Below are 72,089 nucleotides of genomic sequence, written 5' to 3'. Positions count from 1 at the left end.
AATTAACTAACAAGATTGTTACCTCAAATTTCACATCCACTTCTCCAATATGATAACATCTTCGTCCAGGGAGAATTGATATCGAAATATCCCACGTTGTCATCCTTATGCGTAAACAAAAGAATAACAACATACCTCAACCTTTACCAGAGAAAGGTTGAAAATCGGTTTTAACTATTGAAAGCAAAAGTTGAAAACCGTTGAAACACATATGCTTTTATGCTAAACCAAAACCGATTCAACATATTGTGACTTTTTCACATACTGTTTCCATTAGAAACCCTCATAATCATTTGATAAATCCTACCTACTAGGTCTAGAACTTAATCCCGCTAAATCAAAAAATCACCCGAACCATGAGGGTTCACAATATGAGATCGAATATTAAGGTAGTAAAACCGAAAACAAACATCCCATAAATCACTTTGCAATACGCCATAAATATTCAACATAAAATCAAGTATTGCAATTAACTCAATTTTGTAGGAAATTGAATTATCAAAACAACGCAAAAAGAATGAGTTCATTCGGAGTTCGGACGAAGAAGTTATGGGAAAAACAGTTTTACACTTCTTCGTAAGGGGACCTCTCACTAGGATCGGTTCCCTTCCATGACATGGTACTAGGATCGGTTCCCATGAGGGTACTAGGATCGGTTCCCATGAGGGTACTTGTAACAGATCACAACACTCGACTGTTTTTGACATAACTTTTGCATACGATGTCCGAATTCAGTGATTTTTGGCTTGTTTTGACCACAAAAGCAAGATCTACACATATATGATCAGTAGATATCAACATAATCAACTCAAAATTACCGTTTATATCAAAATCTCAAATATAGATAGATAAGGTATGAGTATAGAAGATTAATCTCCCCAAAGATCTTAATTAGTCATATAATAATCGAGAGATCATGTGCTAAGTTTTTCATGTGCTTCCTCACCTTTAAAAAGATTGATCACTAAGGTGAGCATGCACATTCTAACACAACTAGGTTGTGTTAAGTTGATCCTTGTCTTGTTCATCACAAATGAGTAAGATATAATCATCATTCCTGACCTATTGCTTGGTTTGTTTTATCTTGTTCAATCTCTTGTTTTTCTTTCTTGACTTGTGATTAAGAGAGTCATTATCACAACCATTACTAGTACAAGATATTTCAGACATAATGTCTTTTTTTAGCCTTTCAAGAAGACTCTTGTAATTATTGTCACCAACAATTAACAGCTGAGAGTCATTCTTGTGACTGACTTTTGGTCCCTTCTTGGCTATGGAGGAATTTGGGACCCATATAGAGTTGGGTTTCGCAAGAGCAACTTTCTCATTCATACCATTAGGATCATTTCCCTTTTGAATACTTTGTGAAACATCCTTTCTCCAATTTGGAACATCAGATCTTGTCTTTGCATTTAAATAGTCATCTCTCTTTCTGTAATTAAGTTCTTGTGAGATGACCTTGTCGAGTGATATGCAAAATTTGAACTATCATCACAATAATTATTTTGCCTAAACTTAGGAAAATAACGATCTGAGTTCTTATGAGGAGCAAACTTAGCCAATTCATTTGATACAAAAGAAAGTGCATCTTGCATCTTACGAACTTTGCATCCCCATTGCAAGTGTCCTATATTACCACAATAATAACAATTCTTAGTATAAATATACGAAGTATGAGTTTTAATGTTACCTTTTTGTGGATCCTCTTGCATTGGAGCTTGACGAGTTTTATTCTTCTTCTTCTTCTTCTTCTTATCCTTGTTCAACGTTGTTGCCTTCTTGACAGACTTCTCTTGTTTACAAGAAATATGAGCATCTCTGTCATCAGTGGAAGCCTCTGATTGAGAAAAATTTGTAGCTTTAACAAATTTTACCACTTTGCTAATATTTGAAGCATATATTCCCTTATAGCCCAATCCTCGTGTATCACGATGATTTCTACTTGCTTCTAACATTGAGGTTAACTTGTTTGAGATTTCATTGGATTTTTTCAGTTCCAAATTTTCTTCTTCCAACATCTTGATTTTATCAAGAGCACCGGCTAGATCAGCCTCAAGGTGTTTTTCTCGTGATAGATATACACGATCTTTCTCTTCAAAACTCTTTTGTTGAGAGTTAATCCTTGCATCAGATTTAACAAGTTTCTCTTCCAACAAGTGAATTTTTTCAAGAGCAACATCATGCTCTTTCTCTAGCAAATTTGTTTGAAAGAGACTAGCACTGGCTTTTTCTTCAAGACCCTGTACTTGTCGGGAACTAAACATTGCTTCCGATTCAGCACGTTTCTTTTCCGACAAAAACAGTTCTCTTCGAAGATTTTCACATTCTAATTTCTTAGAATTTAGATCGTTTGTACGATCTTTAAGAAGATAATCACAGTTTTGGTAACCAATATAATATCCTTGAAAAACCTTCTTCAATTTCTTGTTCTCACGACAAAGAGGAGTTATAAAACCAAGAAAATCTGAAGTTCTCAGCTTTTCATTTTTCAAAGGTTCCAGCAGTTTAGAGTATTATGAGATATCCTCTTCTACTTCTTGTTCAAAATCTGAGTCATCATCATCGGAAATTTCATCTAACCCTTCTTGTAGACGTATTTTCCATTCGTCATCGGTTTCTACATTATTAACAATATTAACTTGTCTAGTAGAATCTCTAGAGATGATTTCTTCAGATATTACATCGTATATGCCATCATCAAGTGTTAATTCACAACTCTTGATTTCTTGATTTACGTTAACTGAATCATTCATTAGATTCAATTCTTATAGGTTGGATCGCACCAAACACAGATTGTTAGATCTTTTCGTGTTTGCCTGCTCTGATACCAATTGAAAAGGCGAGGGTACCCAAATATACCTCAAGCTAAAACTTTTCCTACCTATAAGTCCTTTCTCCGAAAGAGATTTTCTATGGACTGAGTCGATACAATACAACTAATCGGTTCACACTTCGTGTGATCGTCTATGGATACGAGATCGAGACAATACAACAACGAAGTATGTTTACTTGATATAAAGGTTCGGACTTAAACAAACACAATAGGATTGCTTATCAAGTAAATATGAATTAACTTTTGTGTAATTTACTTTAATTATAATAAAACAATTATAATGCGTAAAATAAAAGTAAATGACACAGCAAGATTTTTTTAGCGAGGAAACTGCAAATGCAGAAAAACCCCGGGACCTAGTCCAGAAGTCACGTACTTGGAACAATCCCTTTGGTTCGTATTCTAAACAGTAAAAGAACAAGAAATATGTTTGGTATCAACAATATTCAACCAAGTGATATGAGTCAGGAAAAGGCTCTTCCGTTTATCTCAACATAAACTCCTTCGTCGGGTCTAGATCTATCTTATGTTCAATTACCCAAAGGTAATCGGTAAATATTAAGCCAACAACACCTTTAATCCGAACAATCATGTTGATGTCGATCTACTCAATTAATCAATCCAATCTACCATAAGGATAAACCGATTAGTAATTGGATCCTCTTTTCCCAAACAAGTATTGTGCACACCAAAGATTATAAAACCCAAGTCAGATCTTCAATATCTTCTTTGTCTTCAAATCTTCTTAAATCTTCAATAAACACCTGCACACAATCACTTGAATCTCTTGTGATCAATCACGCACATGACGGAGTCTATTAACAAAGGATTATCACAAGATCGTCTTCAGAACTAACAACAGCCTCAAGATCCCTGTCGAAACTCTTAACTAGTTTGAGTGAATCTTATATCAGAAGAGAAGATTCTCAAGAATAAACAAACTAGGTGCAATCAGATTTCAACCACCGTTAGTCAATCAAATCAATATAAAACAAAGATAAACCGCAATTATCTAGTTTCCCACCAACGGGTCGTGCTAGAGCTTCTCAATCCCAAAGAAGACTTTAAAACGAGCGGTCGTAAGAGATTTCACCTAATTAGATTACTCTCCTCTCCGATAGGCGGCTACACCAGTAAAAAAGACAAAAGAGGAAGTATGTTGTTACGAAGGATTAGTTTGCTAGAAAGGAAAACTTCGTGTATTTATAGACAAGGAAGTTTGGACACCAAGGAATTTCCAAAATCGAAAATATTCTCAAGATATTCATAAATGCACTGATTCGGTTTTCATAATTCCTAGAATTTCTCTGTCCAAAAGTACATTCGAAATCTATCGGAAAATCTAATTAGTAAATTCACATTACTAATTCCATAATTTCCCTACAAAGTTAAATTAATAACCTTAATTAAAAGATTCTTAACTTTCTTATGTTTCGATCCTGGGATTCTCTTCCCTTAGCCTTTAAGGAATATCTTTGAACAATTATAGAAAGTTTGTCGACATCTTTACTTTGTAAGTTCTCTTTCACACTTACAACCTTGAAACCGATTTTCCACACTTCCAAACAAGTTTAGAATTGGTTCATCTGACTTCCAAGAACTATGTGATTGATCAAACCAACATTCAATCATAATCATGTGTTTACGGTTCTACCTAAACAAGTTTCGGTTCTACCTCCATGTGATTACTACGCATACTCACACTAGCTTCCCAAAGATTCGGTTGACTAGGTACTAGGATCGGTTCCCCACATATATATGCTATTAAACTCATATGTGTTGCACATGTCCACAGGATTGGTTCCCCTTTCTGTTATAAACCTTGTTGCACCCCATACAAGGATCGGTTCCCTATTGCACTGCACCCCTTAGGTTCGGTTCCCTTACCCTCACTAGGATCGGTTCCCTACCCCCAACAAGGACCGGTTCCCTTTCCCCAAGGCACATACAATCCGATCATACCAGGTGATTACTTAAGATTGGTTTTACTAATAAAAGTTATACCAATACAAAAGTCAGGACTTTGTGAATAGTTCTACCAAGAGCACAACAAGTTGTGAGCGGTTATACTCTATCACACATATTGGTTGTTCATAAGATATGCAATGAATAACAAAACCAATAACTCCCGACAATTTCCTTTTCGATCCATAAACATGTTTATGAACTTACTTCCTTAGAACACATGAAACATTGTTCCCTAGGATGAAATCCTCACCTTATACCCATACATAATCACAATATCATTCAAATGATTATGGCGATGTCTTATCTACAAAGTTTAATGGTTAAGCAATAAACCTCATATTGTATTCCTTAATACTATGTCTACCTAGAGTTCAAATATGCTTCGCAGTTATGTTTTCGATATGCACGACTTGAAAGATACGTTAGGGAATGAAACAGTTCAAGTCAAATATCACTAACCTCAAGTGGAAGGATGATTATTGTCGTTGTAGCTCCTTGCTTCTTCACATCTTCAAGACTTCGCAATACTTTTAATGTCTCATATCCTTATACTTTCAAGCTAACCTATACGAAGTTTAACTCTAGTACATAATCAAGCGACTCTTAACATGAGTTTTGATTCACTAAAAAATGACAACCAAACTTGACATACCAACGCTTGGTGGGTTCAACCGAGAAATGCTCTAACATAGTGCTAATTCTGTTATTCTTGGTCTCCTAGGAATTGGTAATGCTAAATCCCAATGAAAATAGTTCTGCATGAGGTTCCAGTTCTTCATGTAAGAAGTGATGTTTGTTGATGATTTCTGAGAGGAAGAGGCATCATCCCACAAACCAGTTGTGAAGTTAAACAATTGTCCTGGTCTAGCCCTTTTAGCACCTACCTTCCACGTGTAACTATTTTAATCTTAATAACATTATTGTAATAGGAAGGAGAAGATGCATTAAGGCTATTTGAAATAAAATTCTGACCTGGAGAAGGCATATCTTCCTTGTCACTCTCATTATCAAGTTCTTTCAAATGTTTAGTGTATGTTACCTCTGATGCAGCTCTTTCTGATGAAGCACTTGAGTAACTGTCCTTTGAGAAAACTATGTCTTGTTGCATCATTTCTGGAACTTGTTGTGGGACATGTTCATGTGGATCAAGAGCTTAATTCATGGAAACTAAGACAACATCTACATGATCTTGTTGAACCTCTGCTTGTTGTTGATGAATGCCAAAGTGAGCACAATTTTGAAGCTTATGGCAAATGAGGTCATAAAAACCACAAAAATTATTTGGGAAATGGTGGAATTCAAATTTGACCTCATTAGTAAACCTAATTCATTTTAAGACATAACTATGAATCTCAATCTTTCTTTATATCTTATGCTTTCTCTAACAGCAATGGAGTAACTGCCATTAGACATAAGTACGAGATACGAGAAAGAAACAATATTACCCATGCAAGTCAAATATCTTGAGTTTTACACTGGTTACTTGTGTTGGAGACGGATTGTGCACAATGATAAAAAACAGTTTTTCATCTGGATTCAAAGTAACCAAATTGTTAGACCTCTCCCGTTTCTTAATATAGAAAAGATCACCAAATACTTTCCTAGTAGCAACGGATAACACTCCGTGCATCTCATAATATCTTATAAATCTAATCATAAAGACCCGATCACTTCCTTTTTTAACTGATATACCCCCTTGTGTTTCCCATTGAAATAACAAGGTATTTATAACATCCGATCTATTTTGATCTACAAGTTCAACGAATCTTCCTATCATAAGGTAGTCCACAACTAATCATTGTTATGATATCTTTGAGGTATAATCTCTTCAAGGTTAAACTGTCTACATTACTCAAATTCAAGGACTGTTGAAATTTATTTGTAAATCGTGAAAAATTTCCATGCCAAATAGCATACATGGTGATTCAGAGACCTCAGCTTGTAAGCTACTAACTTGGGTTCTGAAAATTATAATAAAAAATGGGAAAGGGGTTTTGATAGTTTGCATGTTGTAGAGAGCACAACTGGTATGCATAGAGCTTCATCGTCCAAAATATAAATAAATGAAAAAATTCAGGGTTTTGATTAAAAAAAATCTAATTTTAAATTCCAGAGAGGAGAAACGATAAAAAAAAAATCATGATATCCAGCTTGAGTGGGTTTACGATTATAGGGAAAGATATTGAATCAGGGTAAATCAATCCAGATGTAAAGATTTGTGAGAAGTTCTTACAAATGAAAAGTTCTTCATAATGACAATAGTCAGCCATTAGAAAATCAGGAGAAATATATACAAAACCTGAATCTAAAATCCATGTAACACAAGGATATGTTTTATTGAAAGCATAAAAAACCTAATTTAAATGTTACCCAAATTTACCCTAATGAGTAAATCTAGGCAACACACAATAATCTAATAAAGAACTGAAGTTTTAAAAGAAACTGAACAAGAACATAGGTGGTTTGAGTTTCCTGAAATATTCAGTTATGCGGAGCACCAAGAGAGAGAAAGTTTGAGTTTTTTTTTATATTGACTTAGGCCCACCAGTGGATCACTGAAAAGAGTTTTATGTCCAGATATCGGATTTAGCTATGCGTATATAAGTGTCCTAAAATATTTTTGTTCTCTGACCGACATCCTTATTTTCAATTTCGCGAGAGAGAAACCAGATCTCACCTAAAACCAAAAATTCAAAACTGATTCAAAACCAAAACAAATTCAGTTGCAAAAACCAATCAAAAAACTGACAACCAAATTCAAAATCAATAATCGATTGATCAACTGATTACTAGTGTTAGCGCATAGCTCGGTTGAACTCAACAAGCGTTGGTATGTCAAGTTTGGTTGTCATCAAAACTCATCTAGAGTCGCTTGATTAAATACTAGAGTCAACTTCATTTAGGTTAGACTAGAAAGTCTAGGAATGTTGAGAAGTACAAGTGTTACTTCGAAGATCTAAAGAATGAGAAGAAGTAACGACTGCAACGAGGACATCATCCTTTCACTTGAGGTCAGTAATACTAACTTGACTTGTTTCCATTCCTAAAGTATATTTCAAGTCGTATTATATTGAAAACATAACATGAAAATCCGTATATATATAATACTCCAGTGATTATACTTGGTCATATCATTATGATCAAAATTTCAAGGAATCTATTATTACGAAGTATAAATGCTTATCTTTTGGAACTTCGTAAATATGATATCAACATAATCCTTGTATTTAGTTATTTGATTATGTGTAAGCTATAGGTGTTGAATTCATCCTAGGAAACAATGTTTTATAATATTTGTTTAAAGGAAGTACATATACAAACTTATTTCGTAATCGAAAGGAAATCACGATTAGTCAGGTTCTTTATTGAAATATCTTTTGAATGACCAATACAAGATTACTAGGTAGAACCTATCTTAACTTATGTTGAGAATTGTGGTTTAACCGGTCATAGCCTATAGTGTGTAGCAAGTTCTAATTGGTCACAATATACTTTGTGAAGCAAGGTGTAACCAGTCACAAGCTACATTGGGAGGTTAGTTGTAATCGGTCATAAGCTACCTTTTGAAGCAAGGTGTAACCGATCACAAGCTAACTCGGAAAGGTGTAACTGATCACAAATTATCTTGGGAAGTAAGGTGTAACCAATCACAATCTACCTTTGAGAAGCATGGTGTAACCGATTACAACCTACTTTGGGAAGCATGGTGTAAACGGTTACAACCTAGTTAGGAAAGCATGGTATAACCGGTCACAACTTACATTGTGAGTTATGGTACAACCGATCCCAAAGAGAAAAATAGAGTTTCCAATATTAACATATCTCTTTATGTTTTGTCTGAACTTTGAATTAGGGTTTGCCGAGAGAAACTTTTAGATGTCGACATCATTTGAACATGTACATAATTCTTATCATTAGTTGTTCAAAGATATTATTTGATGCTCAAGGAAATCCCATACCGAAATATTAAAAAACATTGAATTATGATCTTTATCATATATGTTTTAATTACCAACAATTAAATCATATCCCATGTAAAATATTATTAGTTAACGTGCTACACTAATAATAGAAGTTTTCTATGAGAATTTTCGAAAAATATGGTTTGGCATTTAAGTGGAAATAGGAAAACCTAAATTAGGTACTTTAATGTTAATATCTTGAGAATGTTTTCGGTTTTGGAATTTCCTTGTTGTCCAAACTGTTAGAGCATAGCTCGGTTGAACCCACCAAACGTTGGTATGTCAAGTTTGGTTGTCATATTTTAGTATCAAAAATCATATAGATTCGATTGATTATATACTACAGTCAACTTCGTTTAGGTTAGACTAGAAAGTCTAGGAATGTTGAGACATACAAGTATTACTCCGAAGACCTGAAGAATGAGAAGAAGTAACGACTACAACGACGACATCATCCTTCAAGTTGAGGTTAGTAATATTGACTTGATATTATTTCCATTCCTAACGTATCTTTCAAGTCATGCTATATTGAAAACATAAAATGCGAAGCTATATATATTATATATATCATACTCTAGTGGCGAGACTTGGTCATAATAGTATGATAAAAGTGTCAAGGAAAACATATTACGAAGTATGAATGCTTTTCTTTTGGAACTTCGTAAATACGACATCGACATAATATATTGTATATAGTTATTTGATTACGTGTGCATTATATAGGTGTGATTTCATCCTAGAAAATTATGGATCTTTACATGAGTTTAAGGAAGTAGATGTATGAACTTGTTTTCATAGTCGAAAGGAAAATCATGATTGGTCTTGCTATTCTTTGAATATCTTTTAGAGACCAATGGAAGATGACTCAGCTAGAACTTATCTTAACTTTGCTGAGACTTGAGGTATAACCGGTCATAGACTATATGATATAGCTAGTTGTAATCGGTCATGAGCTACATTGAAAATCAAGATATAACCGATCACAAGCTATACTGGAATGCAAGTTGTAACTACTGGATTTGAATCTTCGGGCATTGAATACCTCTTGGAATATCACATTAGTAGATCATTAAATATCATGCTTCAAAAATAGGGAAATGAATTTGCAGAAACCTAATCCCGGATAAGAAGTTAAAATGTGAACATAACAAAATGAAAGCACAAATCTAATAGGAAATTGAGGTCCATCCACACAGATCGTCATGTTAGCTGGTATGCTATATTGGAGGTATCAAGATAGATTTTGCTTCTGTTGGCATGGATGCAACGTCTATTAGAGTTGCATGGGTCGATAGTTTTGGTGGAATTCGTCTTAGCATGTCCACCGCTGCATGATGGTGTATAAAATATGGTTGTTGAGATGCGTGGTGTACATGATGCTTATAATATGTGGTAACTGCTGGTACAACTATTACTACAGCATCTGGCTTAATCATGCAAGATTCCATTTGGTGGCGCATGAGAAATATGATGTTGTTCCTTTTGTTTTAGGCGCTGTAGTTCTCATTGATAGTTCTCATTTTCGTACTTATTATGGTGTTTTATGTGTGTAGGTATTTTTGGCCAATAAATATTTTTGGAAAAATCGGCTCGAAAAGTTGTCTAAAAGCGCCTGGATGACACTTGTTATTCGAACTCTCAGCATGGATAAGGGGAACCCTCGGGACACCCCAAGGCAGCTGCTAAAGGCACCCCCACTCTGGATAGGGGGCGCATCTTCTTCTTCACAATTTGAATAGGAATTCGGCAGAAAAAACGGCAGCAGTGGTGAAGGTTTGGAATTGGATTTCGCAAGGGATTCGACTAGATTCGATTGCAGATATTTGTTGGGCTGAACTTTCTGGATCACAACAGGGCTGGTAGATTGATTGGACTCAACCAATTGAGGCCGGATAAGTCGCGAGAAGAAAACAGAGGAGGAAGAAGTTTTCGGGCTCTGTTGAGATTATATTTGGCAGTTACGGGTGATTTGAGGGAAGATAACCCTTCCTGAGATTCATATCAATCTAATAGAGGAGCTGGAATGACCTGTACAGCTCAGAAACGCGTAGAGAAGAGTTTGGAAAGTGGAGAAGTCCGAGACTTTCTGCCGAAGAAAAGAGAGAATTGAATCGAGTATTAGGGTTCCTGTTGGCTATAAAAAGGTTGCTTCAAGTCACAGAGGAAGTCGAGACTTTGGGGTGAAGTTAGAGAGGCACGGGAGAGCTAACAAAGATCTTTGCTCGGAGAAAGAAAGTTGCAGAGTCGTTTCTGCACTTTCAGGGAAGAGGAGGAAGAAGAAGAAGAACTGACGCCCTAAGTCAGTCGCAGAGAGGTGTAGTTTAGTTACTGCAACAAATAAGTATCGTTTATAAGGCAGTCTTGTATTCTCTGTAGTCCTTTATAACAGTCATTCTGTAACGCTTATAAACGTTGCAGTTGATCTGTTTTATCTTTTTCTTGTATTTTGACTATCAAACACATTGGAGCCATGAATAAATATTTTGAGCATGTTTTCACCATGAAGAGGTAAAACCCAATATTGGGATGACGGAGGAAGCCTAATATCATACATGGGTAATTATATTTAATTCTTATATGACTTTTGTATTATTTTAAATTGATTCATGATTTTGATTAATTAGTTGTCATCTCGTTTGATGGGTCATGCTTGCCTAGATGTTTTGATGTCCCATGCTTAGGATTTACAACTAATCTTTTGAGAATCTTCCTTAGCAAAAATAAGAGTCCATGTCTTTATTTATTGAGTTATAATTGTTTAAAGAATTAACATATGAACCTTATGTTATGAGTTTGGTGGAATCCTGAGTCCCAGTTTCTCTCGATATTGTGACAACTTTTGTATATATTTTTTAGTATTAAGTCTGAAATCAAATCTTTACAAGTCTTTGAACGAACTTTATTTACCACTTGAAAAACTACATCAATTTTTGGCGCCGCCGACGGGGACTTGTAATTAGATTTGTTTTAGGTTTATTTTTATTTTTATTATTTTTTGTTCTTTTTTACGCGTTTTGGTATTTTTCGATTATTTTCATATTTGGAGCGAAGATACAAGGGAAGAAAAAGTGTTATAAAAGGAAAGCATCGCCAAAGAAGGAAAGCAAAGAGGAATCCGAAAGGAGTGAAAAAGAAGATTTTGTATATAGTTATTTTGTTTTATTTTTAGAAACTGTAAATAGGGTGTTGTTTTTGTAATTTTTCTTTTCCTTTTTGGACATTCTTGGACATTATTTTTTAAACCCTAAGGAAGGGTCAAAATTAAATATCAACTGTTTGCAGGGAAGGACGATAGTTACGATACTGTCTCGGCCCCTCGGGTTCGTACACTGACATCGGAGTCGGTGGCCTGAGTCGACTTCAACGGTTCATCGCCCGTCTAGTACGGGAGGTAAGATTCTATCCACCCACGAATCCCCTGTCAGTGGGTTTTATTTTGTGTGACAACTCACACCCCTGCAATAGAATGTCGAACTGGTATTACAATAGCCAATACAACGAATATCAGACTGAGTTTCAAAATGGACGTTACTACTTTGACCATAGCGTGAATAATGGTTTGGAACATCAGCCTTTTGAAGGTTATGGTCCATACCATGGTGAGCCCAATTACTATCCACACGCCAACCAGTCATACGAGCAAAATTCCTCTCTACTAGAGTCAACACATAAATTAGCTGAGTCGACACGTAAGTTAGCAGAAATGAATAACTTAGTTATGGACGAAAGCAATGCAACGAGTGAACTTTCTTTCCTAGATTCAATCAGGAAGTCATGTAAGTCGACTCAAAATATTTTGTTAGAGGCCCAGAACATAAGTGCTCTTAATTTCCAATATGTGTTTCCAATAGTACCTTTGAAAATGAAGATAGTTATTCACATAATCAAGATGACGAGGATAAAATTGGTAACACTACTTGTTTAGATGAGGTTCAACCATTTTCATGTTATTATAATGATGATTATGATAAGGATAGTATTGATGAAGAATTTGAAATAAGTAGGCATAGTGATCAGGAATTTTTTACTCCAATTGAGCTTAATAATGATAATGTTTCTAGTTCAAATCCAAATAATTTTAACAATTATTCACCTATTCAAAAGGACGAGGATTTAACTAGAGATACCCCCATTTTAGATGATGTAGTATTTCCTTTTGATTACGAAGCTAATAATGGTTTAGAGGAACGAGTTTTTTCTGAGAATATTGTTTTAGAGTCTAGCGATTTAGAAACATTAGTATTAGACAAAGAAAGTGAACTCGTAGAGATGAGTGAGGATGAACCATACTTAGAAGAATCAATTGACCATTTTCAGGAATCTAATGACCTTGAAATTAGGGAAGTTGTGACTAGTCTTTCTAGAGACACTGAAAACTCTAAGTTTGGGGGTGATTATCATTCTCCATGTGCTTTAACTATTAGAAAGGTCCCTCACTTGGGACATGACATATGTGCCTCAACCATTTTACAAGATTATCTTCATACACGTTTTCCTGAACCTAGTGATGTCCATAAGGAAGTTCAGTTGTTAGAAACCCATCCTCTGGTTGATGTGGTTTACCCAGGCTATGATATCCAGATTGACTTTGTTTTCCCACCAAATATTTTTCGACCAATTGTGGGAACGTATAAGTTTCATATGTGTCAATTATTAAGTTTTGAGACTAAACCTAATTACTTTAGGAGATTAGGGTCGACACATTTGTTTAAGGAAGACCACCACTCTCATTGTGGTCAGCTGTGTGAGTCAAAACTGATTGACTTTAAGGATCCACAATTATTCAGGTTATTATTATGTGCTTCTAAGTTTTTACTTGAGTTTTTCCAGACTATAATACCTGAACCGGACCTTAGCTTTGAGGAATTCCAGCGCATGAAAATATTTTATCTAGACCCTTTCATAGAGCCTGAACCTGAACCACAGCTAGATGTAGTTGTCTTAAACATGAAACTAAACAAGGGTGCGCTTTATTTGTTAATTTTCTTGGCATGTTGCAGATTCCTTTTACTTGTGATAGCTCTATTTGGTTTTGATGACCCACAGATATTTCGGCTATTAATTTATGATACGAGGTGATTAATCCTTTCTTATGTCTGGATGAAGACGTTAAACTTAGCACTTCTTGGGAGGTAACCCAACCTCATGCAACACGGTAATATCTTTCCTTATCTCTTTTGCTTCAAATGGTAACAATTTCTCCTTGTTCATGCTTTTAATTTCATCTTTAGAACATTGAGGACAATGTTAGATTTAAGTTTGGGGGTATGGGAGAAACTTTTTAGTTGCAGTATGAATAAATAAACTCCAGAGCTTAGAAATTTATGCCTATTGAGGATTGCACTAACTAATCTAAGTGGATGGAAGCATTTTGATCGTAGGAGTTGAGGAACCAATCTGATTATATGGAAACATCTAAAGAGTCTATTCATAAAAGCACAGAGCTCAGGTGTTAGAAATAACATGGTAGTTTCGTCATATCTCGTTGAGTCCTTTTCACTTCTGTTTTTATTTTTCTTTTTAAATATGTTTCTAAGTGATTTGGTGGGGCTCACGATTCAAGTTGTTACTAATGCTAGGGTGAATTAGAGTGATTGAGTTACCATGAAAAAAAAAAGTTGAAAAAAACAAAAAAAAGTTGAAAAAAAACAAAAAAATAATAATTGAGACCAGACCATTTGACCAAAAGGAATAAATTCAATAAAGTCGACCACTGGTACCCTTGTATATGCCAGTTGTGTTGACCTAGAGTTAGGTTATCGACCACTGGTTCCCTTGTATATGCCATTTGTGTTGATATTAGTCAGACTAGTATCTCAATCCATTAGGATAGGTTCATTTTGGCGGAGGCCTTCAGACAGATATGAGAAACACCGTTCACTTAGTAAACATCAAAACCATCTATGTTTTTCTCTATATCCATCTTCTTGATCTATCCATGTGATTAGTTTTGACTCCGGATATTGATGTCCATAGTGCGACTATCTGAGTAGAGCTCTGTCACTTATATATGAATTTTAGTATGCTTGAGTGCAAACTCGTGTACAACAATTGGAATTTCGCATCAGGGTACTTCCTCCTGTAGTCAATAAATATGCCAACCAAGGAGATTCTTTAGTGCTTTCCAAGGTTCTGTGTAGATAGCTAGGGTCTGGAGTATAAAGGTTTTGTGGGTTTATCTCTTGTAAGCCCTCCCGAGACTATAACTCGGCCACTAGGGCCACCTAGGGGTTTAAAGGCTTATTGCATACGCTAAATGCAATCGACGATGCCTGCGACAGTGAGTTAGGATTTTATTTTCTATTTCAGTTTTGCTCGAGGACTAGCAAATAATAAGTTTGGGGGTATTTGACAGACACATTTTTGTGTCTAATTTGTCTCGATTCTATATTGATAGTTCTCATTTTTGTACTTATTATGGTGTTTTATGTGTGTGTAGGTATTTTTGGCCAATAAATATTTTTGGAAAAATCGGCTCGAAAAGTTGTCTAAAAGCGCCCGGAGGACACTTGTTATTCGGACTCTCAGCATGGATAAGGGGAACCCTCGGGACACCCCAAGGCAGCTGCTAAAGGCACCCCCACTCTGGATAGGGGGCGCATCTACTTCTTCACAATTAGAATAGGAATTCGGCGGAAAAAACGGCAGCAGTCGTGAAGGTTTGGAATTGGATTTCGCAAGGGATTCGACCAGATTCGATTGCAGATATTTGTTGGGCTGGACTTTCTGGATCACAACAGGGCTGGTAGATTGATTGGACTCAACCAATTGAGGCTGGATAAGCCGCGAGAAGAAAACAGAGGAGGAAGAAGTTTTCGGGCTTTGTTGAGATTATATTTGGCAGTTACGGGTGATTTGAGGGAAGATAACCCTTCTTGAGATTCGTATCAATCTAATAGAGGAGCTGGAATGACATGTACAGCTCAGAAACGCGTAGAGAAGAGTTTGGAAAGTGGAGAAGTCCGAGACTTTCTGCCGAAGAAAAGAGAGAATTGAATCGAGTATTAGGGTTCCTGTTGGCTATAAAATGGTTGCTTCAAGTCACAGAGGGGGTCGAGACTTTGGGGTGAAGTTCGAGAGGCACGAGAGAGCCAACGAAGGTCTTTGCTCGGAGAAAGAAAGTTGCAGAGTCGTTTCTGCACTTTCAGGGAAGAGGAGGAAGAAGAAGAAGAACTGACGCCCTAAGTCAGTCGCAGAGAGGTGTAGTTTAGTTACTGTAACAAATAAGTATCGTTTAGAAGGCAGTCTTATATTCTATGTAGTCCTTTATAACAGTCAGTCTGTAACGCTTATAAACGTTGCAGTTGATCTGTTTTATCTTTTTCTTATATTTTCACTCTATTCAAACACGTTGGAGCCATGAATAAATATTTTGAGCATGTTTTCACCATGAAGAGGTAAAACCCAATATTGGGATGACGGAGGAAGCCTAATATTATACATGGGTAATTATATTTAATTCTTATATGACTTTTGCACTATTTTAAATTGATTCATGATTTTGATTAATTAGTTGTCATCTCGTTTGATGGGTCATGCTTGCCTAGATGTTTTGATGTCCCATGCTTAGGATTTACAACTAATGTTTTGAGAATCTTCCTTGGCAAAAATAAGAGTCCATGTATTTATTTATTGAGCTATAATTGTTTAAAGAATTAACATATGAGCCTTATGTTATGAGTTTGGTGGAATCCTGAGTCCCAGTTTCTCTCGATATTGTGACAACTTTTGTATATATATTTTCTTTGTTTTTATTTTTAAGTCTTAAATCCAGTCTTATCAAGTCCGAGTTGAATGAACTTTACTACCACTTAAAAACTACATCAATGATGCTTATAATATGTGGTAAATGCTGGTACAACTATTACTACAGCATCTGGCTTAATCATGTAAGGTTCCATTTGGTGGCGCATGAGAAATATGATGTTGTTCCTTTTGTTTTAGGAGCTGTAGTTGGATTCCCACTTAGTTGGGCTCATCAATAGTTTATGGAAAATGGATAGGAACAAATGTTGGCTTATAAATCTACGTTGCTAGATAGGAGAGAGGAAAATAGTGGGTTAGGGTGCCATTGATAGGTCTGAGGCATCGGAAGATCGAAATAACATATGCAAAAAGAAGGTTATATCCATAAGAAGGAATGAAACAGAGACGTGAAGCAACTTGGTGTCATTTTGAAAAAGTAATATGGCTCACATATAAATATTTCTCCTAGTGCAATGTAATCTCTAGATTACGTAATCTAGGAGTCGATTTTTTATTATAGCATTATTATTATTATTATTTATTTATTTTTGTGAATAAGATATTTCATTAACAAACTTAAGACTCTAAGGGAGTCTGCGTTGCAAAAGTAGTAGATCCATATAATATGGAGATTTGACCAACCTCCTAATATTAGATTTATCTACCGATATATGATGTCGAATACAAGTTGGAGGGGTAATCTCCCGGTCTAAAGCTGAATTTAAAGTCCTAACAAATTTAGCTAGAATCAGCAACCATATTTCCTAATCTAGGAATACAATGAAAACCTCAAAAGTTGGTGCATTGACTTGCTATACTATTTTCTTCATCCACTACAGCTTTGTTGCGCCAAGAAATGTTCGAGTTCTTTCCATGACGATAATTCAAAAGGCTTTCACGATCTCCTTCTATGCTAAAATCCCTGAGCTTCTTCTTCTTATCCCCAACTGCTTCTTGCAGGATTCCTATAACTTCTGCTTTTTGAATGTCTATACTTGTTGAAGGTCATGTTCTTCCTCCTGCAAATGTCCCTGCATCATTTCTTGTAATTAAAGAAAAACTGTATGGGAGAATTTCTGAGACCCATGTTGCATCCACATTTATTTTTAAGGTACTTTTTTGGAGAGCCACCTTAGTAGGATTAGATGTCTTCTGAGTAGCCTTCTATTTCTTATTAGTTTTACATTTCCTCTTAGACCAAAAAGAAAAGTGTCTCTGAATTTCTAGGGCCACATCAGAAGGAGTTTTAGCTTTATCTTCAAAAACTCTTTTGCACCTTTGCTTACAGATGAACCATGCACATCTTGGTAAGTATTAATTCTATGAAAATTTCTTGTCTAGGGTTGTTGAACCAATTTTTACATAAGTCAAAAATCTTAATGGTATTATCTAGATTCAAAGAGATTAGGTTAGGTGTTGAGTTTCATACTTCCTTAGCATAAGGGCAATGGGAAAAAAGATGTTCAGTAGTTTCAATTTCTACTCCACACATAGTACAAGATGGATCTACGTCTTTTACCTTTTCAAAAAGCTTAGCATTCTGTAAACATTTCCATAGAAACAATTTAATTCTTTGATGAACATCTAGTATCCAAAAAGACAATATTAGTTCCTGGTTCATTCAATTTATCATACAAATATTTTACTGTGTATTCTCTAGATTTGGTTAGGGTTCATCTCAGTTGGTTCTTTTTTGGGACATTATCCGAAGAAAGAAAGATATTTTTAATTTTAGATGTGATATCTTCATATAAGGTAGAATTTATAAGAGAGATATTCCATGTATGAGAAATAAGGTCAATTAAATCTGAAACCAATGTAAGGTGAGTGTTAGTTGAATTACATAGGGTAGCTAAGGTATCAGTTAGAACATAAATTCGTTTATCATGCCAGATATATTAATGCTTTGTACATTACCTATTTCCCATATACTAAATTTATGAATTATTTATAAACCTTCACTAATACATTTCCAAATCCAAGAGCAATTGGCTATATGTATTGTTCTAAGAGGAGATTTTGATCTAAAGTATTTAGAACCTATAGTTTTTGCCCATAAGGCATCTGGTTCCTTATTTAATCTCCAAGCTACTTTTGCTAGCATTCCTTAGTTAAATTTATATGCATCCCTAAAACCTAAACCCCCATTCTGAATTTATTTACATAGATTTGACCAAGCTTTTGGGTAAAAACCTTTTACTCCAGAGTCTTTCCCTACCACCAGAAGTCTATTTGTATTGCCTTAGTTTTTTTTTTGTTATTTGCTTTGGAAGAACAAAGCACCCCATTTGAAAGGTTTGTATACCGGACAAAACTGCTCTGTTCAGTACTGATTTACTAGGTGAGAGAGAACAATACCTTTCCAGCCTTTAGATTGGGGATGTGCAACGAATGCGGATTAGGGATCACCCGCGTCCAATCCATCAAACTTACGGATTTGGAAAATCCAACCATGTTCGGCCCAATCACCCGTGAATTTGACATCCCGAATAGCGGGTGGTACGGGCTGGATGCGGATTAACCGCGAATTTAATAAAAAAACAAACAAACAACATAGACAAAAGTCGACGTCATAAACAAAGCAGAATACAGCGATAGAAAAACAAATGGTAAAATAGAAAAGATATAGCGCAAGAGAGTTAGCCACATGTTCCCTTCTCTGTAAATATGGCGGATGAATTTGGAAAGTTGGTGAGAAGCTCCTTTGATTCAGAGATCATGCCTAATAAGTATCAACTCAAATCCCGAATTTGTACAACAACTCTAGTAGAGAATAATAATTCCCAAGTTTCAGCTTGTAGCGATGTTGGTGTTCTCAATGGATTTGCGACAGCTTGAAATACCCTTTCAATACCTAAATTCCTTGGTACTTGATAAACATAAGAAATTTATATATAAAACTGATACTTCCAATATAATTTTAAATACTTCTGTTACTTTTCCTTATTGTTCTATGGTGCGGGTGAATCCGCGGATTTTAAAGTCCAACCGCAAGTGCGGATTTGGAAAATTCAACCATGTCCGGTCCATAGATCTTGCAGATTGGGTTTTACCCGTAATTTTGCGGACGGATACAGGAGGAATCCGCGATTCCCAACTTTTTGCTCACCCCTACTTTAAATTCAGCTTTCATTCTTGAATCTATCCATGAAAAAAGGAAGCTCCTAAATATGGGTATCTAAGATCAATGTGTTCCATTTTTAGGAATTTGGACATCATTCTCTGATTGTTGGGTTCCACTTTCTTATTAAAGAAAACTCTAGACTTATCGAAGTTGATAAATTGATTTGAAGCCTTACCGAAGATATCTATTGTTTTTAGTAAATTCCTACATTCCATTAAATCAGCTTTCACAAAAAACATGCAATCATCTAAAAAGAAAATATGAGAAATATGATCACTTATAGGAGTTATTTTAACATCATGTAACAGTTTTTTCTTTTCTCAAGAAAGAAGAAGTCTAGAAAAAATTTACATGCATATTATAAACAAATAAGGGGAAACAGGGTCACCTTGGCGCAATTCTCTGGAAGGTTTAAAAGCATCCCCTGGAGATCCATTTGAAAGGACTGAAATAGAGGTTTTATAAATGCATTACTCAATAAGTGAGTAGATATCCAAACCCAAAACTTTTCAAAGCAGAAAGAAGGAAATTCCAATTGACTATATCAAAAAAATTTGACACATCGATTTTTATCCCTAGACTTCGTATTCTTACCTTTTTTTTTTGAAAAGAGTGAATGATCTCGTGAGCCACTATAATATTATCAGAAATCCGTCTAGAGGAGAAAAAAGCAGACCTATAAGGAGAGATTATTTTTTTCCTGAAATGGTTTGATTATGTTTGCTAAAATTTTCTCTATCACCTTATAAATGTGTTACAAAGCCCTATTAGTCTAAATTGACTAGGATTTTTTGGTTGTTTTATTATAATATTTCCTATTCATTAGGTTTGATCTTTAACTGAATGCGAGTATCTACATGATTGGATTTCTATGAAAAATGGGTGTTATGATATTACCCAACATGGTAACAACATGGTAGTTCCAAATGTTTGGTTGGTCAGCGCACATGTTGTCGACTTGAAGGAGTAAAAAGTCTGGTCCAGTGAGATCGAAAATCAGACCCATTATAGGCTATAGCAGCCATCATTTAACGTAGAAAGACTTATAACTCTTTCACAGACCCCATGAAGTCCGGTTCCTATAGGTGGGGTGGCTAACCCAGTCATATGCATGTTAGGTGTCCAGGAAAAATGGATTAGCTACTATGGAAAAATAGTTAAGCGTTCGAGTATCTACCGAGTTTCGACCGCTACCGGTTTAGTCTCGAGCGCTAGAGGCTCATTCTCTATCGCTATAAAAATGTGAATTTCAAACACAAAATTTACACCAAAATAAAAATGGTTATTTTTTTTTATCTTTTCTTCCAAAATAATTCAAATAGAAGAATTTGAATCCCAACTAGACTTGGCTTGATTTGTCGTGAGTGGTGATTGAAGCCGGTGTTAGTAAGATATGTGATAGTTATAAAGAAATAAGTATAAACGAAAGAAGTATAAAAGTTTTGGATATTAACCAAATCAAACCTGCAACTAAGAAAAGACAAAGAGAAGTTCAAGAAAAGGAAAATTTGAAGGCAAAGAAGAATATAAATAAAGGAAACTGTTAATGATCCCATTAATTGAAAGTTTGGTGAAATGAAGAAGTTATTGTCCCTGATTTTTATTTATAAAGTATTTATTGTAAGTTATGAATCCCTAGTTTATATCTAATTATCTAGATTTATGAAAGAGACACTAATGTAAATTAAAATTCGAAAATTAGATTATGAACTTAATGAAAGATGCATTAGATTGTATCTTAATATCTTAAGATTTGACAATACAGTAAAAACTCCATATATTGATACTCCATATATTAATAAACTCTATATATTAATAAAAAATTGTAGTCCCAACTTGGGCTAGTTATAAATAGTAATAACCTCCACATTTTAATATTAATAGATTTTTTCGGTCCCTTCATAAGGAATTTACCTCTATGTATTAATATAACCGTCATTATTGTAAATTTAGAGATCTTGTTGCATCAAAATTTAAGATGAAATAAAATACTTATGTATAGTTGTTTGAAAGAAGGATGTGACTGTTTGGATTGTTATCGCATTTTTTGATTTGCGGATCTGCAAGACCTCATTATTATGGGTACCTTCTTGTTGAAGACAAAACATTCCCAACTTGTCGAGCATATTTAGAGCGTCTTGGCATGAAATTTTTGGTATCTCCATAACATCGTCATCAGGATTATCTCCCGATGCTTCTTGTGTAATTCCATCTATGATTTCTTCTTCGGTCAAAGCATATACGGCTTGTTTATTTAGATGATTAATGAAGACATCCATATCATTTTACATACTTTGAATTAGCAAAAAAAAAACATTTTTTTGGTATACCTTCCTATATTAATAAACTCCATATATCAATAGTCTTGGGAAGTCCCAAGACTATTCATATATGGAGTTTTTACTGTAACTTTAAAATAAAATGCATCATACAACTGTTAATCTAAATGAATTATATTTGGGCAACACTCTCAAGATTTGATAACAACTATCGGATTAAAAATATTTTCCCCCTCTGTTGCGTCATTCAGCCCGACAAATTCGCTCCACATCAAATTCGTTTTGACCGTTTACTCGGTTTCGATTGCTTTCAATAAGCGCAGTAACAAACAAGATTGCATACTTGTTGATTACTTGGAAGCTATGACACAAAGAATTTGCATCTCGATTATTGAGGTTCAATGTTTCTTATTGAAATCTCTAAAATATTTTTTTCTATATGATAAGTGCATAATTCATATGATTTTAGTGTCCATTCCATATTTGTTTTAGCTATTATTCTTGCATATTTTCGTATTATTACTCTTGTTTTCTCTTATTTGCCTCTATTAGGTGAATCATCCAAAAAGGAGATACAAAGTGCTGAAAAGAGCTAAGAAGAGAAGTATTCCAAGTATCCAAGTACCCAAGTCCAAGAGAAGTGGAAGAAGTGCGACGAAAAGGAGGAAAACGCTCAAAAATCAAGACACGGGCCAAATACCGAGATTAACTCACTCAAACTAAGGATTTATCATCGCCATCTTGAAGATAATTGAAAGATAAAAAGAACGCAAAAATAATGAGGTCATTCCGAGTTCGGGCGAAGAAGTTGTGGCCAAAACGAGCTTTTATCCAATACCGAATACAGTAAAGTATGCAAACAGGTGCGCAAACTGTAATTCCGAAAATTTCTGCTGGATTTTTTAGTATGCAAACTGAAAAAGCGGGGGTCTAACAAACCTCACCCAATATTTCGATTAGCAATTTGTATGGACAAACTCCAATATGCTTTTATGAGAATCAACTAGACAATTAGACTCAATCAATAGAAAAGTATATCAAAGAGTTTTATATCTCTATCTCTTGATTTAATTATTATTCAAGCAAATCTGCGAGTCTTGATTAAATACAAGAGATATAAACTTGGATGGTACCAAAAATCAATATCCAAGGATCAATCAACTTCTAATCAACAACCAAAGGTTGGATTTCACAGTTGATCGATACAACACACAACCTGTGATATTTCAATTATATAGTAAAATATAATGCGGAATAGAAATAACACAGACACCAGAAATTTTGTTAACGAGGAAACCGCAAATGCAGTAAAACCCCGGGACCTATTCCAGATTGAACACCACACTGTATTAAGCCGCTACAGACACTAGCCTACTACAAGATAACTTCGGTCTGGACTGTAGTTGAACCCTAATCAAGGTACAGTTGCGCTCCTTACATCTCTGATCCCAGCAGGATACTACGCACTTGATTCCCTTAGCTGATCTCACCCACAACTAAGAGTTGATACGACCCAAAGTCGAAGACTTGATAAACAAATCTGTCTCACACAGAAAAGTCTATAGAATTGAATAAATCTGTCTCATACAGAAATACCCAAGAGTTTTTGTTCCGTATTTTGATAAATCAAGGTGAACAGGAACTAATTGATAAACCAGTCTTATATTCCCGAAGAACAACCTAGTATTATCAATCACCTCACAATAATCTAAATTGTACGGTAGTGAAACTAGATATTGTGGAATCACAAACGACGAGACGAAGATGTTTGTGATTTTTTTTTATCTTGCCCTATCGGAGATATAATCTCAAGCCAATTACTCAATTGAACTCGTACGATAAAAAATGGCAAGATCAGATCGCTCAACTACAAGAAAATTATTTTCTTCTAGCTTCACAATCCCAATGAAGTCTTTCAGTCGTTAACCTACAAGGTCTTGAGAAGAAACCTAAGGTTAAAGGAGAATCGACTCTAGCAAACCAACTAGTATCACACAGGAGGTGTGAGGATTAGTTTCTCCAGATGCATATGTCTCCTTTATATAGTTTTCAAATCAGGGTTTGCAATCTAAGTTACCTTGGTAACAAAGCATTCAGTATTCACCGTTAGATGAAAAACCTGATTCAACCAAGCTAATATCTTTCAACCGTTAGATCGAAAATTAGCTTGTCACACACACAAATGAAATGTATTCATTTAGGTTTCAGTAACCGTACCTAAACGTGTACACTTAGTTGGTTCACAAATAGTTAACCAATGGTTAGCCATATAAGCACTTTCATATTAACTGTATTCATCTTTCTCATAACTAGTTCAAATGACTCATAAGAACTAGTTGAAGAGTTGTTCAATTTCTTAGGTCTTTATTCAAAGACACAATTGAAACAAAATCGGTTTGATCCACTTGAATCAATTCATGAACAATATAGCCACGGTTTGCAAAGATTGCATTCCTTATAATTTATTGTTTTAAGTTCATGAACTACCGATTTGAGATATCACCAGCTTGGGTACGCGACGGGTATGCGTACCTTAGCTACCGGATTTGAGTTTATAAACTCAATAGAAATTTTCGGTTCGAAAACTTCTGTGGGTACGCGTACGGGTATGCGTACCTAAGGTGACTGATTTACTAGCTTGCAAACTTACAAACTCCAGCAGAAATTTTCGGTATGAAAACTTCCGTGGGTACGCGTACTCAACCTATCTCCTTCACCAATAACGCATGCACACATATGCATGCACTTGGCTTCCGAAACATGTATTTATACACTAATGTACGAAAACACTATATATTCTTATATCCATAGATGGTAATCTCAACTCTATATTTCAATCATTGAAACATTCTTCTATAATGTTATAACAATCGCTATTCACGACTATCGTCATCAAAGCTATTTTCAAGATTGAAACGTTACCATGACTTTCGTCATGGACTCACGGGTAAAGATGGAAATGGTTAAAGCGAAAGCTTACCAACACATATTTCGAGAAAAAGATAGGCGAGTAAACTCGGCTCGAAATAGCAAATGCGCATGTATGAAAACTATCATACTTATACGACTTTTTCTCATGAGTAGAAGATAGAATAGAATTTTGAGTGATTGATAAGTTCAAGTCTCCACATACCTTTTAGTCGGATGAAGTTCCACCGGTTTCTCGAGTAGTTCTTCGTCTTCGTAAGATGATCGCCATGGAGTCTGGAGCTTCAACTACACTTGACTATCCTAGACCGAGACTTAGTCATAATTAAACTAGAAATCAAGACATATAGTTTTGATCACTAATACTGACAAACATGCTTGAGATAGCAAGGCATGCGAGTTCGACCGACCAATGCTCTAACAATCTCCCCCTTTGTCAATTTAGTGGCAAAACTATCAATACATATGGATTACAAAATAGATAAAAACTTTATAGCTTCTCTTCCACATGCTTGATCTCCTTGGTGCTTCAACATTACTCGAAATCTTCGTCACTTCCAAGTACTCCAATGATTCCAAAGATTGTAAGTTTAGCATCATCTTTGTTGAAGTTCCGTAGCCATAACAATGAGAAAACAAATGCTCTCGATCATTGTTATACAGTGTCATAGTATTATTACACATCATCAAAGTTCTCGTATCACAACTTTGACAACAATACTATGGTGATATGTATCACTCCCCCTTAGTCAATACTTCGTCTCAACACGAAAACCACTCCTCCTTACATAATGACCCGAAAACCATATGTATTTGTAGTGTGAACTACATATTAATTCTCCCCTTTTTGTCAATAAAATTGGCAAAGGTACGAAAACGGGATCCTAATGAAATTCTCATGGAGACACTTCAAGACCAAAGAAAAGTACATATCAACTTTGTTTTGATGCAATCATAAAGCCGAAGCTAAATGCATTCATCACGGAGTTTATAAAGATACAAGATAACTCCTCAAATATTCCACAACCGCACTCCCCAAAAAGATATGGAAATTAAGCGCAAGTTCAAAAGAACTCTCCCCCATTTGATGATATTCCTGAAAGAACAATAAGAGCGACCTTACTTTTACGAGAAAAGAAGGATTTCTTTGGATACCAAAAACCACAAAATAATTTTTTTATCCAAAATTCTCAATTAAAATAACCACAAGAGAACCCATGATTAATTTAATCGGAATACACAACCAAAATAATCACAAACGAATCTGTGATTTGTTTAGTTGGAAATGCTCACACAAGAAGACTTATGGAGCCGCACAGTATATACATAAAATATGGATCAGGAAGGATCAATACTGCGGAATATACAAGGATTCATTCTATTTTCCATCACTATTTGCACAATGACATACAATAGACATAATCCTCGTAAACAAAAGATTTTAACCTATCTTCCATCAATAAATTGACATAATAGGCTTAACTTTTGTTTGTAAAAAGTTCATTCATTCTTTTATCAATACATGCATATCAACATATAAACGAGATAACTTTTGACATTGTATGGGACAATAATAGTTCACGGACGCAAACACACATATCCCATAGCATATTGCAATATATAAAACCATAAAGATTAATACTGCAAACATCAATCTTTGTCCTTAGAAGGTAGAATCAATCTTTTTCGCACGAATTTACACCAAGAGTGGTTACCAAAAGCGTATAAAAATATCTTCTTAACAAAGAAGAACATACAAAGTCATTAAATACCATGCATCATAGTTCACATAAGATGATTGTGAACATTCAAGAATCCCATAGCAATGCGTACTACTGTCCATTCTTGAATTTCCTTCTTTGTGATTCACCAACATCATTCTTGTAAAATCTACAAATGAGCTTAGAAGATAATTACTCCAAGAATCCAAGTGCCCAAGTCCAGTAGAACAAGTGCGACAAAATGGAGCAAACCACTCAAAAACAATATACGGGACAAAGACCAACCTCAACTCATTCACATTTAGGATTTCTCATCACCATTTTAAAGATAATTCAAAGAGTAAGAGAATGCAAAAATAATGAGGTCATTCCGAGTTCGGACGAAGAATTTACGACCAAAACAAATTTAGCGAATATCGACGTCAAGTATGCATACGGGTTTGCAAACGAATTTTCGTATCGTGGAGCAGTATGCCAACGGGTATGCGTACATAAACCCCTGGATTTTGATTTTTAATGATGTTATGCATACCTGGTATGTGTACCATGTAGTCCAAACATCCCGAACTATTATTTTCAAACCTAACATTTAAGAACCTTAAACACAGATCAAGTTAGGTAGAAAAGAACGATAAGAAAGGTACGTGAATCATTATAAGCTCTCTAAGAAAATAAAAGCATAAATCTTTCTCAAGTTTATATACATACCTTTTTAGATGAATCCAATTGAATTCTATAACCTTTCCAAACATAATCTGTGCTCCCCAATTTTCGTGCTTCCCTCACCGTATACATAACAGGGCATTCCTTGGTGAGGATGCACTTAAAACACACTCAAGTTGTGTTGAGATAAACAATGTCTTTCTCACCACAAGTGACTTTTGGATTATCATGAAAGATATCACTTTTAGAACCTTTCACATCCAAATCCATCTTTCCAAAGAACTCTTTAAGTTCCAACATCATAGATACTGCCTTCTCCATAGTCATGGAATTTTCTGGAAGATCCTTACTTTTCACACTTAAACTGTCATTGACTTTCTTTGGAACCCACTTATGAGTGCGTTTAGAAATAACCGGAACCTTCTTCCCGTTACTCTCTTCAAGATTTCTCGAAAGAGGATTGGATTTACTATTCTTTTGCAAGTTAGTCTTTCTTCAACTGGAAACATCAGATCTTGTCTTCGTCTTTACGAAGTTATCCTTTTCATAAACATTACGATTGTGAAAAGGATTCGTATGACGTTTATAGGCAAAAATAGGTTTATTATAACACTGATTCCTTTGCCTAAAGGTTGGACAGTTAGAACCTGTAGCATTAAGGGGATTAGCCTTAACATATGATCTTGGTTTTACAACTTCTTGGGATGCCCAAACAAGAACATCATGAAGTTTCTCATTCCTTATATGGAAACGACATCTCCTTTCTAGGTGACCTTTATTTCCGCAATAGTGCCAAACATAAGGAATGTTCTTACCTCGATCCTTATGTGCTGACTTTGGAGGTTGATATACTTTGCTCTTTCAATCCTTAATTGTCGGTGAAGGTATTTCACTTTTGCCATCAGTGGAGACCTTTTGTTGAGAAGAATCACTAGCCTTGACAAATTTCACCTCTTTGCTAATACATGGAGCATCTATTCCCTTATAGCCAAATCCTCGTGTATCACGATGATTTTTACTTGCTCCTAGCATAGTGGTTAATTTGCTTGAACTAGTATTGAACTTTTTCTATTCATCTTCCAACATCTTGATTTTGTCAAGAGTAGCAGCTAAATCAGCCTCAAGGCGTTTTTCTCGAGCGAGACAAGCACTCTCCCTGTCATCAAAACTAATTTGTTGAGAGTTAAACCTTGCTTCAGATTCTGCAAGTTTCTCTTCCAACAAAAAGTACTTTTGATAAAGATTATCACATTCAAGTGACTTCATACGTAGGTTTTCCACAGAATCCTTGAGGATCGATTCATTAAAACGATTTGAAAAATAAACACCTGCGTAACATCTTCTCAATTTCGTGTTTTCTCGACAGAGAGGAGTCAGAAGAGGTGAGACATGAGAAGTTGTAATCTTCTTCATATTCCATGAATCCAAAAACTTAACATACTCTGAGACTTCCTCATCAACATCTCTATCAATATCTGAATCACCTTCATCATAAAGTTCATCCAACTGTTCTTCTAGGAGAGTTTCCCAATCAACAGTTTTTACATCAAGAGAATGTTTAGATATTGACTTAGATGTGACAGTTCTCTCAGGTGAATCCAATCTTTTAGAATCCTCTGGTAATTTCTGAACTGGTACGTTATTAGAGATAGACTCGTCCATAATCGTATCGCTACAAACACAGACTTATAAGGTCTTTAACGTGTTTTCCTGCTCTGATACCAATTGAAAAAGTGGGGGTCTAACAACCTCACCCAATATTTCGATTAGCAATCTGAATGGACAAACTCCAATATACTTTTATGAGAATCAACTAGACAGTTAGACTCAATCAATAGAAAATTATATCAAAGAGTTTTATATCTCTATCTCTTGATTTAATTCTTACTCAAGCAAATTTGCGAGTCTTGATTAAATACAAGAGATATAAACTTGGATGGTACCAAAAAAAAATATCCAAGGATCAATCAACTTCTAATCAACAACAGGTTGGATTTCACAATTGATCGATACAACGCACAACCTGTGACATTTCAATTATATAGAAAAATATAATGCGGAATAGAAATAACACAGACACCAGAAATTTTGTTAACGAGGAAACCGCAAATGCAGAAAAACCCCGGGACCTAGTCCAGGTTGAGCACCACACTGTATTAAGCCGCTACAGACACTAACCTACTACAAACTAACTTCGGTCTAGCCTGTAGTTGAACCCTAATCAATATCACACCGATTCAAGGTACAGCTGCGCTCCTTACTTCTCTGATCCCAGCAGGATACTACGCACTTGATTCCCTTAGCTGATCTCACCCACAACTAAGAGTTGCTATGACCCAAAGTCGAAGACTTAATAAACAAATTTGTCTCACACAGAAAAGTCTATAGAATTGAATAAATCTGTCTTCCACAGAAATACCCAAGAGTTTTTGTTCCGTCTTTTGATAAATCAAGGTGAACAGAAACTAATAGATAAACTGGTCTTATATTCCCGAAGAACAACCTAGTATTATCAATCACCTCACAATAATCTAAATCGTATGGTAGCGAAACTAGATATTGTGGAATCACAAACGACGAGACGAAGATGTTTGTGATTTTTTTTTATCTTGCCCTATCGGAGATATAATCTCAACCCAAATATTCAATTGAACTCGTACGATAAAAAATGGAAAGATCAGATCGCTCAACTACACGAAAAATAGTTTCGTCTAGCTTCACAATCCCAATGAAGTCTTTCAGTCGTTAACCTACAGGGTCTTGAGAAGAAACTTAAGGTTAAAGGAGAATCGACTCTAGCAAACCAACTAGTATCACACAGGAGGTGTGGGGATTAGTTTTTCCAGATGCTATATGTTTCCTTTATATAGTTTTCAAATCAGGGTTTGCAATCTAAGTTACCTTGGTAACAAAGCATTCAATATTCACCGTTAGATGAAAAACCTGATTCAACCAAGCTAATATCTTTCAACTGTTAGATCGAAACTTAGCTTGTCACACACACAAATGAAATGTATTTATTTAGGTTTGAGTAACCGTACCTAAACGTGTACACTTAGTGGGTTCACAAATAGTTAACCAATGGTTAGCCATATGAGCACTTTCATATTAACCATAATCATCTTTCTCATAACTAGTTCAAATGACTCATAAGAACTAGTTGAAGAGTTGTTCAATTTCTTAGGTCTTTATTCATAGACACAATTGAAACAAAATCGATTTGATCCACTTGAATCAATTCATGAACAATATAGCCACGGTTTGCAAATATTGCATTCCTTATAATTTATTGTTTTAAGTTCATGAACTACCGATTTGAGATATCACCAGCTTGAGTACGCGTACGGGTATGCGTACCTTAGCTACTGGATTTGAGTTTATAAACTCAGCAGAAATTTTCGGTTCGAAAACTTCCGTGGGTACGCGTACCTAAGGTGACTGGTTTACTAGTTTGCAAACTTACAAACTCCAGCAGAAATTTTCGGTATGAAAACTTCCGTGGTACGCATACTCAACCTGTCTCCTTCACCAATACCGCATGCACACATATGCACGCACTTGGCTTCCAGCACATGGATTTATACACTAATGTACGAACACACTATATATGCTTATATCCATAGAGGGTAATCTCAACTCTACATTTCAATCATTTAAACATTCTTTTATAGTGTTACAACAATTGTTATTCACGACTATCGTCATCAAAGCTATTTTCAAGATTGAAACGTCATCATGACTTTCGTCACGGGTAAAGATGAAAATGGTTAAAGCGAAAGATTACCAACACATATTTCGAGAAAAAGAGAGGCCAGTAAACTCGGCGCGAAATAGAAAATGTGCATGTATGAAAACTATCATACATATACGACTTTGTCTCAAGAGTAGGAGATAGAATAGACTTTTGAGTGATAGATAAGTTCAAGTCTCCACATACCTTTTAGTTGGATAAAGTTCCACCGGTTCCTCGAGTAGTTCTTCGTCTTCGTAAGATGATCGCCATGGAGTTTGGAGCTTCAACTACACTTGACTATCCTAGACCGAGACTTAGTCATAAGTAAACTACAAAGAAAGACATATAGTTTTGATCACTAATATTGAAAAACATGCTTGAGATAGCAACGCCTGCCAGTTCGACCGAGCAGTGCTCTAATACAAACGAGTATGCATACTTAGTGTTAGAGCATTGCTCGGTCAAACTCGCATGTGTTTCTATCTCAAGCATGTTTGTCAATATTAGTGATCAAAACCATAAGTCTTGATTTCTAGTCTACTATAGCTAAGGTCTCGGACTAGGATAGAAAGTGTAGTTGAGCTCAAGAACTTCATGACAATCATCATACAAGACGAAGGACTACTCAAGGAACTGTTGGATCTTCATCGACTAAAAGGTATGTGGAGACTTGAACTTATCTATCACCCAAAAGTTTATTTATCTCCTATATTGAGACAAAAGTTGTTTTGCTATATAGACTTAGATTATACCGCATTTGGTATTTCGAGCCGAGTTTACCTCGCCTATCTATATCTCTAAATATGTGTTGGTAAAGCTTTCGCTTTAGCCAAGTTCATATTTACCTAGTGACAGAAGTCATATTATGTTTCAATCACTTTGAAAATTGCTCTGACGAAAAATGGTTTGTGAATAACAACTATATAACATCATCTGACAATGTTTCAATGATTGAAATGAGAGTTTAGATTATATAACCATTTGGAGGATATAAGCATTGTTGTGGAAACACATATATGTATAATTCCTTATTGCTTGAACTGAAGTTTGCGAACTTTGTATATCAAGTGAACCGGAGAAGTGCGTGAGCTAAGTCCGCGAAACCAGTCCGCGATCTGGCGAAGTTTTGAAACCCGAAAATTTCTGCTGGAGTTTGTGAACTCCATCCGGGAACTTAAGTCCGGGAACCCAGTCCGCGAACTTGAGTAGGTTATGTCTAAAAACGATGTTTAGTGAACTTATCTTTATAAGCTAAGGAATGCAATTGAAAACCGTGGCTATAGAGTTCATGAACCGATTCATGTGAATCAAATCATTTTTGCTTCAATTGTGTCTTGTGTAGTACATGAGATTTCCTTGCAATTGAACAACTCTCTAACTAGTTCATTTGAGTCATTTGAACTAGTTATGGTGAAGAAGAATATGGTTGGTATGAAAGTAATCATACGGCTAACCATTTGGTTAACTATTGTTGAACCAACTAATGTACAAGTTTGGGTATGGTTACACAAGCCCAGGAACGTGCATTTCATTTGTGTATAACAAGATATGTTTTCGATCTAACGGTTGATAAATATTAGCTTGAATCTAAATCAGGTTTTCATCTAACGGTGAATATTTAATGCTTTGTTACTAATCTAACATTGATTCTAAACCCTGATTTGAAAGACTATATAAGGGAGAACTCTAGCAACTGGGAAAACTAATCCCCAGACATTTTATGTGATACTAGTTGTGAGAAGCTAGAGTCAATTCTCCTTTAACCTTTGGTTTCTTCTTCTAAACCAGGTTAACGACTTAAAGACTTCATTGGGATTGTGAAGCCAGATCGATACTACTTTTCTTGTAGTTGTGTGATCTGATCTTGCTGTTTCTATCGTACGAGTACAATTGTAATAATTGGATTGAGATTTCTATCTCCGATAGCCAAGATAAAAATTAATCACAAACATCTTCGTCTCATCGTTTGTGATTCCACAATATCTTTTTTTGCTGCGTCGATTAAGACTATTGTGAGGTGATTGATAATACTACGCTGTTCTTCGGGAATATAAGACCGGTTTATCAATTAGTTCCTATTCACCTTGATTTATCAAAAGACGAAACAAAACTCGTAGGTATATTCGTGGGAGACGGATTTATCTATTACCATAGACTTTTCTGTGTGATACAGATTTGTTTATTAAAATCTTCGACTTTGGGTCGTAGCAACTTTTAGTTGTGGGTGAGATCAGCTAAGGGAATCAAGTACGTAGTATCCTACTGGGATCAGAAACGTAGGAGCATAACTGTACCTTGGATCAGTGTGAGATTGGTTGGGGTTCAACTACAGTCCAGACAGAAGTTAGTTTGGAGTAGGCTAGTGTTTGTAGCGGCTCAATACAGTGTGTGTTCCATCTGGACTAGGTCCCGGGGTTTTTCTGCATTTGCGGTTTCCTCGTTAACAGAATTCTGGTGTCTGTGTTATTTATATTTCCGCATTATATTTTTTATCTTTATAATTGAAATATCACAGGTTGTGTGTTTGGTTCAATCAATTAGAATATCCAACCTTTGGTTGTTGATTTAAATTGATTGACACTTGGATATCGGTCTTTGGTACCATCCAAGTTATCTCTCTAGTATTTGATAAAGACTCGCAGATTTCTATTTGCTTGAGTATAGAACAAATTGAGATATTTATATCTAGATTGAGTCTGACTGTCTAGTCTGACTGTCTAATTGAGATATTAACTCTTTGATATACTTTTATCTAGATTGAGTCTGACTGTCTAGTTGATTCTCTAGAAAGTATATTGGGATTTTCTCCATACAGATTGCTAAGCGAAATATTGGGTGTGGTTGTTGTACCCCCGCCTTTTCACTTAGCCCCTTGGTTTCGTGGTTCACATACTTGTGAAGGCCAAAATTCACGGTTTGGTGTAAAAGGATATCACATCAAGGGATCACAAAATTGTAAGGCTTGGAGAGAAGAAACATCACACGGAGAGATTCTCAATCGTAACATTATCTCTTTACTTTTCTCATATGTATATCATGGATGTTTCTACATCCAGCTAAACACCTATTGATTGAGGATGAATTCTAAGATGTAAACTTGATTTGATTTAATATATGAATATATTTTGATTTCTTCATATGATTATCGTTTGTTTCTACTATGAATAGATATTATGATTGATTGATTGTTCTAGGTGGCCAACTAAATCAGTTTATTTATTAATCTAAAGCTAGTAAAGGGTTAGGATATCCGTGTAATTGTTGAATAACCCCTACACAAGTAGAAAACGTGAAACCTTGCAGAGGGATTCTGTGGAGCAATCACGTGTAGAAACAACACTAGAAAGTGGACCTTGCGCTAAGAGTCTAACTACTAGGATCAACCTAAGTCACAAAACATAAAGCATTCGACTAAGCTACACCTTGAGTGCGCTACTACTTGGTGGTTTGGATGAATAGAATCTGGTATTCGAGCGCTTCGGTACCAGTGACCAAAGGACTTTAGAGAATAACACTGCTCTAGCTGCTTTTCTATGGTTGGTGATAATCTATGATTAATGACGAATAGATGAATATATTAACTCATTGACGGTTTACATACAAAGAAGGATTCCTCGATCATATCTTTCTCTATTGCTTACAACTTAATATTTGCAATTACTTTAATTACTTTGTTCAAAATCTAAAACAGAACCCCTCTTTATTACACTTTGACAACTAAAACTCACCGTTCTTTGTGGGAACGATCCTTACTTCCATTATATTACCAAATAATTGTGTGGAAATAAGATTATTAATTTGTTGAGCCTACGACATCCATCATCATACAGTAAGTTGTTGTGCACCATTGACCTGATTTTGTGTAACAAGAACATAATTTCTGCAAATGCATTCATCTTCAGCTAAGGTAAATCTGCGACCGCGAACTGACATATTGGATTTTTAGAGGTACTAGGCCTTAACCCATGCCGTAACGGCACGGGCATATTTTTATTTTTGAAATTAATTGACATTAATGGCAATCCTCCGAGCAATATTTCCCTGTGCCAAAACTAAACTGTTAGACCGTAGATGGAAACAGCAACACCTAATGGTGTAAATTGAGGTAAGCAGCTGTTAAGAATCAAGACTTCTGTGATGCATTGCAATGCATTTCGCAAGTAATAAATCAAACAACAAACTGTAAGATGCCTTCTGTGATCAACAAATTTGTAAAGGTGGTTCATTTAACAAAATTAAATAGGGGGATTGAGAAGTCATGAAAGATTTTTATGATAATATGTGAAAATGTCATGATTTCTTGTTCCAGAAAGAAAATACAAAACTTGGGAATAGTCATATTTAATAATTTAGCATTTGGGTAGCTTTTGTCTTGCTTGCCTTTCTTCACCCTCTTTTCTTCCCTGTATACATGAGTAGTATAAGTAAGCAGCAGTTAAGAATCAAGACTTCATACATGTATCACTAATTAACTTGATGATTACACGTACATGAGGAGAATTATAGGGGAATAGTAAAGATAGAAAAATAAAAGTACCTGCACCACGTCCATTCCTTTCATAACTCTATCGAATATAGAGTGTTTATTATTCAAGCCATGGTGTTGCTACAATGTTATAAAGAACTGAGCGGCATTAATACTTTGTCTCGCATTAATTAGCCATGGACAGTGTGAAAGGGATATCATGCCTTTAACCGCAAATTAGAAAAAAGTAACCATTCCTCGTATGTAAGCTTTTTGTATCAAATGAGATCCTGAGGCTGGAATGCACAGATAATGATAACAATCAAATGAGATCCTGAGGCTGGAATGCACAGATAATGATAACAATCTTAGACGGGGAGGAATGACAGAGAACTTAGCCATAATAAGCTTATAATTATATGACCCTAGAAGTAAACCAAATTAAATTTGTAACTGACTATTGTAAATCAGCAATAAGAGAACTTTTTTAGAACTCATCCTCAAACTCCCCACCCCAAATAGACCTCCCACCATCGCTGTCTCCCAGAGGACCTCCAGTCTATATCATGAAGCCTTTCATAATTAACCAAATGGAAGATTAGAATAATTTAATAACAACCATTACGGCCTTCAGTCAGTGTGAGGTTCTCCAGAATATCCCCAAGTGATTTGTGCATAATCTGATTCAAAAAGCCAAAACATGGATAAACCATAAGTACTTAACCAAAAAACAATACAGAGAATATGACCACAGTAGTGTTTAAGACAAAGGGAACCATAAATATTTATACACGGAAATTCGGAGATATACCTTAATGCCAAGATGAATTGACCATGCCATATACAATCCTATAAGAGATATGGTAATGCTACAATTGGATTAGCATTGAGACCTAAAAGCAACCCCTAATTTTGAACTAACGGACATATCTCTGAAAAGGAATGTAGCTAGGATCAGTTAATCATAAAAAAAAAAAAAAAAAGAATAGCCTAGCTTCGAGTGCTAACGTACAGAAGTATGACATTGACATAAGCACAAATTCTACACTTTTGATAATTGGCACGTACCTGCAAAAGGTTTGTATCAATGATGAAAAATTGTAGTTAGATACACACATCTACAGTTCAACAATGGGAGATATGAAATGGCCAAAATGGAGAGATACCTTAGAAGCCATTCTGAGAATATTATAGGGCAGCAAATAGAAATTTGGAGCTCCAAAGATGCTGAATCATTTGACATGAGCTTTACAATCTTAAAGAGAGCGTTGATTGAAAATGAAAAACAATAAAATACCTGAAATCCAATAACAAATGAGATGGGAAATAAGAAGAAACCCTTACACTGAAAACATAAACAGTAAGATAAAACCAAAAGTCGAAGATGTCGTAAGCTAATAAATCTGTGTTCAAAGAAAATAATCACTATATGTTTTGCATTCATAAGCCTTTCGAAACCATTTGTGTCAAAGAGTTCTTTACAACACTGCTTAGAAATAAAGCATAAGCCAATGAACCAGAATAGCTTAGGTGAATTGCAGGTTTAGGGTAACCAAACTATGATCTTTAACAAAATACTGAATAAGCTATGTAAAAAACGTCTTTTATGTCCAGTTTACTCAAATATTTGGCACTGTTGTGAACTCAGTGGCAATACAAACCTTGAATCACCTTGAGCTTCTCTTGGTTTCCTCTTAAAAATTTTATCTTCCTAACATTGCACGTTGTAGCCACGATAACATTCTAGTAATTTAATTGCATGCTCTGACTCAGTAATTAAGTTATCCCTTACGTTTCAACGGGTAATACGTATCTTTGCAGACAACTAAGATTAGTCATTAGTGAATCTAAGATGGAAAAGAAATAAAATAAAAAGGTCATATACTCACTTTGAATCCAAATTGCCATCAGTACTCGATATATCAGCCGTTTCCTAGAAGACTCGCTAGGATAAGAAGACGAATCATAACTATCTTCATTATCCAAGCTATAACATCATCACCACCAATACCATCAATCTCACACGGTCCAGGACCATCAACTGTATTAAGATCATGTAATATGCTACCTCTTCTCCGCTGTTTGCTATGTGCTCTATCGTGCTAGGAATCCGATTGGAAATGGAATACAACGAATGGGAATTCCAGTTAACAGTAAACCAAATTCCTCTCATTGAATGAGAGTTTAATCCTGAACTACAACATGAAACATGGAAAAAGTAAACATCAAGACAATAATTATTACGCATGAAAGTCGAACGAAAGAGCAATAGAACATCCATGGGAACTTCAAGAAAATGAGTTTGAAGCAAATGAAACCTGATGTAAACAAAAAAGAATTCGAATCCATAAACAAATATAGCCCACACTGCAGCACAACAAATTCCACAGACCTGAAAATCAGAATTGCAAAATCTTTAGCATAATATACAATGAATCCCGCACTCCATAAACCAATAAAAAATCTGTAATTACCATAGAAATCTTCAAGGCCTGACAATTTAGGTTCTCCAGGAAACACGTCTCTACAACACATATCTTTCTAAATAGCCAAACGACATTTCAACAATCCATTGACATAATCAATTCCTTCCTGAGATGATTCCTGAGTCGATCTGAAGCCAAATCTATGATAAATATGGTTTTACCGAACTTAATCGGAAGAGGATGACGACAACTAAAAACGTTAGCATTCAAAAAAATAAATAAATAAATAAATAATAAAGGAATTACCATTCACATGTAAAATCAAAAAATTCAAAAATAACCATCGGTTCCAGAAACCCTAAGTAAAATCAAAAATTGAAGATAACTTTAAATAAAGGAGTTTGTATAACAAAATCAAACTTACCCATCAGAACATTCTTCTTCATCTTCACCTTCTAACCTCAAAACTATGGGTTTGGTATCTAAAACCAGCCTTCAAATCAGTTTACTGACTGGGTTCTAAAAATGAGGAAGCGAGAGAGAATCAGGAAGATCAGTATGAGTTAAACGAAATCTGGACAGATGAATTAATGACAGTTCAATGAGTTTAGTGCTATAGGATTTACCACAGCCGTATATTTGTCTATTGGGAAATTAAATATTATATTTATAGGGTGATGAATTGATGACCGTTAGATTAGATGCAGCTATCAGCCAAGTTTACACCGCTGGTAGTCGACTATTGACCGGCCAAGTTTACGCTGCTGGTAGTCGAGTATTGACCATCCGGTGTAAGACTCGACCTGACCTGTTAAAGTGGCGAATTTTGGCACTTTACCATGCCCATAATGGGTGCAAAAGTGGCATACTTGTGGCTTTGCCTCCTCCATATGAACCGTCCTAACAACACCACCCCAATCCCACAAAGATAAAGGTCTCCAACATAAATGATCTATGGAGAAGGATACTTATACTTTCTGTTTGATGGTACACATACATTTGCATTTATTCAAAAATACCAAACCGACATGATCAAACAAAAGTAGTCTGAAGCCAATGACAAAAGTTTGGCAAAGGGAAAACTGTCAAAACATCTCATGGGCTGAGAAAATATAAGAACTCTTGCCAGTCTCAATAAAGAATTGATGAAGAGATGACTGAGTGTGATCTTATCCTCAAAATTGCCCTAAATCTATGTTTAACATACAATTTGGTTCACTCATCATGTGAATTACATTGAGTTTTTCCAATAAACTCAACAAGAGTCAAAATTGTTATTCACTTCTCTTTGGCTTATTAATCTGCTTCACTCTTGAATAAAGGAAGACTCCCGCAAGAGCAATCCCAGTTCCTGAAATAAAACCAAAAAACCCCATATTTAAATCTCAGTTGGAAACATGGGCAAACATGGGCTTAGTGAGTTGCGGGTGGGGAAAGTGAAATAAAATTTACAGGACGGCTGAACATTATGTAGCACGATTGAACCTTTGTAAATAAACTTTTTACCTATAGAATTGATGGGTGAGACGGGTGTTTTAAAAAAGAGAACTGATGACACAATGACTACTACTCGTTTCACACAGTTTCCAACTGAATGGGTGACAGGGGATACCCTCTGCAATATCATATAAGCAATCTGCAATAATGGAAGATTTAATAGGATCAGCTTTTTCTCTTTTGAGAAAAGAAGGTTATATTAAAATAAAAAGATAGAAAAATGTACAAAAACAGAATACAACTTCACATCATACTACAAATGCAAAGTTGTTTCCCAATGAAAAAGAATTTGATTTACGCTTAACCCTCTAAACACGTCCTTTTCAAAAAACCATAAGATCAGAGTTCGCTTAATGCGCAAAATCAACTCAATGGGATCAGCTCTATTTGCTCTTCCTTTTTTTCTTTTTTCAAGAAAATGAATAGAGAGTGTAAAATAAGAAATTAAGAACAGAGTCACAGACAACATCATAGATTGGAAAAGACAACGTTGCATTGCATGCATGCAACAACTGAACAACAAAATCCAAATGAAATAACTGAGTTTGAAGTGTGCAAATTCTAATAATTCCAATCCGATAGTCCGGCACTATAACCTTATGGTATTAATCACTGAAAGACTTGATGCCTGGATACGCCTATTTTCAAGAGAGACAGTGCCATTCCTAGTCGCTATTTGTTCTAACAAGCAAGTTCACACATTTTAATTTATTTTATTTTTCAAATGAAGAGAATGTAATAGAGAAATAATGAGATTAGCACTATTGGGGAAACTAAAATTTTCTAAACTTTCCATGTTTTGCCAATATCAATTTCAAAGGATTCTGCAATGATAACAACCTCGAAGTACTAGTGTGAAACGTTGTGAGTTGGAAAGTTAAAATGATGCTCAAAATATAACAAGTACAAGCGTGGACCTGCAAGGGACTATCATTCTCCATAATATTAATACAGACTACGTCCATTTGATCCTAATCTAACAATAGCGTAAAAAACAAAACTTGAGTTAAATTCACCTGTTGATGAGCGTGGAAACAAAGTCCAGATAGAAGAGTCCTCACGCATAGTTCTCGAACATCTAAGCCCTAGCAGGGTAGAAGAAAAATGTAAACGAACAGATTCCTAAATGATGCTTTAGGGAAATATAGATTAGTGATGTGTTACATTTTAACTAGCGTGTAATACTTACAGCAGACTGCAGGAATGAAGGAGAAAACTTAACACCTTCCATGCAAAGCGTCAGGGGGACATTCAGTGCAAAGGATAAGATTGTTATCATAGAGAAAAGAGTTATGTTGTCCAGAGATTCCTGTTAAAGATAAAGTCAAGACAAGAAGTAATTAAGTAAAACTATAGTTGTTGAGCCAAGACAAAACCTAAAGTGCATGAAGTACAAGGACAACTCCGACACCTATTAGTTAGGAACATTCAACTGATAGAACCACAGATTTTGCACGGAAACAAAAGAATACTTGCATCACTTGAGTATGTAAACTACCTCTTTCTTAACCATGAATTGCTTGCTGAATACATTACGTGATTGATTAGCCAAGTTGGATCCCATTGCACTCCAAAACCCAACCCTGTCATCACAAATCAGAATATAGGCCATTCCTCTAAGCTTGAGTATTAATAACTCATACTGTACTTTACGAAGAAATATCTATGAATAGAACAAATGGGATCTATGACTTTTTATCATAAGACTCAGATATGTTTCTTACCAATCGAATGAGTCTTCAGTAAGTGAAGCCATTGCTACTCCACCAACAACTGGAACAAGGGAGGAAAGTACCCAAACTGTTGGAACCTATGCAAAGAGTACGATCAAACTAGTCTTCAATCTCAAATGAAAAATCCATAAGAAATTAAAACATACTGTAAAAAATAAAAATAAGAACAAGTGCTTGATACAATACCTAGATAGTCAGCAACAAAATTGGTTGAAAATCCAAAGCAGCAGTTTACAATCCGTAATCATTCAAAAGTAATATAGAAATAAGAATAGATATAATGGTATACCTCTCCCAGGAATAACGCTGAGATGATAACTGAGAAGAAAGGCTCCAAAGCTTTAACTGTATGCGTGAAAGAAACGGACACCTTCCCAAGACTCATATTTGTACAAAGGTTTCCCATTGTGTGCACTATCGCCAATGGCACAATTGCCACAAGCTGCACAGCATCCACAAGCAAAAAAACAAAAGTAATGGCAACTTAGATCACAACTTAAGAACATGAAATGACACCAAGTATTTGAATTGATTACTAGGTATAACGAATAGAAAAACGGAAACAAAATTGAAAATGGAATTACCTGTGATTTAGTGATGTTAGGTCTTTTGTACAGATTAAACGACCACATGATTAGAATAAGAAGCGTGCCTATGGCGAACTGAATTAATGAAATGGTTACTGGGTAGGGATAAACCTTCAACACCTGTTTATTAAAAATGTTGAAGTAGATATTTGAAACATACCATAAACAAAATAATACTCCAAGCTCCAATCTCTGACTCAAACTATTACTAGACGATGATGATGATGGTGATAGTGGTGGTGGCGTTTCATGTATACTTTTAATTGCGTCATTACATCTAAAATGTCTACCAGATTTAGATGTATTAGTATTCCATTTACAAGAATTAGAATACGCAGATAATGATGAATATGTAAGGGAAGTAGTAGATGATGAAGGAATAGAAACTCCATGAACGGATTTTCTTTTGGGCGGAAATGAATTCAATCTAAAATTAGGGTATCGATGTATGGAATCTGTGTGTCTAAGATACCATGTTGATGAGGAGGAGGAGGAGGAGGAGCAATGGGGAGGAGAGAGAAGAAATGCGTTGCTCTGCATTTTATTTTTATTTTGTTTTTGATTTTTTTGAGAGACAAAGAGAAACACAGGGGCGGCTTCTTGTATGCTATCTAATTAGTCATCTAATCACTAACTAGACCCGCAAAGATTTTGTTGTTGATTACTTTTCCGCAAGTGTAGAAAGAATATTTGACGAATCTAGCCGTCGGATGTATAACTATCCTTCGTGGGAAAGTGAAGTTTACGGTTTAGATGTGGGGACGACTGTACCAAATGGAATATAAGATTGAATACTCCATCTCGGATATCCCAACTGAATCTGTTTTTAGACGAGATTCCGTCCCCATGAGCTAAAAGCCCAGGAGGGACCATCATTTTGTTTTCATGGAGTAGGTTGTACTTTAGTTTGTCACTGCTAATATGCCGTCGAATTCTCAAAATGGATGGTCATGTCAACACGATACTCCCTGAAATTACATAATGGCAACGTTGCCTGATACTTTGTAGAATAAATGCAAGCGGTTTCTTTATCTTTAAGAGCTTTTGTTTTCTTTCGAGTTCATACTGATTTCGGAATTTTGTTTTCATTTCTAAACATGGATTGTGGTATTTGCTGATACATATCCGTATCTGGGGTATCGTATTTGTATCTGTTGACCATGATGTAAGATTTCCAATTTAACTACATATCTTGTCTGGTTAGGGGCGATCCCAAAAGAATTAGAGGCGACACATAAGATAAAAAAGGGTCATCCAAATCTAAAATGTAGCTATTCCTTACCTCTCGTTTTTTTAATGGTCAAACTACCCTTTACAATGGGCAGATAACTTTACAATCGGAAAGTTAATCCATAATCGAGAGTCAATTTAGTTTATATAACTTCCGAATATAAAGTATCCCCAAAATAAAATACTCTATCTTTTGAATTTTGATTATCATATAATCGGTAGTAAATAAAGTTATTTTGACCCCCGATTAAAGTAGACCTTTGGCAAAAATGCTACTATAATCGGTAGTGTATTTAGGTTATTTAACTCCCGAATATAAAGTAGCCCCAAAATGAGATTTTGCAAAAATTCTCTATTTTTTCAATTTTGGTTGAGCCTATAACCGGTAGTAAATGAAGTTATCTTGACTTCCGATTATACAGAAATCCTACCATAATCGGTAGTCAAGATAGTTCTTATAACTACCGAATATAGAGTAGTCTCAAAATGAGATTTTGCAAAAATTCTCTATTTTTTGAAATTTGGTTGAGCCTACTATATTCGGCAGTAAATGAAGTTATCTTGACTTCTGATTATACAGTAGACCTCTTTACCGAAATCCTACCATAATCGGTAGTCAAGATAGTTCATATAACTATCGAATATAGAGTAGTCCCAAAATGAGATTTTGCAAAAATTCTCTATTTTTTTAATTTTGGTTGAGTCTATAATCAGTAGTAAATGAAGTTATCTTGACTTCCGATTATACAGTAAACCTCTTTGCTGAAATCCTACCATAATCGGTAGTCAAGATATTTCATATAACTACCGAATATAGAGTAGCCCCAAAATGATATTTTGCCAAAATCCTTTATTTTTTGAATTTTGGTTGAGCCTATAATCTGTAGTAAATGAAGTTATCCTGACTTTCGATTATACAGTGGCTCTCTTTGCAAATATCCAACCATATTCGGTAGTCAAAATTGTTCATATAACTACCGAATATAGAGTTGCCCTAAAATGAGATTTTGCAAAAATCCTCTATTTTTTGAATTTAGTTGAGCCTATAATCGGTAGTAAATGAAGTTATCCTGACTTCCTATTATATAGTGGCTCTCTTTGCCAATATCCAACCATATTCGATATCCAAAATAGTTCATATAACTATCGAATATAGAGTTGCCCCAAAATGAGATTTTGCAAAAAACCTTTTTTTTTTTTTGAGTTTTGGAGTATCCTATAATCGGTAGTAAATGAATTTATCATTAACTTCCGATTAATAGTAGCCCCAAATACACATTTAGCACAAATTCATATCAATCGGTAGTCTCTGTGTGTTTTTTAACTACCGATTATATTACCAATAATCGGATTTTAAAAACAATTATCTTACTTCCGATTACTAAAGGGCATTAAGGTATTCTACTAACATTTAGGACATCCCATAACCTTGTCTATAGGTTGGGAATAAAAAAGTCGTCCATAATTCTTTCGGGGTCGCCCCTAAAAATGCCAGGATATCTTAGGGTATCCAATACGGATAAAATCTATGTCATATCGACCCTATTTGTCGATAATGTTTTCTCTCTCATTGTACGACTCCTTCTCTCTCCTATTCACCCGAAGTCTCCCTTTTCACCTGATTTCTTTTTACATCTGGCTCTCCTTTTTACCATTATTTTTATCTGATGTGGCTTAACGACTCTTTTCTCCCGGACTATGACCGGAAATTTCTCCGATTTTACCAATCTCTGATCTCCCTCCTTGTTTTCTCTACTTCTTCATGGATACCAGCAATCACATAAATCATTGTCTCTGTGTCTGTAACTTCCTACCTAAAACCATTGGAGAATCAATTAGAAACAACATCACCTGCTACAACCCTATCAACTCTATTAATTCTGATATCACAAACATCACATATAACAAAATCATAAGTACTATCACAAGCTATGTCAAAATTGAAAACTTCATTCACACCAATTTCAATCAGTAACAAATTTGAGCAATCAATTACCAATTCTCAAGGAAATAAATCCTACAACTGTAATCAAAATTACACCCCTAAATGCAACGTTAGCCATAACTTGAACCTTTTACACCTCCAAGCTCCCAATTTCTATCATGCTCACAAATTTACCACTATACAACCAAACCCATTTGTAAAATTTTCATGTTTGTTCATAACCTTAGACCACCAAATATTTAACTACTCTCAGTTGTTTCTCTACCAAACTAGTACTTCCTGTGACTGGAGTTTGAGTATCAAAAAAAAAACAAAAAACACTTTAACCTTCAATATCTTGTTCAATTTTGCACACTTCATCATATTACCTGGACTATCTATACCATCACATTAAAGGTAGAAAACAGGCTTTGAAATTGTTGTGGACTAAACTCTTATGGCTTCAACAGGTAAATCTTTCTTTCACTACTAAGTTGGTTACCTTTCATTCTAATTCGCATAACAATCCTAATATCTCTATTACTAGTAATCCCATCTATATTATTTATCTTAAAATTATAATTTGTAATCATCTACCTAAATATTTACAACACAATCATTATGACTTACTCATAATCAACCATTCATATATGTTTTTCACATCTATCCAATTGTACTTGTATTTCATCAACATAATCCCCATGAGTTTTAAAATTCAAAAAACACAAAAGGAAGGAAAGGAATTGTCTTCTTTGTTTAATACCAAAAAAATCTTAGTTCTTATCTTTCAACACCTAAAACATAAGATTACCTGCTTGAGCATTTCTTGGGGTGGCCTTGAACAACGTTTCGCATGCCTTGGCTCTCCCGAATATATTGTCTTCTATTGGATCATCCTGGACGAGCATGAGGATAGTCTCGCATGGATTTGGCTCTTGTAGGATTTGGAACTGGCTCTGGTACTGGTGCGACTGGCTGCTGCTGGTTCTGTTATTTCTGGTTGATGCATCTCAGGTCCCTGTTCTGGTGGATTCACCTCCCCATAACCAGCATTAGCTACAGCTGCCACCTCTGCTGGAATCTATCCAACCACTGGACACAATATATCAAGCTGGGGGGAAATAACTGCTTGAGGAGGAAGAGGGAATGTTGCCTGCCTTCGAATCTCAGAACGTGTCGGTGCTGGAATCACATCTGAATATAACCCTTGGCGTACCCCACCAGTAACAACATAGAGATCTCCAACAAGCATTGTACCTTCATTCACTATATATTAACCTATCTGAGGATGTATTGCATATATCACCCATCCCTCTGTTGCACCCCAAACATGCCCTCTTCCGCTACCGGCTGCCATTTGTACGGACCCATCCTCTACACATTCATCTGGAATACCATCCATATTCCCAGCACAACCACTACCAACACCATCACTACCTCCACCACCAACTGCACTAGTACCACCATCACCACTACCACTGCGCAGCTCATAAGTATTATTTTGAAACACCCCTCGAAATGTACCATTACCTCTTCCATCACTCCCACCTCCACCACCACCACCACCACTACCACTTCATATCTCATAATTACTATTCTGAAACATTCTTATACCCGCACCATTATTACATGCTTGAACCTGTTTCTTTACATGCAACAATGAATAAGTAAATTTCAATTCATCACAAAACACTCTTTAATTTAAGACATAAAATCAATTACTTTCGCTTGAATTGGGATGCTAGAACTCTATTGCACCGTTACTCCACCACACCCTGGTAGGATCTGATCATACATCTTCTTTATCTTGACCTTGTGATTGTATCACAAATTCTCCCAATGCCAATTAAAATTTCGGGTATAGTTGATAGCCTCTCACCCATTTGGAAATGCAATACCATAAGGAAAACTGGATATTGGGTAGTTAGGATTGTACCAACTCAGTGTATGCTCTTGCAAGATTTCTGGAGTTTCCTTAACAATCCCACCCTCACTATAAAATATTCGAGGCATGATCTCTGTATTTTTCTGAAGAGTAAGATTTCTAATCTCTATATTTTTTCAGAGAAGAAGAAAGAAAAGAAAATGAAGAGTTGGCTCTTCGTATCCAATTTTATATTGGAAGACAGAGTGAAAGGCTTACTTTCTCTACCGTCAAGAGTTAATGACTCTCTTAACTCTGGCAAACCTATCTCTATACGGTACTTCCAACTGACTTTTCCCCTTTCAGTCATGTCTCTTGACTGCAAAGGGCATCATTATGCTGCTAAACCATCTTTAATAGGATATACTACTCCACTTGAAAAGCCTATGCACTATGCTCCCAATAAACTAGCAGTTAGTGTTGTTTGCAACCGTACCTCTTTTGTGTGCCATTCTCTTTGCTATTTGGAAAAACGGTCCTTGGGCACGCTATTATTGGGCACTCACAGACCCAACATAATGTCAACACCAAGGTGGGTCACAAAACCTCAACGGACTATCTCTCTCCAATCACAAAAATCTCAAGTCTAAGGTACATACTTTAATTATTTTATTATAACTTAATAGTATCACCAAGACATCGTTTGTTGCATTATCTATTCTGACTGATACTCACGGGTCTATTATCCTAGGCTTGGTAGACAAGATTGGACTATAAATACTTGGCTTTAACCATCCAGTTCTATAATCCGAACCCCTGGTCTACCTACATGTACTTTCCCCTGCTACTTGAATATTATAACTCTAAATTATATCTTCAGAAACCCTCCTATAGCCAACTCTAGAAAGATATAAAATTCCATCTGGCGAACCCTGTTTAGGATAGATATTTATTTTACCTATGACCAACTGAACCATAGCTCTCAACATGTTCATAAAGTACACAAAGCACCTGGCAATAAGCTGAATAAAGATAAAAGATTAAATCACGGGAGAACTAACCTTATAATCTTATTAGTTCAAAAGTTGTGTTTCATCATAGACATGCCTCTCTCACAAGGCTCGATAGTAGTCATCATCATCAAGTGTCAATAATAAAATCTATGGTGGACTCACTCAGTCGGCACATGGTACTTGTACCTTGATAAAGACTGACATTGGTTTATTGGCTCCTACTCTATCTATTAGGCTAGCCATGGGCACTTGTCCTTCCTGATCCTTGAGAAAGACACTATCAAAATTCAAATTAAAGTTCCCAACTTTTTGATCTCCTTCACTGGGACTTCCTTCATCACTACCGTCGACACCCATTCCTTTTACCGCACTTATACACATGACCTCCACTTCTGGCACCAAACCTAATGATTCAGTGGAAAATCTTGTTGATCAAATGAACTCCTCTATAAACATTCCGGGAGACCTCTTCCTCAAAGTGTTTATCAACTCTGAAAAGATTCTACCCCAAAAGGAAGTCAGCTGGAAATAGGTTTTCATTGGAAGGTTTTATAAAAAAATCTCTCATGAAACCAGAGTTATCTCAAGGTTCATGAACAACAATTGGTAACTTAGAAGAGATATTGAAGTTTCTCTGTGGAATAAAATAAAAAACTATTACTCTATTAGACTTGGAAGTATGGAGGATTACAGAATCCCCCTTGGACCATATTATATAGATGAAGCTAATTTCTATGTTGTTAATATTTGGGTCCTGGTTAAAAGAATTCCTAAACATATAATCCTTGACATCCGGAGCATTGTCAAGCCTGCATGAACTTTTCAAGAAACCAAAAAGCCTTATGGAAGATACGAAGATGAAAAAAACATGGAAATCCTTCTAAACATTGATATTACTGGAGCTCTCAAGTATGGAATCAATGCATATAAAACACCCACCATCTCTCACTGGCTAGAATTTTCTTATGCTCTTCCTGGGTTAGAATTCTGCAAAGTTTGTAGGATCTTGGATCATCCTGGTCCTCTCTGTGAAGAAAAAGAGGAAACCAACTTTCATCCTAACCACAACAACCAACCTCTCACTACCAATTCCTTCAATACTTCACCCAAGTATCCCATTACTATCAAGAGAAGTTTTTATCCAGACAAGGATGTTGCTCAAGAGTTTGCAATCAAACTAAGACAATCCCAAAGACATATTTCTCTACAAAATAGCACAAAAGAATTGGATGGTCCAACTGATTTTATCATCTTTAAAGATGGATTGCAAGGACCTATAGTGGGTGATATCTCAACTAGAAATCTTGAAGCTTTAGATTGCCAGAAAAAACATAGGAAAATTATTGAAAATTACAAAGCTAAAGACCAAACACAAAAGAAGAGAGGCTTCGACTTCAAAAGTGTTTCTAGAAGGAAAAACAACATCAATAACAACAATCCTGAAGTTGTCATGAATCCCGATTCTACATTCCCAAAAACTCCCCTTCACAACCCCAATCCTTATACTTCCATTCCCTCCCTTTCTGATATCCAACACCAAATCAATGAGGAGTTCAATATGCAAAAGAAATTATTATGAGAAAGAAGAAAATCTAAGCTAAAAACTAAAGGTGCAACTTTCATCAACAACTATGGCCTTCTAGACCCAAAAATAAAAAAAACCAGACTGTCTTTTGTGACTGACCATATTCTTAATACCTTGGATCCAATTCCACCAACCAAAAAGAGTAGTGCCGGAGCTAAATATCTTGAAAATGAGCATTTAACTGATATGACTACTAGTGACCTTGTGGGAGCCAATCCATTCTTGAACACTGAGGTAAATTCTCTTGCCAATCTCATTGTAAATTATTTTACTCATTTTCTTATACATGCTAGTATTTTCATAACTATAATGAAGCATTCATGTCTGACTCACCCCAAGTTAAATTACCATTATGTCATATACACATAAACCACACACATCACTATAGACTCTTACACTAAGGATAACATCATCTATTTTATCCTATCCTAGTGTTGATGGTGGTTTTTAGTTCGGGGCTAAAATTGTAAAAACCTGTATTTAATGTGCCGTCGTTCTGCAAAGAAATAGATCCATTTAAAACTGATGAGTGCCTATGCCTCTTTACTTACATATGTATTATACAATTCAGTATACTTATATATGAAATTTATCCAGAATAGTGCATGTAGCAATAATCCCAAATATTCTATAAATTTTATCTTCCACCTGCATTATTCACTAATGCATGGCCTGTCGAGTATTCATTCTATACTATGTTCCCCAGCTGAACTCTTGATATTGACATGACATGACATGACAATTAATGTTCGCTCGCAGCTGAGTAGCATGAATTTCCCGAAGTTTCAGGATTAAGACGTGCGTAGAAGTACTCAATCAGAGGCACGCAAAGTTATGCTACCCTCTGAGATAAAAATTAGTGATTTTTGTATCAATGAGCAAAATTCACCAAAATTAATTGATTTTTTGGCAGCTCACAAAATTCAATTTTCCTAACCTAATTTTATCAATTTGCAAAAGTTAGGTTTTCGCGGCCTGCGTAATATCTCGAACCCTATTGCTCGAGACCAAACCTAGGCGAACTAGGAAATTGATCCACCATGGAACTAGTAGGAGCAAACCCTATCAAAAATGAGAAACAAGAAGAAAGAGGAAACTGCGACCAACTGGAGCGATGGAGGAAAGGGCTTGGCCGCGACCCTTGGCCGGCCAATTTGCCCTAACTCAAGCTTCCTTTGGCCGGCGCTCCTTCTTTTATTGTGTTGGCTGCCGACCCCTGTTTCTCACCAACCAATCAAATCACTCTAAATATGCAGCCTACACCTTTAATTAGAGGTAGAAGCTGGCTGGTCGACGCGCTTAAATTCCTTAATAAACTGAATCTAGACTGTCCATGTCAGTCTTAAAACAATCACGGACACATGATTTGGCCGGCCGATTTAACGAGCTTGGCCTCCTCCCAGCATGACCAAACAAGCTCCATGGTGTTCATCGTCGGGCGCACTACTATTCCAACCAATCAGAATTCTCCTAATTCGCCAGCAAAAACCATAATCGCTAGCCAAAAGTAAACTAGTCGCGCTGTTGAAAAAGGTTTAACGAGTTAAGACTGGTCATGGCATTCTCAAATTCATCGCGGCTGTCCAAATTAGCCAGCCTAGTTGGATGACTTAGATCCAATTTTAGCCGGCCAATGAAGTGCCAGTACGCTCACCGACGACTCTCCTTCAGCCCTGACCAATCGAATTGCCCCCAGCCTGCAGCTAACGCCTCAAATCGTTAGCTCAAAATAATTTGGTTACACGGCTTCAAAATCTAAAGGTCGACCAACGGCAGTACATAACCGCCGCAAAGCAATCTCGACCGTCTAATTTCGCTAGCCGAATCGACCGGCCAAGATGTGATTTCATGCAACTAGCAAGGCGCGTCCATGTTCATTGGCAGCTCAACAATAGCTCCGACCAATCGCATTGCTTCAAATACGTCAGTAATGCCACAAATCGATCAGTCAAAATTAGACAGTCACGCGGCTTTAAAATCCTTGAATCGAATCAACGATAGTATGCAACTGCCGAAAATCATCTCAGCCATCCATCTTGGATATCCAAATTGACTGGCTTAGATTTAATTCTGGGTGACCAATAAGGTGTTGTCGTGCTCACCGGCCGCCACTCTTCCATAAGAGCCGATTGACCTGCCCTCGACCTGCCCAAGCGGTTCCTGGAAGCTTCTCGAAGATGGCTGACCGCGCTCCTTTTAAGACATTAGGTTCCCGACCGACCAAGACGGGCTCTATACAACGATGCTTCATGAGAATCTATTGTTTTGAGCTTCTTGCTTAAAGCGATGCTTTTTATGCATCGATTACAAACGATATTTAATAAATATCCATTTCATGAATAACTTATTTATTAAACTTAAGAGCATTGCATGCTATTTTTTATGGCAAGTCTCATGATTTGACCTGTTACAAATGACTGCCCGCCGCATAACTTGCTCGTGATTGGTCAAAATAATTAGGTCTTGCAGACAAGACCCATTCAACAATTTGCTACAATATTTTCTACAAAATACTCGAGACATCAAGCATGTCACAAATTGGGGGATGTTCATCAGGGTATTGGTCTGGCGGTTTACAGCGTGCGGCGTGTAACACGCCCATTTTGAGAAAGTGTCAAGCAAGGCGGGCGGTTAATGATGATAGGGAATTAGTGGGAATGAAACCAACCAGACTCCCCCTCATAATAGGGACGTGGAATTCAACATATTACACGATCCCCACTTCTCCATCACTCAACTACTTCCACTTACTATGAGATCGGGGTGCGTTCAACTATGACTTGTATAAATAGGTTTTTAACCTATTTTAACCAACAGTGGATTATCAACACAAGTATCTAGAAAACATAAGAAATAACTTATAGATTATATTCCGCAAGCAAGTTCCACATTCTGATACAAGTAATAAAAAGACCACACCTTCAGAGCTAACCATTCTGATCTCAACACCTTCTTCGCTTCCCTCCCTAAGATCAACCCTTCTCCTTCATTTTGTGATCGAAGCAAGACTGGAATGGTCATTTCTTGGTTTAGGCCAGGATTGTACAGATTGATCTCTCGAATCTAAAGTACTCCTGTGCAGTACATTTATTTAGGGTTTAGACTTTGTTTCTCGGCGGCATACCCAAATTTACCTTTTCCAGCAGAATCAGTTCTTACCCCAAAACACCTAGAATATCCTATTTTTGGAAATTCTTTACAATTATGACTTGGAAATGTCAAGGGATCGGAAAACACAACACTAGTAGAAATCTCAATCCATTTTAAACAAGCAGAACCCTGACATTTTTTTTTTATTTCTGAAACTAAGCAACGCTCCAAAAACCTTAAACCTATTGTGAACAATATATGTGTCACCAATTATTGGTTTGTGGAAAGGTTGGCACAGCTGGAGGGCTAGCTCTGGCCTGGAAAAATAATGTCAACTTCTCTATTATGGATTTGTCTAACAATCACATCAGTTCCATTGTTACTCCTAGCAATGACAGCTCTTGGCTATTCACAGGATACTATGGTAGTCCTTACATCACTAAAGATAAGTTGGATTCTCGGAAAATGATTGAAAACACTGATAAAGCTATCTCTCTGCCTTGGCTTATTATGGGAAACTTTAATCTTGTTCTTCGTGAACATGAAAAATTTAGTCGACACCCCATAGATTCCTCTGAAGCTTATATCTTCTTACAAAAAATTGAGGAAGCTAACCTAACTGATTTGGGATACACTGAGTGTCATTTCACCTGGACCAACAGAAGAATGGGGGTTTATCTTACTGAACAAAGACTTGATAAAGGTCTAGATTCAGAATCCTCGCATGATATTTTTCCCAACACTGCCATTTCAAATCTACCAGCCATAAGGTCTGATCACAATCCCATCTTCCTCAACACCAATTCCAACTGGAAATCTGGTCACATTCCATTCAAATTCTTTGGCCCCTGGTTAGACTATCAAGATTATACATATATTGTGGTTGAACGTTGGAATAAGAGACACTCTGGATCTTCTGCTTTTTCTATTGTAAGAAAACTGAAAGATGTGAAAGTTAAAATCAAACAATGGAATAAGGAGGTTTATGGAAACATAAAAACCAACCTGGAGGAAATACTTAAACATTTGGACTGGATCATTAAGAATAAATTTGACATCAATAAAGGTGAAACCATCAAAGAAGCTAAGAAAATTGTGGAGCAGTGGCATGACATCCAATAAACTTTATGGGAAACTAAAAGGAGAGACCAATGCATCAAGTTGGGAGATAAGAATACTAGATACTTTCATGATTCTACTTAGAAAAGAGTTAGAAGAAACAAAATTGATTCCATACAAAGGTGTTGATGGTGGTTGTTAGAGCATTGCTCGGTCGAACTCGCATGCGTTGCTATCTCAAGCATGTTTGTCAATATTAGTGATCAAAACTATATTTCTTTATTTCTAGTTTACTTATGACTAAGTCTCGGTCTAGGATAGTTAAGTGTAGTTGAAGCTCCAGACTCCGTGGCGATCATCTTACGAAGACGAAGAATTACTCGAGGAACCAGTGGAACTTCATCCGACTAAAAGGTATGTGGAGACTTGAACTTATCTATCACTCAAAAGTCTACTCTATCTTCTACTCTTGAGACAAATTCGTATAAGTATGATAGTTTTCATACATACACATTTGCTATCTCGAGCCGAGTTTACTCGCCTATATTTTTCTCAAAATATGTGTTGGTAAGCTTTCGCTTTAACCATTTTCATTTTTACCCGTGACGAAAGTCATGATGACGTTTCAATCATTGAAATATTCTTCTATAATGTTATAACAATCATTATTCACGACTATCGTCATCAAAGTGCGTTCATATATACCGGAAGCCAAGTGTATCATCTATGGATATACGCATGTGGCGCAAGCCAAATGCGTGCATATGTGTGAATGCGGTATTAGTAAAGGATACAGGTTGAGTACGCGTACCCATGGAAGTTTTCATACCGAAAATTTCTGCTGGAGTTTGTAAGTTTGCATACTAGTAAACCAGTCACCTTAGGTACGCGTACTCACGGATGTTTTCGAACCGAAAATTTCTGCTGAGTTTGTAAACTCAAATCCGGTAGCTAAGGTACGCATAACTGTACGCGTACTCAAGCTGGTGATATCTAAAATCGGTAGTTCATGAACTTAAAAAAATAAATTATAAGGAATGCAATCTTTGCAAACCGTGGCTATATTGTTCATGAATTGATTCAAGTGGATCAAACTGATTTTGTTTCAATTGAGTCTATGAATAAAGACCTAAGCAATTGAACAACTCTTCAACTAGTTCTTATGAGTCACTTGAACTAGTTATGAGAAAGATGAATAGGGTTAATATGAAAGTGCTCATATGGCTAACCATTGGTTAACTATTTGTGAACCAACTAAGTATACACGTTTAGGTACGGTTACGCAAACCTAAATGAATACATTTCATTTGTGTGTGTGACAAGCTAAGTTTCGATCTAACGGTTGAAAGATATTAGATTGGTTAAATCAGGTTTTTCATCTAGCAGTGAACATTGAATGCTTTGTTACCAAGGTAACTTAGATTGAAAACCCTGATTTTAAAACTATATAAAGGAGACATCTAGCATATGGAAAAAATAATCCCCACACCTCCTGTGTGATACTAGTTGGTTTGCTAGAGTCGATTCTCCTTTAACCTAAGGTTATTTCTCGAGACCCTGTAGGTTAATGACTGAAAGGCTTCATTGGGACTGTGAAGCCAGGCGAAACTACTTTTCTTGTAGTTGAGCGATCTGATCTTGCCATTTTCTATCGTACGAGTTCAATTGAATAATTGGCTTGAGATTATATCTCCTATAGGGCAAGATAAAAAGAAATCACAAACATCTTCATCTCATCGTTTGTGATTCCACAATATCTAGTTTCGCTACCATACGGTTTAGATTATTGTGAGGTGATTGATAATACTAGGTTGTTCTTCAGGAATATAAGTCCGGTTTATCAATTAGTTCCTGTTCACCTTAATTTATCAAAAGACGGAACAAAAACTCTTTGGTATTTCTGTGGGAGACAAATTTATTCAATTCTATAGACTTTTCTGTGTGAGACAGATTTTTTTATCAAGTCTTCGACTTTGGGTCGTAGCAACTCTTAGTTGTAGGTGAGATCAGCTAAGGGAATCAAGTGCGCAGTATCTTGCTGGGATCAGAGATGTAAGGAGCGAAACTATACCTTGAATCAGTGTGAGATTGATTAGGGTTTAACTACATTCCAGACCGAAGTTAGTTTTTAGTAGGCTAGTATCTGTAGCGGCTTGATATAGTATGGTGTTCAATCTGGACTAGGTCCCGGGGTTTTTCTGCATTTGCGGTTTCCTCGTTAACAAAATTTCTGGTGTCTGTGTTATTTCTATTCCGCATTATATTTTGTTATATAATTGAAATATCACAGGTTGTGTGTTAAGATCAATCAATTAGAATATCCAACCAAATTGATTGACACTTGGATATTGGTCTTTGATACCAGTTCAGAAATTACCAGATGACTCTAACATCTTGGATTTCCTAAGAGAACTGTCACATCTAAGTCAATATCTAAATATTCTCTTGATGTAAAAATTGTTGATTGGGAAACTCTCCTAGAAGAACAGTTGGATGAACTTTCTGATGAAGGTGATTCAGATATTGATAGAGATGTTGATGAGGAAGTCTCAGAGTATGTTAAGTTTTTGGATTCGTGGAATATAAAGAAGATTACAACTTCTCATGTCTCACCTCTTCTGACTCCTCTCTGTCGAGAAAACAAAAAATTGAGAAGATGTTACGCAGGTGTTTATTTTTCGAATCGTTCTAAAGAATCGATCCTCAAGGATTCTGAGGAAAACCTACTGATAGACACATTTTGTGTCCAATTTGTTCTCAATACTATATATTGTTGGCACTCGATTTTGTACTAATTTTGTTATTTTATGTATTTGTAGGTATTTTTTTGGAAATAAATATTTTAAGAAAATTCGGCTCGAAAAGTTGATTTTGGCACCCGGAGGACACGTGTTATTCGGACTCCCAAGTTTGGATAAGGGGTAACCTAATTACTAAGGGGCACCCCCAGGTCACCCCAAAGCATCTGCTATTCGCACCCCAGTCTAGGATAAGGGGCACCTTCTTCAACAATTTGAAAACTGAAAATTGGCGGGAAAATGTTCACAGTTCAGGAGAATTTTCGATCGAAGAAATGAAGTAGTGGTAGGTCGATTCAATGGCTGAATTTTGGCAGAAAGATGTGATTTAGCCTAAGGAAGATATTTTGGGTGTCGAATTTGATCGGAATTGGCTGGAAATATCGATTTAATTCTCGAGCTCAAAACAGAGCTACACGGAGTGAACACGACCTGTACACGGTGTTGTGTGGTTTTGGTTGTGCATGGAAGTGTTTTGGAGGAGTTGGATGACTTATGAGGCATGTATAAGGCTTACTAGAGCGTTCAGGATCAAAGTTTACGTGTGAAATTCTAAATCTGGTAAGAAAATATTCAAAAATAATGTTATTCACTGCCGAGTAAAGACGAATTATTTGGAGTTATGGCGAGGGATTTCAGCGTGTCTTTGAGTATAAATATGATCTTTGGGCCTACTAGAATGGTTGTCGAGAGTTTGGGGAGGTTTGGAGGCGAGCAGAGAGGCGCAGGAGGAGTTGCAGAGAAGTTACCTGCTGCTGCTGCTGCTGCCATTAACACGCCTGAAGAACACGAAGAACACACTTACCGGAACAGTCGTTTTCTAGCAGTCTTAAAACAGCAGCGACAGCGACAGTGGAAGCTAAGTATCGTTGTTTCTGTTACAGCAGTGGTAAAGTATCGTTGTTTCCTGGACGCCTTATGTTGGTCGCAGATTCACTGTTTTAGTTCTTCTTTACCTTTTAATCAACTTTTTGAGCTATAAAAATGTATTTTGAGAACATGATTAATATGAGTAGCTAAACCCCAACATTGGGATGATGGAGGAAGCCGTTCTTTACGCATATGATAATTATATTAATTCTTTTTGACTACTTGCACTTTTTATTAATCGATTTATGATTTTTCTTAATTGGTTGTGATATCGTATGATGATGTATGCTTGGTCGTAGTGCTTTTGATGCGTCATGCTAGTGATATACAATAAATATTCTAAAAATCTACCTTGGCAAGAATGAGAGTCCTTATGATTTGAGCTATAATCGTTTCGAATAAATATATGAATTGTGTGAATGATTAATGGTGGAATCCTGAGTCCTAGTGTCTCTTGATCCTGTGACAAAAATTTTGTATATATTTTTATTTTCTAAAAAAAATTATCCTTCACAAGTCCGAGAGTTTGAACCTCATTACTACAACCACGAAAAATATTTAATCACCTACGTATGAAGTCACTTGAATGTGATAATCTTTATCAAAAGTACTTTTTGTTGGAAGAGAAACTTGCAGAATCTGAAGAAAGTTTTAACTCTCAACATATTAGTTTTGATGACAGAGAAAGTGCTTGTCTCGCTCGATAAAAACGCATTGAGGCTGATTTAGCTGTTACTCTTGATAAAATCAAGATGTTGGAAGATGACTTTAAAAAGTTCAATACTAGTTCAAGCAAATTAACCACTATGCTAGGAGCAAGTAAAAATCATCGTGATACACGAGGATTAGGCTATAAGGGAATAAATTCTCCATATATCAACCTCCAAAGTCAGCACATACGGATCTAGGTAAGAACATTCCTTATGTTTTCCACTGTTGCGGAAATAAAGGTCACCTAGAAAGGAAATGTCGTTTCCGTATAAGGAATTAGAAACTTCATGATGTTATTGTTTGGGAATCACAAGAAGTTGTGAAACCAAGTGTAGATGGGGAAAAACGATTTGCTAGTTTTTACGGAATTGAGGAGATAATCGTGCGGAGAAGACTCCTTGAACTGAGAAAATGCTCAACCTCACACAGATGCACTGCAGAAGGGAGTGCTTTAAGTTCTAGAGATCAATCTGTAGGACTCTGGCCTAAACCAAGACAATGGTCGTTCCGGAGTCAATTCGGTCACAAGAGAAGATGGGTTGATCTGAAAGAGGGAAGATGAGAAATGTGTGAGATCAATTGTGATCGAGATTGTAGGCGTGTTGTGTATTCTGTATAAGAAAGTTCTGAATGATTGAATTTACTCAGTTGAGAGTGATTTCTCATACGATGAGTTCGTGTAGACGAAAGATTGTCTGTATGAACTTGTCGAGAAATTCTTGTCTGTTTCAATCATGATTCAAAGGCCTTTCATATTGCTGGAATTGTAAACACCTTGATCCCATGAAGTGTGACAGTTGCTGGAGTCAAAGAGTGGAGAAGTGGAAAATCGTGTCAAAACCAGTTGCTCATCGTGCGGAGACTTGGTTAATTTTCCACCCACAACTTTGCTAACTCCTCCAACTGATTGCACGAATTGCTCCCATTCTTGTCGTGTGTATGAACACACGTGTCGTAGATCGCCAGACCAAAACCTTAGTTAATATCCTCTATATGACACGATTGACATCTCGTGATTTGTGGAGTCAGTTGCTGACTTTATGTGACGATGAGTCCTTGTATTGCCGAGTTGAACGTGATTTGCAAATATTCTGAGACTCATGAATTGAACATGCCTGCTGAGACAAAAGTATATTGTCGAATAAATGTGGATAACCTGAGCAAACTGTGCTGCTGAATCGTTGAGTATTGATAGTTGAACCAATATTCCTTAGTCTGAGTAAATATTACTAGTCTGATCAAATATTGCTCATCTGAGCAAATGTTGCTCATCTGATGAATTATTGAATATTCATAGTTGAACCAACATTCTTCAGCATGAAAAAATATTGTCCATTTGAGCTTATTTCATCATGATGAATTGTTGAATATTAATAATTGAAACAATATTCTTTGGTGTGAGCAGATGTTGCTCATTTGAACAAATGTTGCTCGTCTGAGCAAATGTTGATTTAAGATGCTGGCATCTGAGCCGAGCATAATTATTAAAATGTTGACCACGAGATCAACGTAAAATTGTTAATGTTTGAATCTGCTCAGAATTATGTTTTTTGTAGAGCTCTGGATTCGAATTCCTAATTTTGATCAATTGCTGAATTGATGATTAATTGATGATTTATTGAAAACCGTTCATGATATGAAGGAGGGACCGGCTACATGAGATGATGAATCGACCGTGTAGCTCCCAGATGCTCAAGTGAGCAAAATACCAAAGTCTCTTGAAGACCAGTTGGTGAAAAGATGATTAAATGCTGGTTTAATCATTTATTAAAATAGTGCTCGTGTGAGCGTCAAGTAGTAAAACCTGATTATGGAGAGATGAGGGGCCGACCAAAGGGGAATGAGACCGACCCTTGGTGATCATAGGACCAGCTGATGGTCGTTTGAGCAAACTCCAATTTGTTTGGGAAGAGTTTGGACCCAATATGAGCAATTGAGCAAATTAGGTCAAAATTGTTAAAACACGTGGGACTGGCTCTTTGCAAGCCTTAGGGACAGCCTTGGTCGGTCAAGGAGACATTCCCGTGTCACCATAATGTCTGTGTCTCAGTCCTGAGAGTTTCGATATTTTCTGATGCGCGTTTGAGCAACATTTTGAGAAAATATGAAGGATTCAGGGTTTTGCTAAAATTGGGGAATCTTCATGAGATGATGAAAAAATAATTAATAAAATAAGGAATTGCAAGGTGTGGGACCGGCCACGGCTAGGGCATGACCGTCCAGCTAGCAAGCTCGGTCCCGAAACACCTTTCCCAATTTTATGTATTTTCCCTGATGTGAGGGAAATATCATGAAACTGAGGAATTTCATGAAGTTAAGGAATTTCCATGAGATTATGAAAATAATAATAATAAAATAGGGAGTCATGAAGTGTGGGACCGGCCATGGCCAAGGCATGGTCGGTCGGCCAAAGAGCCCGTCCCAAGGCACTTTTCCCAATTTTATAATATTTTTCATGATTTTAGGGAAATATCATAAAATCAAGAGGTTTGTTGAAACCAAGGAATTTGTTGAAATCAAGGAGTTTCCATGAGATGAGGGAAACATAAAAGTAATAATAATAAAATAAGGGGCGTGTGGGACCGGATAAGGTATGATCGGACGGCTAGGGCCCGGTCCCACGAGTTTCCCAAATTTTATATTATTTTTCATGACTTGAGGGAAATTTCATGAATTTAAGGAGTTTTCATGAAACGAAGGATATTTGCTCAAATGAAGAGATTTTCATGAGATCAAGGAAAATAATGAAAATATGATAAAATATAAAATTGGGCGTGGGACTGGCCACGGCTCGACCAGCCGATCGGTGGGCCCAGTTCCTTGGCGCCTCAATTAATATTTTATTATTTATTATTTTCTTCCTATTTTGCATAGGTTCATCGTTCCTTCGTGTTTTGGAATGCTCGTTCGTGCATTCAGGTGCTCGTTTGTGCATTATTGCCGAGTACACTTGCACCATTTTGGTCGGGGCTTACTCGATAGCGGCTCAGATGCCCGTACGTTGAACATTTATCACTAACCCGTGGAATTCTGCTGGGAAGAACCACGAATTGAAGTGACGAAATATTACGAAGAATCGTAGAATATTCAGTTAATGATTAGAGATAATTAATTGATGGCTCTGTACTAGAAGGCATGTTGTCTAGAAGCATTAATTATCTGAGAATTGAGAAACATGAGCTTGTTGAAACTTCATATCTTTTTTATATAGTCAGGGAAAACCTTGTTGCATCCTGAAGACGTTATTGATCTATACTAGCAGGCAAGTTGTCTAGGAGCCGTCCAATCATAATGATTCTATACACGTGTCTTTTATATAGTCAGGGAAAACATTGTTACATCCTGAAGACGTTGTCGCTCTATACTAGCAGGCAGGCTGTCTAGGAGCCGTCCAATCGCTCGATTCTATATAAAAGTGATTACTGAAATTACTCAGTATTCATGAGATATGTCGTTCTCTCATTTGAGAGACTTCGGATCTGCATATGCTCTGAGAGACAGTATTCTCAGTCAGAGGTTCTTGCGGCATGAACTTTCATGTTTCAATGAGAGACATGAGCCTCAATACTCATCTGATTGCTGGATCAGGAGTATGTACAATTATGGTTTTACGATTTTAGCCTTTGTCGAAAATCCATCATCTATATTAAGTCCCCTGCTTAGTGAGGGACAGTCATGTTCCTCAGTCAGCACTGGATGGTGATTTTCTAGTCATAAACAAAATAAGTAATTGAACTTAGTCGTAAGATAAGATGTTACCGGATTTTCGATTGTACGAGCGAACCATGGTTTGAACGAAGATCCTAGTGGCATGATAGAGCATTGTCTAACGAGCATAAAGTGGTGTAGCACTGCTGATTTGGTGATGGAACCTTGGTCGGTTTAGGATTCACGGATCCGGGCCCAAGAAAGGAATCTGTATTAGCGCGGACGTTCGTTCATCAGTTTAAAAAACAAACAAAATAGACCTGAGTCTAATGATAAATTTTTGTCTATGAACTTTCACGAAAAAACAAAATTTTATTTTTTACATACGTGAGATTTCACAAAGTGGAATAAACTCTCGTTTCAAAGGTGGATGCTCGTACGTGAGAATTTTTTTTTGAACAAACGTGCGTCTGTTAGTAATAAAATTTTGTTCATGAGCTTTCATGAAATTTTTTATCTTCGAGCTTTCAGAAATATTTGAAAATATACTCTCGCCTCAAAGACAAATGCTCGCGCGAGGGAGCAAAAATTTTGTTCATGAGTTTCACGTTAAATATATATATATATATATATTTGTAAAACCAATGTTTTGATTTTGAACAACTGTTGAAAGTAGACAATTATACATTGTGAAATAATGTCTGTATGTAAGTTTTCACAATTGTAGAATGGACGTCTGTCCAATTTTTGAAAAACCAGTGGATGTTAAAATTCACGTGAGTTATTCACGGTTTTATGAAAATCAAGCCATGATTTTGAATATAATGAATTTTGCTCGTCTTTGCAGGTTTGAAGGAACGAGCAAGTTTTCGAAATTCTGACGTTATAATCACTATAGATAGTGAAATTGTAAATAGGTAAGAGTTGGATTGTTACCATTTTGTTACGCGTTTGTTATTGGTATATCCATGACTCCATGTCTTTCGCATCAGATAGTGGTGACTTCTGGTTACATCCACTCTTCTGCCTCTTCCGGGGAACGCTCCAGAAATACCAAGTCAAGGATCAGATGTTCATGCCGAGGTGAATCAACTTTTCAGAGAAGCTGAAAATAAGATACATTGTATGTCTCTCGATCATCTGGGAGTCGTCCGTGGTGGAATCAACGCTTTCTTAGCCTTGGCGGATGCAGAAGAGAAGCAGGGATGAGATGAGTTATTACTGAAAAGGAAAGCTGAAGATGAAAGACTTGCAGCTTATTAGCAAAACGCCGCCGGCTTCAGCAAATGAGACTAGTGGCTGAAGATGAAGTCTGATCCCGCGCGGAAGGCGTAGCTTCTGATTCATATGTTGATGAATGAAGAATTTCGTCATAATTCGTCATCAGGTCTTCATTGAAAATGTTGTAGAATCTTCGTCCGATGTCGGATTTTCGTGATATACCCATATTTCTTCACCCTCAGAAAATTTCCAAGCTTTAATTGAGAAGATTTTCGGCTTTTGAGCATGTTTAAGGGCTTGAATTGACGAAACAGTAAACTTCCAGGAGATTTCCAGAAAATTTTCAGCTGGTATGTAGTCCAATGTTTTGGCCACATCTTTTTGCTTGTTTCTCCAATTGATATGAATTTTGGATATGTTGTAGTGGACATCCATACGAAGAGAATGGTATATAACACATCTCTAGATTCTTCACCAATTTCTCCCATATCTCTGCTTTGTACGTGACAGTGTAAAATCATCTCAGGCGAGCTTGTTGTAAAACACTCATGTTGTGTCTTTAGACCATTCGCTTGTGTCTGGAACAGTTGGTGAAGGATTTTAATGTCATTGATTCATTTGAGATCAGGACCCCTTGATTGATACATGAGCATGGTGCTTGTAGTGCCATCTTGCTTCTGTCAGCCGTAGAAACATCACTTCTGAAACCCTGATCACGAGACCATAATTGAGGTTGCTCTCAAGAGGGGGTGATGTAATGACCGTGGTTGCATGTCCCGGTGGTAGAATTCCTTTTATGATGAATGATTAGGACATGAGATTCTGGTGCCACGAGTCTTGGACTGTGAAACTTATCGTCATGAACAGTGGACCGTCAGTCCCTAGTATTTTGTTAAATCTCTCCTTTTCTTTTTCTCTTCTTCTGGCAAGACTTGGATAGAGGAACCGGGTAGAAAAATTGATGTAAAGACCTAGGTGGTCGAAATTAGAGGTACCTTGATGAAGTACTTAGTGGAAAGACCTGATGGACACCGATCGACTGTGGAAGTTATGAATCTCGTGTAAGAATCGCTGCTTGTATGTTGTATGCTCTGGAAGCTGTAGGAACCTCATACGACATCGGAATTCGATGCTTGACCTCAACTTATGAAGCTAAGAGACTGAGTTATCACACGAGAAAAGAATCACTCAATTTGGAGTTTTAGAGGTCAGTCAATGACGCATGCACATCATAACTTGTAATCCCGTGCAAATTTTCAGATTCTATAAACCTGAACGTGGAAGCCATATCTTTCTGCTCGTATGTCCGATTGACATGCCCTTTTGGTATGTTATATAAGAGACATAGACAAACATCTTTTATTGAGGAAGCATTGTACCATCCCTCACCCATTGGTACGTTTTTGTAAACCCATGGCCTGGAGTGTGTTGTATCTCATTTGTAGAGGTGATGAGAACATCTTGTAGAAGACTTTGGATTGTGCCCACCAGTCGTGAAAGCTTTAGGAAGACTTTCATGTGAGTATGTTATCATGTCTATACATCTTTATATGAATCATTAGTACTTGGAGATGTCCGCTTCGTCGAGCAATACTTTAGAGAATGGTTAATTGATGAAGCTCTGTCATGAGGATGTTGCTCTTGAGACCGTTGTTGATGCTAGATCACGATTGAAATTTCTCCCGAAATTCTTGTTGATGCTAAGACCATGAACGGAGTTCCTCCACATATCCTTTTTGATGCCGATACTATGGTTGGAGTTGCTCCAGAGACCGAAAAAGGATAGAACTATGATTACCGATATTGCATTTTCTCCTTCATCCAGTGAGCCTTTTACATTCACGAACTAGTTGGTGAGTTGAGCATTCATAATATGAAGATGTTCTAGGATTTCATCCCAAATTCTCCTGAATATGACTTTACTGTTAAGTGGCTTCGTCAGGGAATCGATATTGTTGTGGCAGATAACAGCGGCAGTCTCCATTCTGGATGTGAGGAGAAAAAGTTCCTTGGTCGTGCAAGGCTTGTGATGTAGATATGTTCCGTTGATAAAGTTTCATGGAATCACATCAGATTGCAAATTCCAATAAGATCAAGTCCCCAGTGTATGTTGAAGGAGTTTGTGTCATCCATGGATGAATGATGTTGCATCTGCTTCAGAAGTCTTATCATTGGATAATGAAGAATTAGCGATTGTAATTTAGTTACACTTTGATTGCGCTGGTGTTGAATCAGTGTGTCATCGTCGAGATATTTGTGCTGAAGCCAAATGCGCCATTATCGAAGGTGTACTCCTTGATTGGGAATACAACTTGAAGGCTTCTTAGATGCTTGAGCGTTGAAGCATACATTCCTTAATTATCGAATATTTTAGGGATTTGATCATCTCGCTCTGGAGTATCTTCTGTTGATTCAGCATACCATTCGTTGCGGTAGTGGGATTGGACACTTGTGCAGACATCAGAGCTTTCTAATTTTATGGAACACATGGACTTGCAGGAGAAACACCGAAAGTGTTCTTTGCCATGTTTGGACATCATCTCAGTAATGAATGTTTCGGTGCTTGATTCGTAGAAACGTCAGATTCAACCACTTGGTAAAATACTAATACTGTGAAGCTACCATTCATAGTGTCTTGCATAGTTTCCAGCAGAATTGAGTCCCCATGTAGGATAGCATATGAGGAAATAAATGACATAGATATGGAATGAGACTTTCCTGAGTGAGGAACTTCTTGATGAATGTCTATGCATCTTTTGCAGGTTCTTGCTTCAACCTCTTCAAAGTTTGAAAGTCCTCCAAGTACTCTGATGATGGAATGTCCATCAAATCTTCTGGATCAGAAATTTCTTCGTTGGAGAGTTGTGCAACCAAAGGAGATTTGTCAGTAGCCATCTTCTCAGCATGGATCCACGCTCGTCTGAAGAACATGTCATATCCTGGATTTTCCTGATTATGTGAAACTTGGTTTTGGTTGAACTTATGTTCACTTTAGGAGTGATGTATCCATAAGTGTTTCCAAGCGTTCCTTCGATCTCTCTGATAGAGATGGGATCACGAGTAACTTCTTGTCGAGTGATGCATGTGGATCTGAGGGTTTTTAGTGGAATGATGTTGATGGTGGCGTCAGCATCGATCAACATTCTTCTGAATTCATTTCTTTTGAGATGGACTGTGGTAAGCAGTCCCCAGTCGTGCATCTCCTTGTATGTGGATGAAGGTTCAAGGAGTATTTCCGAGATGAACAGGTGTCTGACACAATGTAATTCAGTGTTGAACATGTCTTTCCTTTGTACCTTAGACAGATAGAGCAATTCACAGATATGCTCGATCAACGATTGAACTGCTTCTTTGACTGGTTGTTCGGAGAGGGTAAAGGTTTTGATTTGGATAGGATTCTACTCCTTCATTCCCCAATTAAAGTTATTGTGGATCAACCTTCTCTTTGAAGATGTGCTTCAAAATATTGAAGTTACTTGTTGGATGATTGATGAATCTATGAAGGTGACAGTACCTAGGATTCTCCATTTTTCTTCAGTTGATTATTTCCTGATATATGGCAACTTGATTGCACCATCCTGGATCCAGACTTCTAACAATTTGATCACCTCTTCAATGGGAAAAGGAAAGTCGGCTTCTGCTTGATCAGCTTCCGTGCTGGGTTGGATCTTGTGCATTCCGAGTTTGATTAACCTTCCTTTGTGCTTTTGAAGGAGCTGAGGAAGTATGCTTGCATCGTAGCTCGGCTTTTCATTTGCTCCCTTATGCAATAACGTTTGTGGATGGTTGGAGGTTGTACTGTTTGTTGAACAAACATCTGCTACCTCGAGTTTCTCGTGGTTCTTAAGCTTTTGTAGCTTTACCTCTCTCCAGTAAAGTAGGTGCGGTAGTTGTTGATCTCTTAGCTGCTTCATGAAGTTCTGAAAAGGTTTGGAACCGGAGATTTTCCAGTAAAGCTCTGTAGATCGGGATCATTCCATTGATGCACAAGTCTGCAAGTTGCTGCTCTGTGACATTTGGATCATGACAGTCCAGGGCTTAAACTCTGAACCTTTTCACATAATCGTTAGGATGTTCTTTGCTCCTTTGAAACATCCTTACAAGATCAGAGAGGGTGATTTGCTCTGAAACGAAGAAATATTTTATGTAGAAAGCATTAATTATTTCTTCCTAACTGGTGATACTTCCTGGTGCGATGTTGTTGTACCAGATGTATGATCTGTCTGAGACTTTGAGAATTCCTTCAAACGGACGACATGATTGTGTTCATGCCTAATGATTCTAAGAATCGAGAGACATGTTTTCGAGCATTTCCTGTTCCGTTGTAAAGCGTGAACGTTGAAGAAGTGTAGCCTTTCGGGAGAGGAGTTATTTGTGTGGCAGTAGGATTTATGGAGGTTGGTGATGTTGGATAGATGATGTCTTTTCTTTTCCTCGATCCTCCGAAAAACGCTTCAGGTCTTCACGAGTGATGAGACTTGCAGGTTCCTTTGAAGACGTTATCGCTATATACTACCATGCAAGCTGTCTAGGAGCCATCCAATCGTTCGATTCTATATAAAAGTGATTACTGAAATTGCTCAGTATTCATGAGATATGTTGTTGTCTCAGTTGAGAGACTGCATATATGCATTTGCTCTGAGAGACAGTATTCTCATTCAGAGGTTCTTGCGGCATGAAATTTCATGCTTCAATGAGAGACATGAGCCTCAATACTCATCTGATTGCTGAATCAGGAGTATGTATAATTATGGTTTTACGATTTTAGACTTTGTCGAAAATCCACCATCTACACCAAGATCATATATTAAGGCTAATCCCCTTAATGCTACAGGTTGTAACTGTCCAACCTTTAGACAAGGAATAAGTATTGTGATAAACCTATTTTTGCCTATAAACGTCATACTAATCATTTTCACAATCATAATGGTTATCAAAAGGATAACTTCGTAAAGACGAAGACAAGATCCGATGTTCCCGGTTGGAGAAAGACTAACTTGCAAAAGAATAGTAAATCCAATCCTCTTTCGAGAAATCTTGAAGAAAGTAACAGGAAGAAGGTTCCGGTTGTTTCTAAACGCACTCATAAGTGGGTTCCAAAGAAAGTGAATGACACTTTGAGTCTGAAAAGGAATGATCTCCCAGAAAATTCCATGACTATGGAGAAGGCAGTATACATGATATTGGAACTTAAAGAGTTCTTTGGAAAGATGGATTTGGATGTGAAAGGTTCTAAAAGTGATCTCTTTCATGATAATACAAAAGTCACTTGTGGTGAGCAAGACATTGTTCACCTCAAAACAACTTGAGTGTGTTTTAAGTGCATTCTCACCAAGGAATGCCCTGTTATGTATACGATGATGGAAGCACGAAAATTGGGGCGCACAGATTATGTTTGGTAAGGCTGTAGAATTCAATTAGATTCATCTAAAAAAGGTATGTCTATAAACTAGAATAAAGTATATCAAGGAGTCTAATTAAATACAAGAGAGATAACTTGGATGGTACCAAAGACCAATATCCAAGTGTCAATTAATGTAAATCAACAACCAAAGGTTGGATATTCTAATTGATTGATCTTAACGCACAACCTGTGATATTTAAATTATATAACAAAATATAATGCGGAAAAGAAATAACACAGACACCAGAATTTTTTTAACGAGGAAACCGCAAATGCAGAAAAACCCCGGGACCTAGTCCAGTTTGAACACCACACTGTATTAAGCCGCTACAGACACTAGCCTACTACCAATTAACTTCAGACTGGACTATAGTTGAACCCTAATCAATCTCACACTGATTACAGGTATAGTTGCGCTCCTTACGTCTCTGATCCCAGCAGGATACTACGCACTTGATTCCCTTAGATGATCTCACCCGCAACCAAGAGTTGCTACGACCCAAATTCGAAGACTTGATAAACAAATCTGTCTCACATAGAAAATTCTATAGGAATGAATAAATATCTCCCACATAAATACCCAAGAGTTTTTGTTCTGTCTTTTGATAAATCAAGGTGAACAGGAACCAATTGATAAACCAGACTTATATTCCCGAAGAACAGTCACACAACTACAAGAGAAGTAGTATCGGTCTGGCTTCACAATCCCAATGAAGTCTTCAAGTCGTTAACCTACGGGGTCTCGAGAAGAAACCTAAGGTTAAAGGAGAATCGACTCTAGATATACAAATAGTATCACACAGGAGGTATGGGGATTAGGTTTCCCAATTTTTAGAGTTCTCCTTTATATAGTTTTCAAATCAGGGTTTGCAATCCAATTTACCTTGGTGATAAAGCATTCAATAATCACCGTTAGATGAAAAACCTGATTCAACCAAGCTAATATCTTTAAACCGTTAGATCGAACTTAGCTTGTTACACACAAATGAAATGTACCCTCATTTAGGTTTATGAACCGTACCCAAACGTGTACACTCATGTTGGCTCATCAAATAGTTAACCGAGGTTATCCACATGGTTACTCTCATATTAACCTTATTCATCTTATCCATAACTAGTTCAAATGACTCAAATGAAACTAGTTAAAGAGTTGTTCAATGTCATAAAGGATACAATCGAAATCAAATCGGTTTGATTCACTTGAATCAATCATGAACATTATAGCCACGGTTTGCAAAGATTGCATTCCTTGAGATTTAAATGTTTAAGTCCATGAACTGACCGATTTAATAAAATTACCAGCTTAAGTATGCGTACGGGTATGCGTACTTAGGTAACCGGATTTGAGTTTGTTAAGTTTCTAAACTCAGCAGAAATTTTTGGTTGGAAAACTTCCGCCAGTATGCGTACGGGTACGCACACTTAAGGTGACCAGTTTAGGAGTTTGTAATTCCCAAACTCAGCATATATTTTCGGTTCGAAAACTCCTACCAGTATGCATACGGGTATGCATGCTTAAGGTGACTAGTTTAGGAGTTTGTAATTCCTAAACCCAGTAGTTATTTTTGGTTCGAAAAATTCTACCAGTACGCATACTTATCTTGTCCCCTTCACCAATTTTGTATACACATGTATGCACACATTTGGTTCCCGGTTTATGGATTTATACACTAATGTGCGAACACATTATATATGCTTATATACAAGGATGGTTATCTCATCAACTCTTAATTTCAATCATTGAAAATTTCTTAGAGGACGTTATATAGTTGTTGTTCACAAACTATTTTTCGTCAAAGCGATTTTCAAGTTATTGAAATTATCATAATGAAACATTCCAATGCAACATCAAATGATTGTATCACACAAACCATGTTAGATGTAACTTGGAAATTTTCATATGATCTTATTCGGACTTTCATCACGAATGTAAGATGAATATGTCTAAAGCGAAAGCTTGCCAACACATATTTCGAGAAATATATAAGCGAGATAAACTCAACTCGAAATCTCAAATGTGTATAATAAAAAACTATATCGTAAAACGACTTATGTCTAAATATAGGAGATAGAGAAGAAATAGAATTTCCAAGTGATAGATGAGTTTAAGTCTCCACATACCTTTTGTTGATGAAGTTCTACAAGCTCCCCTCAGTAGTTCTTCGTCTTCAAATGATGAACACTGAGAGATCTAAGCTCAACTAAACTATCTATGCCCTAGTCCGAGACACCTATAAATAGGCTATAAATCAAGACTTATAGTTTTGATCACTAACATTGACAAACATGCTTGAGATAGCAACGCATGCGAGTTCGACCGAGCAATGCTCTAACAGGTTATTCTGTCATTCTAGAATAATTAAGTAAGCTTTATACTGCATCCGTCTCCTCACTCAAATTGTGGTTTCACGGGTTTCTCAACCTTGGTGTGTGAACATCATATGAAATCCTACATTCCTCTTGTGGGTCGCGGTTCATGAACGGATCCAAGCCCATTAGTGGGTATATGAAAAAGAAAGTACGCGTACCTTCTTCTTCATCTCATCAGCCCGCGTACATGAACTTTCTAGGGTTCATGAAATTCCTCTATTAAATTCTCAAGAGGAAAATAAGACAAAGGGGTATTCAAGGTTCATTCCACGTAAGTGATTTCCTCTGTTTTCCCTTCCAATTTCTAGATTTCATGATGAATTTCAAAGTTTGAAAAAGGATTTCAAAAAATTTGGGTTCTTCATCTTCTAGCATGAATCCTCCTATAGATCAAGATTCTGTTAGGATTAGATTTGTCAATGATTCTTGTGCTAGAGTTTTTGAAAGGATTTCATCTAATGGATTTATTCTAGAAAAGAAGTTGGATTTTTCTAGTGGTTATAAAGAGGATTTAATTTGTTTTGAAAAGTTTAAGCTTGGAAACAACTCTTTAACTAGTTTCATTTGAGTCATCTGAACTAGTTATGGTTAAGATAAATAAGGTTGATATGAGAGTAATCATATGGCTAACCTCGGTTAACTATTTGTGAACCAACCTGGTGTACACGTTTAGGTACGGTTACATAAACCTAAATGAGGGTACACTTCATTTGTGTGTAACAAGCAAAATTCGGTCTAACGGTTGAAAGATATTAGCTTGGTTGAATCAGGTTTTTCATCTAACGGTGATTATTGAATGCTTTATTACCAAGGTAAATTGGATTGCAAACCCTGATTTGAAAACTATATAAAGAAGAACTCTAGCAACTGGGAAAACTAATCCCCACACCTCCTGTGTGTTACTATTTGCATAACTAGAGTCGATTCTCCTTTAACCTTAGGTTTCTTCTCGAGACCTTGTAGGTTAACGAATTGAAGACTTCATTGGGACTGTGAAGCCAGCCCCAACTATTATCTTTGTAGTTGCATGATTTGATCTTGCTGTTTCTATCGTGTTGAGTGCAATTGAAATAATTGGCTCGAGATTTTATATCTCCGATAGGCAAGATAGAAAAGTAATCACAAACAAACTTCGTCTCATCGTGTTGAGTCGATTAATTTTATTGTGAGGTGATTGATAATACTAGGTTGTTCTTCGTGAATATAAGTCTGGGTTATGAATTGGTTCATGTTCACCTTGATTTATCAAAAGACGGAAAAAAACTCTTGGGTATTTATGTGGGAGACAGATTTATTCAATCCTATAGACTTTTCTGTGTGACGAAGATTTGTCTATCAAGTCTTCGACTTTGGGTCGTAACAACTCTTAGTTGTGGGTGAGATCAGCTAAGGGCATCAAGTGCGTAGTATCCTGCTGGGATCAGAGACGTAAGGAGCACAACTGTACCTTGAATCAATGGGAGATTGATTAGGGTTCAACTGCAATCCAGTCCGAAGTTAATTGGTAGGAGGCTAGTGTCTGTAGCGGCTTAATACAGTATGGTGTTCAATCTGGACTAGGTCCCGGGGTTTTTCTGCATTTGCGGTTTCCTCGTTAATAAAATTCTGGTGTCTGTGTTATTTCTTTTCCACATTAT

At 36.5% G+C, this 72,089-nt stretch overlaps 1 protein-coding gene and 1 long non-coding RNA gene across 7 annotated transcripts; both read right to left on the bottom strand.

Moving 5' to 3' along the window:
- Window positions 1–35,205: 35,205 nt before the first annotated feature.
- LOC113317186 lies at window positions 35,206–38,492 on the bottom strand. Of its 6 annotated transcripts, none has more exons than XR_003343318.1 (9): window positions 38,273–38,492; window positions 37,897–38,073; window positions 37,741–37,814; window positions 37,312–37,617; window positions 36,589–36,719; window positions 36,435–36,490; window positions 36,234–36,354; window positions 35,495–36,102; window positions 35,206–35,360 (listed from the first exon to the last, which is right to left on the bottom strand). It is a non-coding gene; the product is annotated as an uncharacterized LOC113317186 (long non-coding RNA). The 6 variants fall into 6 exon arrangements; XR_003343322.1 differs by lacking the exon at window positions 36,435–36,490 and having other exon boundaries at window positions 35,495–35,718; window positions 35,881–36,102; XR_003343321.1 differs by lacking the exon at window positions 36,435–36,490 and having other exon boundaries at window positions 35,495–35,718; window positions 35,936–36,102.
- A 330-nt stretch (window positions 38,493–38,822) lies between these two features.
- On the bottom strand, window positions 38,823–42,272 carry LOC113319635 (triose phosphate/phosphate translocator, non-green plastid, chloroplastic-like). The gene is made up of 8 exons (XM_026567877.1): window positions 41,663–42,272; window positions 41,368–41,520; window positions 41,070–41,155; window positions 40,844–40,928; window positions 40,535–40,654; window positions 40,362–40,430; window positions 39,355–39,484; window positions 38,823–39,199 (listed from the first exon to the last, which is right to left on the bottom strand). Exons 1-8 carry the CDS (start codon window positions 42,203–42,205, stop codon window positions 39,123–39,125), a joined length of 1,263 nt encoding a protein of 420 aa, XP_026423662.1. The 5' UTR covers window positions 42,206–42,272; the 3' UTR covers window positions 38,823–39,122.
- Window positions 42,273–72,089: the final 29,817 nt, after the last annotated feature.

The sequence above is a fragment of the Papaver somniferum genome, chromosome 10 (genome assembly GCF_003573695.1).
Source record: "Papaver somniferum cultivar HN1 chromosome 10, ASM357369v1, whole genome shotgun sequence".
Taxonomy (NCBI): domain Eukaryota; kingdom Viridiplantae; phylum Streptophyta; class Magnoliopsida; order Ranunculales; family Papaveraceae; genus Papaver; species Papaver somniferum.
This window is presented reverse-complemented; position numbering and strand designations above follow the sequence as displayed.

Coding starts and splice junctions, on each gene's coding strand:
- LOC113319635 (XM_026567877.1), bottom strand. CDS start 42,205: ATGCAGAGCAACGCATTTCTTCTCTCTCCTCCCCATTGCTCCTCCTCC. Junction 41,521..41,662: donor CTAACATCACTAAATCACAG/GTAATTCCATTT, acceptor GATGCTGTGCAG/CTTGTGGCAATTGTGCCATT. Junction 40,431..40,534: donor CTTCATTCCTGCAGTCTGCT/GTAAGTATTACA, acceptor CTACCCTGCTAG/GGCTTAGATGTTCGAGAACT.